At 40.5% G+C, this 72,089-nt stretch overlaps 2 protein-coding genes across 3 annotated transcripts; both read right to left on the bottom strand.

Moving 5' to 3' along the window:
- Positions 1 to 14,229: 14,229 nt before the first annotated feature.
- On the bottom strand, positions 14,230 to 19,971 carry LOC148037498 (uncharacterized). The gene is made up of 6 exons (XM_087676450.1): positions 19,626 to 19,971; positions 17,447 to 19,095; positions 17,244 to 17,337; positions 15,698 to 16,347; positions 15,501 to 15,599; positions 14,230 to 15,025 (listed from the first exon to the last, which is right to left on the bottom strand). The coding sequence occupies exons 1-6, from the start codon at positions 19,696 to 19,698 to the stop codon at positions 14,864 to 14,866; spliced, it is 2,727 nt and encodes a 908-aa protein (XP_087532576.1). The 5' UTR covers positions 19,699 to 19,971; the 3' UTR covers positions 14,230 to 14,863.
- A 6,688-nt stretch (positions 19,972 to 26,659) lies between these two features.
- On the bottom strand, positions 26,660 to 64,588 carry NS1 (Class II aminoacyl-tRNA and biotin synthetases superfamily protein). 2 transcript variants are annotated; one of them, XM_087676448.1, is made up of 15 exons: positions 64,006 to 64,588; positions 56,906 to 56,974; positions 56,692 to 56,820; positions 56,226 to 56,333; positions 55,317 to 55,454; positions 54,872 to 54,952; positions 54,393 to 54,470; positions 54,217 to 54,285; positions 53,966 to 54,040; positions 53,370 to 53,453; positions 51,735 to 51,821; positions 27,738 to 27,833; positions 27,509 to 27,583; positions 27,304 to 27,430; positions 26,660 to 27,198 (listed from the first exon to the last, which is right to left on the bottom strand). In XM_087676448.1, exons 1-15 carry the CDS (start codon positions 64,552 to 64,554, stop codon positions 27,083 to 27,085), a joined length of 1,881 nt encoding a protein of 626 aa, XP_087532574.1. In that variant the 5' UTR covers positions 64,555 to 64,588; the 3' UTR covers positions 26,660 to 27,082. The 2 variants fall into 2 exon arrangements, with proteins under 2 accessions (XP_087532574.1, XP_087532575.1); XM_087676449.1 differs by having other exon boundaries at positions 56,692 to 56,802.
- Positions 64,589 to 72,089: the final 7,501 nt, after the last annotated feature.

Genomic DNA, 72,089 nt, shown 5'->3' with positions numbered 1-72,089 from the left:
GTATCCACCAAAATTCAAATTGAATATTAGTTTTCACTTTAATGAGGAGAGGTAAGATCTTCATTATGACAACCTTTGCCAACTTTATGGCGACCTAGATTTCTAGGTTTGATGTGACCATGAGAATATCACGACAATGACTTATTAACGAATTTTGATATTTTAACTTACCAAAATATAAACCTTTTAAAATTTCTATAAAATGATTTTATTTCTTAAATTTTTTTCTCTCTCTAGGATCTCTTACAAGGCATTTTCGAGACCTCAAAACTCCCCTAATGCTTCAATAATAGCAGCTTCTAAAGTTGTGTTCCCAACAATATTACTCTCATTGCCATCTGCCACCATACCAACTACCCTATGTACTATACCAATCGATGGTATTATACTTAAATATTGCAAAAATTAATTGAAGTCTTTACCTAATCCCCATACATATTATTGAAGCCATTGGCAAGTTATCTTGTTTCAAATTGAGCCACATGGCATTCCATGTCTCTCTTCTTCTTCCCAGAAAATTTAGAAGCCCTAAGCCTAGGATTGTTGAGACTGGTGGATTCAGGTTGATTGTGGGCTATCTTCTTGCCCTTCTTAATCGCAATAAAGGATTGAAAGTTAAATATCTCCTAGTTACCACTACAAAAGTATGTAGCAAGACTGTTCTACCCAACATTAAATAGGGGAATGATATATTGTAGTGGTACCTCCAGAGGTACCCACATCTTGATAACCCTTTGCATAGATTGTTTCTCCTTCCTCATCTAGGGTTGCAAATGCTCCTACTTGTCATCCTTCATCCATAATAGGGCTACTTTTTTGTGTGAGGAAATATAGCATACTACTGCAGGTATTGTGGTCAACAAACTCACTGCTTCAAGAAATGAACATGAAACTCAAATATCACTATAAAACCATAAGGAAACATGATGTAACAATTATGAGAGCATAATAGAGGTAGATAACAAAGAATATGACTGAAACAAGTCATAAAGACATAACAGAATGATGGCATAAGCTATCAAAGTAATTTCGTATTCATGAAATCCCCTCGTACATTAAGTTGTGAATAGCAAAATGATAGATTTAACGTTTCTCTTCAAGCCATTCCTATAGCAGCCACTAATAACTATATGTCATGTGATGCATTCTCTATTCACATAAAGACACAACATAGACTAAGTTATAAACCATAGACAAGGGTAAATATGATGTATCAAGCCATGGCCTAATAGTTTTCTTTAGGCTTGAAATGATCCTATATAATGTACTATTCATCCTATTAACTTTCTTTTGAGAAAAGAGGGAGCATTAAATCTAATGTTATTTTGATTATAATGTTAATGATTAGTTTCTTATAACTACCAAACAATCGTCCAAATTTTATATTACACTCGAGTTAATGGTTTTGTAAAGACTTTGCAAACCTACTTTGTAGACATATGTTCTACTCCACTAAGAACCTTCTCATGATAAAGTGGTAGTTGATCTCTATGTGTTTCCTTTGTGCGAGCATGAAACATTGGGTTATTAGCAAGAATGATGATGCTAATATTATCACAATAAAGAGGTACTAGATCCACACATTATTCCCAATCCGCTCTAGCAAGCTAAATAACCATAGGGTCTTACATTATGTAATTGTGAACCCTTTGTATCTAGCCTCAAAGCAACTATAACTAAATACTTAGCCTAACATCAATCTGGTATCACTACAATTTCTCCTCGATTGGCATATATGTATGCATAAAGCATGGGCTCTGCATTTTCCCTATAATGCAATCCATATCCCAATGTATGTTTGGCATATATGTATGCATAAAGCATGGGCTCTGCATTTTCCCTATAATGCAATCCATATCCCAATGTATGTTTGGCATATATGTATGCATAAAGCATGGGCTCTACATTTTCCCTATAATGCAATCGATATCCCAATGTATATCTGGAATAGTGCATGGTCTTATATACTACACCCAAGTGAGATTTCATGGGTGAGTCTATGACACCAACTACACAATTGAGGTACATACATGCAATGCTAAGGTAATGTGCTTGCATATATGCTCAAATCCTCAACCTCATCACCATCATGCACTAAAAACATGGATGCATTGATGTACTCATGTGCTTGGATGCTATCATGGCATACTTTTGCAAGTATATCTAGCGTATATTGTCTTTACAACATCCATATAACTATACATTATTTCACCACTTTGATTCTAAGGTAATACCTAAGTAGTATCACGTCCTTCATCTCAGGAGGCTGGGTTCAGACAAGCGGCGGCGGCATATATATATCAAAGGGGCGTGCTTTTGATGTGGCATCCCCTCAAATGGCTGAGACTTCCCTCCTTTTTTGGCTGAACCCATCCTCTTTCTACCAACCTCTCCCCCTTGGAAGAGCCTTGGCACTAAGAAAAAACATATCTTTACCTTCTTATAGAAAATTGCCTCTAGCTTCACTATTCACACAAAGGAGGTGGAAGGTTGGTCATGTTTTGTAGTGCTACCGCCTCTGTCTAAAACCAGCCTCAAACCCCTGCTACCACTGTGCTTTCACCTAAGCAATCAATTTCTCATTTTCTCTTGTAATGACTAGAACCCCATGCAAAATTATAAGCACTTTATCACTCCCCTTGACTAGTGAAAATAATAACATATCTAATGGGCATGCATGAATGTCTAACTACTAGAAATAACTAATGCAACCATGACAAGCTTGTGTTGCCTTTTCAATCCATAGATTTCCTTGCACACATACTTTGTTGGGGTAGCTCTCATCCTCATATCTAGTGCCTTGCTATGTGCACACTTCCTTGGTCAAGTTAGCATTTAAAAATGCATTCTCTTCACATCCATTTAGTGCATTTCCACTTGTTGGCCTTGGCCAATGCTACCACTATGTGGTAGTAGCCATCTTAGCCACCAAATTGAAAGTCCCATCATAGCCAATATCATATTGCTAGCATAACTTTTTCCAACTAAGTGAGCTTTATTTCTATTCATATTGCCATATACAATATTAAATTGTGATGTAATCTTGTACACTTGCTTACATCCAATGATATTATTGCTTGTAGAAAGCTCTTGCTTCTAGGGAAGTCCACACATGACCCTACTATTTCAAGGCATTTATGTCCTCATCAACAACATATATCTACTATGGATCCTCTACTACATATTTGAACCTCTTAGGATCTTTCTCTTGCAACACATTCATCATGTATGCATGATGTATAGAAGGTGCAGTTGTTGCTCAATATCTATTGTCACTAATGTCATTGACTAACCATCAATATCATCAACATGTAGCTGACTATTAGTGCTCCCTTAAGCATGAGTATCTAGCCTATTTGGCACCAACCTTGAGCTCATAAGTTCATGCAATTTCTCGCCATTCTAGAGCCTTCAACATGTGCTCTTAGTTGTCCAGTTCCATAGCCACTAGAATTATAAGAATAATGCCACTACTTGAGCTATTTGTAACTCTAATTTGTACATCTCTTTACAACTCCTTTCTAATAACATTTATGAATGTATCATGTATCATATTAATAGGGGAGTACCAAACTACTCAATTCATCAAACACAACATCAAGGAATGAGAGCATTGTGGGGCCTAGGAATTTCAAACTACAAGATTTCACATGCAAGACATCACATGGAAAGAAAAATCAAGTGAATTGTATCTTTATCATAAGAAATGGGATGCTCATGATGTATGATAAGATCTATGGCTTATGAAGTAGGACAAGCTAAAGCTTTCAACTTTGTTAATGAAGTACTTAGTACATTCTTCCTACAAAGTACCTAATGAAGCTAGCAATTCAAAAATTGCACCATGCCTTCTTTTCTCTACATTTTCCAAAATGTGGAAGGAAGGAATAACATGTAGTAGAAGGACAAAACCTTGACATATGAGAGTAATGACTATGACCTCTAGTTTTAAGAGACTAGTAAAAGTTTCAAAAATTTTAAAAAAAGATTCAACAACATCCAAACATTTGAAAGATCATATTATTTTTCTTACAAAACCAACCAAAAGTTGGCATGCAAGCAATCATTAGCCCTAGTAATTGGCTACCTAAGAAGCATACCATGCCTATTATCTTGTTATGTGATATGACCAAATATGTCAACAACCATGAGCAAATACTCGTTCTTTTGAAAATAAAACTTAATTCTTCCATCCTTGATACCTTAATCGTAACTAAGCCTAGGTGTGTTTTTGGATAGCATTGGGAAGGCTCTTGACTTTTATGGTGCATATACCTATTTATAAGTTTTTATCATAGTCAAAGATATGCAAAAAACCAAATTTAGTACATTTGTTAAAGATGAGATTTGAGACATCCCTTGCTATTTTTAAAGATAATCAAGTGCTTGCAAATTTTTAATAAGAGATATCATAGCATTTGGTATGGAGTGTGACTATTTTTGTATTTTTCTACAAAGTTTAAATATCATTTTGCAACTCATGTCATCTTCTATATTTAACACTTCATTTAGCTTTTTCTTTTGTAATCCTCGTCTACTCCAATCACTATATTTTTTCCTTCATGTTTAATTCATGAATTTTACCATCTCCTTCTCTCATATTAAATTGTATTTTCAGGCACAATTTGTTCAATCTATCTAGCTTCTTTGCTTTTTGATATACATCATTTCTCCATTGATTTAAGCTTTCCATCTTATAGATTGAGCATTATGCCTATGCAATGGCTTATGGCACACTAGGCTTTTTGAGTTTCAATAAAGTCAACCTCAAGTGGTAGCGCATTCTTCAACTTTCCTTCCTTCCACAATTCTAAGGTTCATTTTACTTCCTAAACCTTGCAATGGTAAGAACTTTTATGGTGACAATGAGATTAATCTCCTCAAACATATGCTTTTTGGAAAGCTCTTATGAAGATGAGAAATTTTTTTATAACAATGTCAAACACTCAACAAAGTTGGCTAAATCTGGATGTTCCATTGTGCGAAAATTATCATGTGTTTGGATGTTTTGCAAAGATGACCACCATGCAAAAATTAAAAAAGGGCTAGTCCAAGTGGATTCTTTGAAAAATGTAAGTGAGAAAGTTGATCATGCATGATTTGTGTTGGAGTTAGATGAGTAAATGTGGCACACTTGCATTGAGGTCTAGCAACCCTCTTCTCTACGCACTAGTAACATGACACGATGCAAATATCTGTTTTGGACACAATACGGGTGTGTGCAAAATAGATGTCACCTATAGGTGGTAAAAACCTTGGAGAGGTGACCTTTCTCATCTAGGAGGGACATGGCATGCTTATAAGGCAATGCTCCCCTTTTATTATCTCCCTTATTTAATAAATAATCTTAAAAATTAGGATACAATGGATGTATTCACTGCCTTTTATTATGGTGACTCCATTAATTTAACTAACATTATATGGACTCCATTAGAAGCTTCTATGTCACACTCACTAATACTGTGCAATTCTTCATTACAACTAGCACCTTGAGGTGGTGCTTGTGGATTAGGATTAAAGGACCCTCTCGAACCTCATCTCCTCTTCAATAGCAAGGTGAGAGGCACCTCATAGCTCTCTTCAACAACAAGGTGAGAAGGAGCAATTGATGTTGATGTGGTATGCCACATGTGGAGCTTGCATCAACAATCACTTGTGATTGGAATGTGTGTGTTTAACCTACAATGAATGTAGTGTGCCTCAATGTGTGTTTCTACCACTCACACAATAGCCTTGGCTATTCCTCAACCTATCATGCACAAATGCCAAGCACATTGAAACCAAACTAAGGCCAAACACATTAGAATCATAAGCTCACCTCTCAAACTGCTCACTGAAGCAAACATACATTGAGAAATGTATTGCTTATGTAAGTGGGCCTTGAAACACATGCACACACCAAGATGCATGGACTTTCATTAATGGATATCCAAATTCCCATCTAGCCACTAAAGTGATCTCTCTCTCTCTCTCTCTCTCTCTCTCTCTCTCTCTCTCTCTCTCTCTCTCTCTCTCTCTCTCTCTCTCTCTCTCTCTCTCTCTCTCTCTCTCTCTCTCTCTCTCTCTCTCTCTCTCTCTCTCTCTCTCTCTCTCTCTCTCTCTCTCTCTCCCTCCCTCCCCACAGCCACACCGACAGGAGATCCGGAGGATTCTTGATCTACATCGACAGCAGACTGAGATCCGACGACACTCAAAACATTGGATCTCAGATCTCCAGTTTGCTCTTTCTCCACCGCCGATGTACCACATCCTGCATCCAGGAGGGATCACCTGCTATTAGCGACTTCGACGACTACTACTACATCCCAGGATAGTATATCTCCCTGCATCTGTTACATATACACATCGCACCACTTTATCACAGCTGACAGTTGTTCCCCTATCACAGCCGACATTTGTTCCCCTTTTGTAGCCATTATCTGGAGTACCAGAGCTACATACGCACATACACATACACGACACTTATCACACTCACAACACCGTATTTTCAGTTTCCAGTTTTTAGCTTTTCATTCAGCACTTTTATTTTGGATAGCTGGACCTCATCAGTTGTATCACAATTTGTCTCATAGGCCAGTTTTGGTCTTTAGAAGACGTTAATATAACTTTCTTTTTTCTTTCTTTCTTTCTTTCTCTCTCTCTCTCATTCGTCTACCAAAAAATGAGCATGTTTTGGTTAACTTGCCAACTCTCCCTTCGACTTGTAATTGGCCTCCACTTTCTCTCCCATTCAACTAACAATAAATGTAGCTATTTTTGGTGAGCCAATAGTTTGTGACCTCTACTCTCTTCCATATTTGGGTATAGCAAACTCGCCAACTCATTTGCATCAATAGTTCTTTGCTTCAATGTACTAAGTCGTTTTTTGTATACATTTCACCTCTAATGTTTAATTTGATTGTTCACTTTTTTGGGATCTACTAAGTCATTTACTTTTCAAATCTTTTATGTAGAGGTATTTTCAGTTTGGCCATCATTGTATGATTTCCATCATGTAGACCTAGAAACCATTACATCAGGTTTGGTTTTTGCCTTGATAGATCATGAATAAGGGATAGTATAGATATTCAAAAAAATTCCTTATTTAAGGGCATTACACACACACACACACACACACATAAAATTAGTTTTGCATTCCATTCTTTTCTCAAACCCTATTTAAGTACACATAAAGCTTGTACTGTTTAGAAATTTCATGTTTTTTTCTTTTGCAAAATTATTTTTTTCATTTCTAATTTTTCCTATCATTTATGCATGGGAGCTTTCCTTTTAACCCAACACAAAGTTTTTGGTTGTGTGTAGGAGCTCCACCTGTAACACAGAATTCTTTTGCTCTTGGGGATGCAAGTAGATTTGGACCTTCGAGGATGCGGGATGTAGGGATCAAACTCACATACTCATTGAACTCAACCCACACACGATCCACTATGCCATGACCCCATTGGCAAAATCATTTTTCTTTTCCTTATGCCTGTTAATGCAAATGTTAGTTACCTATGTCCCCACACTTTTGCATTGAGACTTTGGTGGCACTCGAAGGGTTGCATTCATTCATGATTTAGACTGTTGTCCTAGAGCCTATCTACTTGTTTAGTGAATCAACAATAAAGAAGATAAACATATAAAATTTCACATCAAATACCAATGGGGATGAGGCTCTAGTCTACACCTTTGGACCATGTCCATTAATTAGATGCATAATTTGCTTGGCCATTAAGATGGAATAGGGCTTAACTAAATATATGATGAATGATGGTGTTATATGTTAATATGGAAAAATGTATTATGTAGCTAGTAGTTGAATGCACAAGTATCAACATAAATCTCAAATAGGATGATGATGTGCATTTTGATCAACTTGTGTGTATCAATCTCCAATTAACACATGTAAGACAAGGAAGACCATTGAGAACAATGTGCACAAGTGAACCATCTATGAGCTGGATAGGTGGGAGGCATAGAATAAAACATTGTGTAACTAGATGTATTGGATCTCAATCAAGAAAAAGAATATTACATAATATAAGAATACAGTTTAATAATAGTGTGCATTGTTAGTATGTATAATTAAAAGAGTTACTCATATTTACAACTTGTATAGTGCTATAAAAGTAAATAAGTGAAAATAATATGTATTGGAGAACAATTGTACATGCATGAACCTACTAAATCATTCCACTTTTTTGTCTTCTAAGTAGCTCAACAAAGAATAAAAACATACCTAACCCACAAAGATGAACATGAACTTATCTTTAATGCTTAGTACTCATGTTGCAACAAAATTTTGCCCACTCAATTACAAGATCTTAGCTACACCATGTCGACAATACATTCAAACGTAAGGTGCATTTGTTGTAAACGTCCATTTAGATATAGTACACACTAGCTATAGGTGAATTTTTGTGTTACATTATTTGTATTCTTGTAATGCATCCTATTTTCTTATTGTGTTACGAAGTAATGGACATTAAATTTTGTAGTCATTGTAGAAAATCCTATGTTAATTTTGTTGTTCCTGGATTTTTAAATATGGGATGCTTCTAGAGAGAAAGCACAAACTTCTTGGTCTTCACTAACTCAAAGATCTAGTTCTAGTTGGCTAGGACTCGGAGAGTGTGAACATTTGGTGAGAAACTGCCTTGACACGATAGCACACGTCGCATTTGATCCTTGCTAAGTCTATATGCACACCAAATGGACAGGTGAGGACTCCTATGCTAAGAATGTTGCATAAGCTAAGGTGCAAAAAGCAAGCACATATGGGGAAATGGATGTTCCAATCTATGCCTTGTGAAATATAAGGTTCGAGATATACATCCTATTGTTCAAGTTTTTCCTTCTAATATGCATAAGATGAGCGATGCTAGGATGAACATTGTTGTCTACCCTAAAACAAGTGCATAAGGTGGAAATGGAGCTTCCAATGGAGGCCCTATGTCAAACATATTATGTCTTTTCTATTGTTGGTTTGTATTTTTATTTTATGAGAAGGATTCCATCAGATAAAGCTTCTCCACATGGTTCTCCACATGATTTTGCAACACTTATCAAGACACTACAACCTTGTTTACTACCATTTTGTTGGTAAGGGTTTTTATTAGTACTAATTGGCTTAGAGGCTGAAAGGAATTGGATATTATCATGCTCTATTGGTTTTAGAGGCAATTTAGCTCACATATTTCCATGGTCTACCATGTTCTCACCCCATGAAATGCTTCTTTTCTGAATGTCCTATATGGGTTTCGTCTCCATGTCTACATACTGTGTTTGAATTAGAGGTCATAGCTATTGATGCCACTCTAGATAAAGTGCTTTATGTGCCTCCCCTTCCCTCTAACCCTATGGGTGAATAGGGTTAGAAGAGACCATGCTTTCTTTGGGATAGAAGGATGAAGCCTCCAAAAGCACTAGAATTTCAAGAAAAGCATGGCCTCACCCTATTCTACAAAACCTTCAACTTTCCTAATGTTTGCTATGTGTGCAAGCAATCTGGCCATTTTGCTCATGCATGTCCACAAAGGTAAAAACTTGATAATGGTTATCCCGCTGACAATGTGTCCAAGAGAGACCCTCCTAATGTTGAAGAGCAACTGAGAAGGTTGCAAAGAAGTCTAACTAGCATTTTATGGCATCCTCATCAAAGAAATCAATCGAAGGCTTCAACAATGAGATGAAAAGATGAAAAGACTAATGGTATTGAGGCTAGAACTCTTCATTGACCCCACTAGAACTAGGGAGGCAAAAGGTGAGAGCAAAAGTGCTAGTAAAGAAAATTTCCCTTCTTGATACAAGTTGGGATAAAGTTGAGAAGGCAAAGTCAATCAAGATTTCGATCAAGAAGCTGGCGAAGGGCAATCAAACCTTTACTAACATATATGCTCCTTTAGTGAGCCTCTGGCCAAAGCTAACTCCCTCACTTTTATGGACAAACTATCAAAGAAAGTCTCTATTCTCACCTAGAACACAAGACAAATCTATTGCAAAGAAAGACAACTAGAGGTGGTATCTTTGATCAAACGATGCAAATCGGATTTGTCTAGATTTCATGAAACTAAGTTAGGTCCATAGACATCCTTAGAAATTGCTATAGATGGATATTGCTTCTTTAGAAATGCCATGACATGTGGGAAGGGTGATGTTTTGTTAGCTATAAAGAGTATCTTAGTGCATCATTACTCCTTAAGGACGAGGATGGCTCCATGTTAGGAATTAGGATTGGAGTGAGTGGGGAATCCTCGTATTACATCACTATTTATGCTCCCAATGTTTCTTACATGCAAGAGAAAAAGTGGTTGTGGCTTAGATTTCAATCCATAAGTGAAGCAACCATCTTTTTTGGTGACTAGAGCATGACTTCCAACATGAATGATCGATCACATGGCTCAAGTTACATGATTTGTTTGAAAAAAGCATGGGATCCATCATTGAGCATTTTCGATTGGTCGATGTAAGAATCTCACCTAATGTTGCATGTAAACGTCTTATATGACACAACAAGCATCTCAACTCAACATGGCGAGGACCCAAATTGGACAAGTTCTACCTTAATCAAGAAGCACATTGGATATCCCCAAATCTAAAGTGTCATGTACTATCGAATGTCCTCTTGTGTGTCCATGTCCCTGTGATGATGTCATGCATGTTGATATGCAATAGACAAATAATTAAAGGGCCACCTCCCTTCATGCTAGACACAAGTTTTCTTAGGCACAATAATTACTTAGTTGGCCTTATGAAGGAAATCAACAATAGATTTGGCAGCTAATTGAAAGTCCTTCATGAAAGTATCACATTATTAAGCAAACAATATGGAAGAAATCAAGCTAAGTTAGGGTGAAAACTGCCTGATTAACTTCAAAAATGTAGAACTATCTTGATGCTCTTCTACTCATGCCTAGTGATGGTACATTGATTCATCTCCTACCAAGCATTGAAGATTTTATCAGGAATTGGCAACACCATAGAACTGCAATTATTCATGTATAATTGAGGTTTGAACATTCAATAACGAAGGAGGCACCTTTACAATGTATCTTGCCTCTTGTAGAATTGAGCAAAAGGAGGTGCTGGTGATGATTGAAGATGGAGAAGGGAGGGTAATCACAAAAGAAGACAAAATCTTATGTCTTCCATAATCATCTCCCTGCCATTATTAGTAAGCAATTTGATGGTGGTTTTGAATACTATTCTTGAGTGTAGTCCTTATGGAATGCATGGAAGAGAGGGTTGACGCTAACATGGCCTTGCGTTTAAGATGTCCTTTCTCTAAAGAGGAACTTTACTAAGCAGCCAAACCCATGGGCCTTGAAGAAAGGTAAGGCTCTTGGACCATATGGGTTTCCCATCGAACTTTCATGTATTTGAATGGGATGTCTATGCCATGGATCTATCGTCTACTAACTCAGTTTCAAGCTACTGGCTCCAAGCTTATTCCAAAGGGTGCATGGAAGATAGTCCCAATCACTAAGGTGCCCTCCTACAATGTTGAATGTCCCATATAAATTAAGTGCTAAGACCATGGCTATTAGGGTTAATGCATTATTGCCAAGCTAGTGCATAGGAGGCAATATGGATTTGTGTTGAGCAAGAACATTCATGATGGTGAATATTATCTTTGAGATTTATTATGCACCAACCAACAAGCAAGATTATGTCCTTATCAACATGGATCTAGAAAAGGAGTATGAATAGTCTATTTCAAGTTCATAATTTTAATCTTGGAAAACTGTAGGCTAGGTCAAAAGTTCTACAAAATGATTGATACCTTATTCTCTATTGCTTCATAGTATATTTCTATCAATGGGTAGTTTCTTGAAAATTTTGAATTGATGTATTATGCAAGGTTTCTTAATTACTCCACTATCGTTTGCTCTAGTCATTCACATTACCATGTAATGTGGATGCCACCACGAGGGGTGCAATCAAACCACTTGTTCTCCCATATGATCTATATTTTTGCAATCAAATGTTTGCAAATGATAATTCTAATGTTGTTAAAGCAAAACCTAAGTTTGTCATGAATGTGGTACAAACTATCTAGATCTATGATAAGCAAGCTCAAAATCAAGTTGTTACACCTATGTTGTACCGAAAATCCTCACTAGGGTCTCAACATTTGGTTTTAATGCAATAGACAAAGGAAAAGTCATTACGAATTTCGTCATGAATGTGGTACAAACTATCTAGATCTAAGATAAGCAAGCCCAAAATCCAACTATTATACCTATGTTGTACCCAAAAGTCCTCACTAGGGTCTTGACACTTGGTTTTAATGAAGTAGACAAAGGAAAAGTCATTTCAAATTTAAACTTTTTGAATTATGTTGGCATACATATGAAGTAATGTTTTGATTGGTTTTTTTAAAAAATGTCTCGTAAGATTAGGAAGCGGATGGGAATGGCTCTAGGTCTTGCTAGCAAATTGGTTACTTTTTAGACAATTCTCTTGCCTCTTATCAAGTCAAAGGAGTTTTGGCTGCCCACAACAAGGAGGTTTTCGTTTTATCACAAAAAATATGCCCGATAAAAGAGGCTCTAAAACTAATACAACCACCAAAGCAAGATGCGCCAAAATTCCATACAACTACATCTACATGTCGCAAATATCGACAATCACATCATTTACCTCCCTTAATTGCTTAGTCCAATTTTTACCAAGATATAAGGTATCACGGCTACATCTACTTATCAAATATGGACAATCACATCATTTACCTCCCCTAATTGCTTAGTCCAATTGTTACCAAGAGATAAGGTATCAGCAGAACAAGATAAATCAATAACTACAACAATCTATTGTCCATGAGAAAGATATAATATAGTTTGTAGACCAATAAAACTACAATAACACGTACACTTAGCACATGGAAGACATGTATAATTATAAAGGATATCTTATCCACAAAAGTTTAAATAGATGGAACAAAACACCAAAGCCCTAAATAGATGGAACAAAACACCAAAGCCCCGCAACAAAACACCAAAGCCCTAAATAGATGGAACAAAACACCAAAGCCCCGCTGCCAAGTCTTAAACACCTACCTCAGTGGTGGAGTCAACATCCACCTTATATATTCCATCGGCGTACACCAACCCAAAACAACATGCAAGAGCTAGCACCAAAGAGGCAACAAAAATTTTTGTACACCATAACATGCAAGGGGAATCAAAGGTACACATAGGGTATACTACAAACATCAACGGCCAATAGGACAACCCAAGAAAGACATTCAAAGATCTCATATATCTAGTAGATAAGGCAAGGTGCTTAGATCTAGCAAGCAATGATTCTTACATACACATTTGACCTGATGTAGTAGGTACTGCTTTTTAAAGAGAAGCATTTTGATCCATAAGTAAAATGCTCTAATCTACTTATTAGTTGCCTTTTAACATTAGTTACATCTACTAACATCAAAAATCGTGTCAGAACAAAGCAACTAAAAGATGTACCTGCACGTGCTCCAGTCTACTTATTAGTTGCCTTTTGCATTAGTTGCAACTCCTAATTTCAAATTTTGTGTCACAACAAAGCAATCAGAAAAAGCATCAACAGAGAAATGTATTCCTATTTTATTGAATATTATAAAATGCAAATTACTCGGCTTGGAGCATCGTAATTACACATATTGACTGCACATCTTACCAGTTGGAATTTAGGAGAGAACAGCTTAATGCTGATATATAGAGAATTCCTATCTGTTTCTTAAAACCTAGCTGTTAACTAAAGAACTATTCCAAATTTGTCACATATCGCAACTGTGTGCTTGTGCAGCCACATGAATTGTAATAAGATCTAAGCCACAACGCAGTCTAGACTGTTATCCAAGATCCTATTTGATAGCTCCCAAGGACTGTATGATATCCGCTAAAAACTGTGGTTTAAAGTAGAGTGAATTGTATGAATTTGAAAAATATCTTGAAATTTTATAAAAGGTAGTTTAAAACCTTGACTTTATAAAGTTTCCTAGGACTGAATGGTATTCACTAAAAACTGAGGTTTAATGTAAAATGAATTGTATGAATTTGAAAAGTACCTTTAAATTTCATTAAAAAAGGTTTAAAGCCTTGAGCTCTACAAAGTTTTTAGTTATAAAAACAGTAGATATATATAATTTAAAGATAACTCTAAAATTGGGCTAAAGTCTGTCACAAGAGAACGGCAAGCTATAAGCCTACAATGTGCAATTGATCAGTACGGAGAGATGCCCAGCAAGTCCACTGTCAACAATGATCAGAAAAACTCAGTGATTATAAAAAAATGGGGGCACATTATGATTCAAGACACAAGCACAAATTGTTGGTTTCCTCAAAGATTGTGATGAGCTTATTAGCTCTAAAGCTTGTGATATTTTGCTAGATCAGGCACCTCAGTCCACTTACCATGCTTCACATTACATGGTTACGCCATTCTGTTAAACATCTAATTCCTGTATCAGATTAGAGCTTGGGAGTTTCCAGATGAGAAAGATTCCCAGAAATTGGTTGAAAGCAGAAAACATATTTCAACCCTGCATAATACTGAGCTGCATTGTGATTGATACTTGTACAGGGTACTAGAACCTCCTGTCACAGACAACTTTTGAACTTTACTGCTACCACTGACTACATACCTTGGGCTGGGGCAATACAGTACTGCAAACCCTCTTTGAAAAATAGCTGACTAAATCATTTTGCAGAAAAGGGTGCCATGAAGACTTGTATATGTTTCACTTTGCAGAGCAGCCAATGAGTGGCCTCAGGGCTGAGTTGGGTGTTTGTCACCTTCCAAAGCTCATCATATGAGGGTACAGAGCATCACTGCCATGTAGCATAATTTACAGAATAAATAGATCCTCTCCTTTCAATCCTAGGCCACATTGGCATTATTGCAAATCTTCAACTTTGTCTAGGGAAGAACTGCCCTCAACAGAAGCTTTTGAAGCATCTCCATTGTGCACAGAGGTTTGAAGGGAATGGAACACTTTAACGTGACAGAGCTGACCTCCTGATTCATCAGCAAATGACAGTCTCCGTTGTTGCATTCTCTGGAAAGACCATCATTGAGGTGAAATCTTCTCACTAAAAACTCAGCCAAACTTTGCCTCACAAATTACAGCAGAGGCAAATCAAACCACATTTGCAGTTCAGCTACAGCAAGCTCAGAAAAATAATCCACTATATTTCTGAATCTTAGCAAGTGGTTATCTTTATGCAACACTATGTAAAGATGATATACAAAACATCAGGCCTATTTAGCAATTGTATGGCAATGACTCAACAAAGAAACCAGCAAAGACTCCACAATCAAGAGCATACTTTGCCCACCCCTTGTTATCTGACCAATTAAAGGAACAACTTGATCACATCTTTGCCTTGGTTAAGACCAACTAAGACTGAGTTGAATCGAGAGTGATTGGGAATGAATGACACAAATTATCATCTATACAGAATTGTGAGAGTAAAATATACATAGAAAGCTATCCAGCAAATTCAAATGTCTCAATGCAAGAAGGAGCTTACCATAATTTTACAGTAACGATTGCAATCACGAGCCATTCTGACCAGCCACTTTTTTGCCATCTCTTCCATCTCAAAAGCACTGTTTGTAGCCATTTTCACCTGCAAATAAAATATAAGTTCTAGTAACTTCTATTCACATGAACAGATGAAGTGAATATGTTATATTCATCACAAAATTCAGCAATATCACTTCTAACCTGATCCATACTAAGAGAAGAGCGTGGACTGTGGAACTTAGAAGAGCTTTGAATGACCTTATCTTCCACAATATTTCGCATTGTTCTTAGCTCTTTCATCAGTTTCACAGCAAGCCCTTCAATGTCATGCATCTGCTGTTGAGAGAATTCTGATGCTCTCTCAGCACGGGACCGTACTGATTCACACTCCTCACATCTGCATGGACCCTGGCAAGCCTGTGAAGATGTTCTCAATATTCCTTTAGCAGGAATAGTGGGGGATGTTCCCCCAGGTGGAGTGCCATTGATAGACTTACTGCACTGCGGTGGAGGTGAAGGTGAACTGTTCAGTACAAGAGATAGCTTTGGAGGCCCGGGTAACTGCTGCTGAGACAAGGCTGTTGCCACTATAGTGTGATTGGCAGGAGGAGAAGGAGACTGTGAAGTAACCTTAAATGACCCAGTCTTCAGAAAAAATGGCTTAAGCCTGTTATGGGAGGGAGATCCAGCTGAGGCTTGATCTCCTGAGCCAACTCTTTTAGGTGGGCTGCAAGATTCACTAATCTGGTCAACGCCAAGAAGCTTTTTCCTATTAGACATATCAAGTCGCACATGATTAAGGCCACCAAGTCCACCGAAGAGCTTGTGGGAGCTAGCAAACCTTTTGAGCCCTGCAGAACAAAAGGGCCATCCAAAGCCCAGCCATCTATCAATATAGAACTTTGTTGACTTAATCTACAAAGTAGTCATTTCAAACATGTAAGATTAAGCAGCATTCACAGATGCATATGCAGTCCCAGAAACTTTCAGATAACTGTCTCTAACTAACAAGGTTGTCAAAAACTTACTCAAGTCTGATCATATGTCACCAAAAACTGCTGGTTTCACTGTCCGAAGCACACGATCGCACATAGCACATCCAAAGGAGCAAGCTAGAACCTTGCTGACAAGAGTGCAGCTGATTTTGAGTTACTCAAAAGTAGTGCAGCCCAGGATGTTTTAAACCTTTAAGGTTAAGCAGTGTTCACAGATGCATATGCAGCCCCAGACAAAATTTCAGGTAATTGTCTGGAACTAACAAGGTCCTCAAAAACTTACTGCAGTCTGATTATATGTCACCACAAACCGTTGGTTTCACTATCCTTAGCACAAGGTCATACACAGTGCATCCAAAGAAAAAGAAGCAAGATAGAACCTTGCTGACATGAGTGCAGCTGATTTTGAGTTGCTCAAAAGTAGTGCAGCCCAATCCTGATAGCGCATTAGCATCAATAGTGAAGGGAAGAAACATAACAAACATGAAGGACGGTACTACAAAAAAGATGCAGTCTGATGTCAACCGACTCAAAAGAGGTTACATCTAGCAAACACCCAGTCTAAGAATGCATGAGCCCAAAAAAAAAGGAGGAATCAAAAGAGACATGGGGGACAGCACAGCAAAACAGATGATTATAAGTATTAAAGATGATACTCAATTGTTAAGAGATTTGTGCAACATTCGCAGAGATAATGAAACAACTACCATAGAAAATGCTATCATGCTAACAAATTCTAGGTCATTCAATACCTCGGGAACTTGGTTGGCCTTCTAAGTCACTGAAACCCAATTCGCTATGTCTAGATGCCCACATTAATTTCTCCCTTGACAATGGAGAGATCACCTGCATATCATTGAGTGGTATCAGTAGCAGAAAGAAGCGTTGGGAAACTATCTTAAAAGTTAGGTGTAATGATAGGAGATTATTTAGAGCGCAAAACATCAAATCATACTTTTCGCTTGCATGGGAGCTTAGCTGGCTTCGACTCAGCCAAGCCCTGAACCTCTATAGTCCTAATCTTCTCCACAGTAGGCAGCTCAGATGACTCTTCTATGCTTGGACTCTGGACCTCATTCCTAACATCTGCAGCTTGCCCTGCATGCTCTGCTGCATATTCAGCCACAAGAGTACTGATGCCTCCTCTCGCATTCTGATCCAACAAGGAGTCACATTCCTGTCCACATTGGGGGAGCTTTTCAAATTGTTCCTTGGTGGTAATGTCCATTTTGAAAGACAGCATGTCTCCTGTGTCTTCAGAATTATCAAGTATAGGAGTAGCCATTGTGCCTGTGAACTCATCTGCTTTTTCCTCTACTACTTTTCTTCCATTAGGTGAATCATGCTCCACCCTGTGCTTCATGTGAGTGTCATCACAGGTCTGGTCAATGTTGACCTCAGAAACAAGCCCTGCATCCAGGGGCACAGAAACCGATCTGCTAGCGGGCAGCAACTTGCTGCAAGGTTTAAGAATCCATGAGCTCGTCATCACATCACAAGGAACAGACACTGGTTCATCATTCAGAATTGAGTCATCTGCAGGAAGGCCAGTTGTGTATGTGTATGCGTTGTCTGTTACATGGCCACACTCCTGATAATCTTCATTCGAGTCCAATATTTCTTTAGCAGTGGATAGCTCAGCAGCTTTTTCAGTGGTGTAACACTCAGCACCTTGATCTAGCTTATCCATATGCAAGTTTTCACCATCGTTGACCATAGAACCAGGCTCAGATTCTTTAATTTGCTGCGTAAAACTGCAAGAGAAACTGCTTTTTACATCAGTAGCAGGCAAGGATGCATGTTGTCTCTCAACCTCATGGTGGTCTTCAGAGTTGGTCTTCAACTTGATATCTTGGTTTCTTTTTGATTTTTTTTGGCGAGGTTGCTTGAGGCGCAATTGCCACATATGCAAAGTCAGCTCATCATCCTCAGTAAGACCATTATCCATTGGCAATTCCAACGACACAGATTCCAGACACCTGTCAATTCTTCTCTTCCTGGAGATCATTTCCTCCAGTCCATTCTCGGGTGGAAGGACAGTAACTTCCTGCAGTGAGCCATCTACCTTGTGGGAAGACGTGATGCCATCATTATCTATGCTATTAGACAAGTCCTCTGAATTGATGGAAGAGGACAAGTCAAGGCGGAGTTCCATGGCACAAATTTTAGCTTCTTGCTGCCCAGCACACTCTTGAGGCCCTCTATCTAATTTGCACGAGGATGGGATACTTTGGGCTTTCATAGACCTTTTCAGAGTTTTTCTAACGGAAAGTCGCATTTCCTGTAATGTCATTTGATCATCATCGTTAATACCATCCACAGATTCATTACACCTAGATTGTTGGGCAGATTTGACATCTACAACGTCACGCCTTAAAGGTTGGGTGCATTCAGTTTCCTGGTGTGGAACTTGAGACTGCATCAAGATATCTTCCAATGACCTTAATCGAGAGCTCTTCTTGTCTGCTGTGCTTGAAGATTTAATGACCCTGGATCCAGACAGCTTATTTATGAACCACTCTCCATTGTCAGAGCCGTACTTGAGACTATCATTTGTTGAGACACGGGTCCTAACAACCACCTTGTTTCTGGAGGGGGTAGCACCTGCAGACAATAGAGAACAAGGCACCTGAGACCTTTGCTATGTAGTACTCATGACTTCAGCTGAAGACAGTAAAGCACATATACGCAGTTGAAGTGCCCGCTTCTAGACATGAATTTTTCTGAGGAGCATTGTACAAAGTGACAAAGGGATGAACAGAGGGTAGCATGTCTACGGGATTATGCTACAGAGCTGACAATTCTAACCACTCTTCTTCAAAATAGTCCCCTGCAATGTAAACGATATGATCATCCAGCCAAGGTGCAGACAACAGTGCACAGCTTTGTTGATTCCATGAGAGGCCCTGTGACCACCCGCAAAAAACCTCTCAATTCTCACAAATAACGTAGCACATAGAGCAAAGCTTTCTTGGACCCATGAGGGGCTCTGTGTCCATGTTGCTCGAGGTGCGAAAAACCTCTCAATTCTCACAAGTATCATAACAAATGCCATGATCATATGCCATAAGAGTACAATCATTTAAAACGAAAGTACGACCACACCATGAAGACGGCCTGTAAGAAAGACATACCGAGCTCCTTGGTGTCATCCTCCTCATAACAGGCATGCGGGAGGCCGGAGCCGGAGCCGGAGCCGCTGCCCATTTTCGCGATGGAGATATGTGAAAAGCTCCAGAAGGACTGTGCAACGGAGAGAGGGGGGGAGCCCTAGGAGAAGGGACGGGCCTCTTCTTGAAACTGTACTACGCAGGATGGATGGCAATACTCCTCGTCCCAGGCCTGTCCATTAGAAGAAGAGGAGGAGGAGGAGGAGGAGGAGGAGAAGAAGAAGAAGAAGAATGCCCCAGGAGATGGAATGTGATGAGAGAAGAGAAGAGAAGAGATGTTGTGGAGGGAAATGGAGTGACTGTTGGCGGGAAGGCCAAAATGTCCGGCAATTTTCCTCAATTACAATTTACATCTATTTTAAAAGATTTTTCTACCCTTTCTCATTTACTCTCAAACGTGCAGATTTTTTAGTCTCTGTTCACACCGGACGCATCAAGGACAAAGAGTGTCTCTGGGGTAGAAAGGCCAATAAATTCCTTGTGCCACCTATGGAGAGGTGCAGCATTCTTCCTCCATGGAATCTCAGAGGCCAATTTCTTGCACTCAATTGAAGCACGGAAAACCCCTTGATATCGCCCAAAAAAAAAAATTCGTAAAGTTCTATGCATCCGTGTGAGCAAACAAAGCAAAAATAGGTGAATGTGTTGTGCAGAAAAAGGCTTCTATAGCTTGATAGAGAGGGATGTTGAAAATTTCATAAGGAGGGTCCAAAAGAATAACCAGTAGCCAATCAAAGGTCTTCTTTTGTACCATGCTAATCACGAACCCATCTAGCCATGTCCATTATCAACCTCACAATGACCTTAAATAAACATTCCTTGGGTCCCTCTCACTTTTTTATAGGCCCTCGTACCCTAAGGGCAATATACAGTTTAGGTCTACCTTAACCTCCAATTTATTCCCCTTGTATTCGAGGAGATAGAGCAGTGCCTCAATAGGAGCCTGCAAAAGGGGGGGTGGGGAGAGAGAGAGAGAGAGAGAGAGGGAGTGAGGGAGGGAGAGAGAGAGATCCAAGCGATTATTCAAATGCTTTTAAAAAGCTTTTATCTAAAATTTTATTCTAAAAAGCTCACCTTGGAAATTGTTCTTTGCTGGCCATGTAGGCTTTGTAGCTCACATGTTAAGTTTGGTTTGTGCTTAGTGAAATGCAAACATAAGAGATAATATAAATTGTTAATATGACTACGCATTCTATGTCTAGGCCACATAAGCACAGTATTATGGAAACAAACTACAATTCACACTCTAAGCGACACTTCCCAAGGCAAGAGTTTTTTGTTATAGAAACTACACACATAAGCATCATATTTCATTATTCCAACTATTGCAATAAAAGACACTATTTAAATTTGTCAAGAACTTGTGCATGTGTGCATTAATGTTTCATTATAAAACATAAAAGATATTTGGTACAACATACAATGGTTGATAAAGCATAAAGCATTGAAAGAGAAAACAAAACATAACTATTAAAACCTAAGGTTTTTTTAAAAACTATTAATAAACATCTATATAAAAACAACTAAACTATTAAAATAGATTATAAAGAAATGAAACTTCAAAAATAAACTACTAATAAACTAAAATACAAATAGGAGATAGAGAGTTTAAAACATGTAAATTAATAGCTACTTAGAAACATATTATTGAAAGACAAACTATATATAGTATAGAGAGAGAGAGAGAGAGAATAATTACAAAGCAATGAATAAACTATAGAGAGATAACATGAATTATTATGTTTGATAACAATAATATATGATATTATCAATATAAAAACTATTATACAAATAAAAATTTGATATAATAAGACTACAATATAACAATAGCACTATAATATTTGTTAATATTAGGTATATTAATAATTGCGCATTATATGTATACATACATTGCGTTATAAATTAATATAAGTTCATTAATAAGACATTTGGCATAATAATTTTGGATCAAGTATCATGTTTTTTGGGAAGAATGGCATGATATTCAAAAGTATTGCATTTTAATAATAAAGTATTAAGCACTACATATTATTATGTATTCAATAAAGTACTTTTGAATTGGAAATATCTATATTAAGTATTATTGTGTAATAGTTTAAAAACTTGTTCTTTAAAATATTGTGTATATTGACATGTATGCACAACAAATAGCATTACATATCAGTTATTATGTATGATGATTAATATTGCATATAAGATAATTAAGAAGGGAGGAGAGAGGAGAGAGAGATAGAGATAGAAAGAGAGGGTATGTGTGTGTGCACACACACATGTGGTGTGAGCTATACTTATATGGATGTTTATCGTTTGTAGTCACAACTAATGTAGCAATTAAAGTAATGCCTTATGGTCACTTCCATTGGATTTAATGTAACACCATTGACTTGAAACTTGAACGTGCATCAAGGTGACAAAACATTGAAGCCAGTGCAACATTCGATGGCCAAAGATTGAGGAGACCCTTTGGGGCATCCTATCTTCTAGCCTAATGCATGTTGTAGATATTGCACAAAATATGAGCAACAATGATAAGAGTAGGAATGTATAATGGTAATGATTCTTCTTATGTTGTATCCTCTTTGTTCACATACATCACCAAAAATTTGCAAAAATAGAGGTAATTTCAGTCTTTTTGTTTGGATGTGTGCACAAGTGCATGTCTACATGCATGTGTGCACACCATGTAGTGTGTGTGTGCGCGCACGCACGCATGCACACATATGCATGCATGTGTGCACCTATGTGCACATCATGTTGTGTGTGCATGTGCATGTGCAGGTCTGCATGCCTGTGTACACGTGTGCACACCATGTAGTAGGAGTGCTGCCCAAAGTCATACATTTGAGGTCTCAACAACAATCTTCTTCACTTCTCAACTTGCCAACACCATCCTTTCTTGAACATCAATGTTGGTACACTCCACTTTTATATCTTTGTGTGACATAGATTGTCACTTATCGATGAGCCATAGCTTGATCTATCGAGGTGGGTGTGCACACTTCAAATTGTCTTTTAATTGATTGCAAGAATTAGCAATAGTATCATGGATGGGAGTTGAATCCACATTATCTAAAGGCATGCACAAGATACTCATTTGAGATAAGGGAAATTAATGTGGCCTATCAAATGCAAGTTGTTCTTCAAAGAGAATTAAAATGATTAGTTGAGTATATTTGTAAGGATATTTAGTGTCTTAAAAGAAATGATTAAACAAGGAATAATGAGGTCCTTGTGATTTATTCATGAAAGCATCAATGACAATTTGCATATTAAAGGCACTAGTGAAATGTTTTTCATGAGAAACAGAAATGTATATGCGTCTTAAAGAAAAACATAAAACTAGAGCACTTATTATAATGTAAAAGAAGCAATGAGAATAGGGATTAACGGTAGCCTAAAAATACAAAGTGATATTCTCATCAAGAAGGCAAGGGTAGAATTTGTCTTATCAATTGTTAAGGCCACACAAAGTTGGGTGGATTATGGAGTTGTATTCACTTGGAGCTAAATATATATCTTGAAAAGACTATTCTTGTACATTGGATTGCTTGTTTCTTAATTTTCGCTTGTGGCCATTAAGAATCAAAGAAGAAGTTGTACAATAGTAGCCTCTTCTTAAGGCCCTCCACCATGGCCTTAGTCAAGGGAATCTAGTTGGTCAAGGCAATACGCTACCAAGATTATTGACATGTACATGGATGGCATAAGAATCGAACAATAAGTTCCAATAGTGGCCTCTTCTTAAGGTCTTCCACCATGCCCTTAGCCAAGATGATTCCATTGATCAAGGCAATGAGCTACTTGGATTATTGACCCGTATTTGGGAGGTGAAAAGGCCAAACAAGAGTGATGTATCCACCTTATGATGGATGGGAAGCAAGTGGGGCTCTAGCTACTAATTTCCATGGTCCCACCACAAACAAGGATGGCAAGCCATCATGTATCCCAACGTCTTATTGAAAGTCCCAATTGTAGAGACACCGCATTAGTAATAAAGATTATGATTTGAAAGGAATATTTGACTTGATTTTGTGCCATGTAACTAAAGAATATGTCAAGCGTTCTCGTATGATAGGATTAATTAAAGAAGTTACTTTTATGTGTCAAATAACATAGTAGCATGAATATTATGAGTAACAAACTCATCCATCTCATTTTACTTGCTGAAGTATGCGATGAAGACTGAGCCAATGGGAAAGCTAAACATCCAAATCAAAGACGCAAAAAGACTCAAAGCATATGGCTTAAGGCTCAAATAAGCAAAAGCTAAAATATTCTCAACACTAGTATTAGCTACTAAAGCAACCTTGAACTACATGCAAGTTCATATAGTGACAAGAAGCAAGGCTATTGAATACATGGAAAGGGAATATACTCTTGTATCTGATACACTTATATTATGTCAAACTGCCAACTTAGACCATCTCATGTTTGTTTATGTCCATCCAGGCCACCAAACTAAAAGTTTCTTCTTCAACAATTGTTGCCACAAGTAAGCTACATATCAAAGAACATGTAAATTTGTGATTGCTGAAGATTTTAGTGTGGAAAAGCTATATGCTTGAGAAATCACCCTCCACTTCCAACTAGTGTTGTTTCATAAGAGCGGAGTACCAAATATTCTATGTCATAGGAGTTGTGTACCAAATATTGTTGAATGTAAAATACATCATACATCTGAACAAGATTCACAAAAGTATAATTTTAGCCTTACAATCTCTGACGATAGAAAACACAATGTGAGCTATAGTTGATAGTACAAACTCCTCTAATTTGGGTCCCAAAGTAGCTATTTCACATGTATCGATGAAACTAAAAGTCAAATATGTAAACTATGTTTCAAAACAATTCCAAGTTCTTTCAGTAAGAAGAAGTATACCAATATGCTAGAACGACTCCAGGAAATTGATCAATTAATAGGACACTTTTGTGGCCCACTATTGAACTAGTGCTAATTGACATCACATAATAATCTTGTTGGAACATCTTTTCAATTTTGATAAACAAACTTGGTAATTTACATTCCATGCTAGGGCATCAGGGCCAAGCATTTGTGTCCTTCAATGGCTCACTCCTGGAGGCATTTGAGGTGTAGTGGGGAGTGAGACAAGGAGTTCCTCTCAGCCCTCTCTTTGCCATTCCCACTCACCCCTTGTTTTGTCTGATGGAGCAGATGGCACTTCAAGGCACTCTGGAAGGTATTCAATACACAGGAAAGCAACTCATTGGGCAAGGTTACACAGATGATCCCCTCATGTCATTAAAATCCGAACAAAGACAAGTCAATATGGCTATGGAACTATTGGAAGTCTGTAGTTCTGCTGCAGGGTTCTCAATAAATATAAACAAATCATCTCTTGTTAGCCTAACTGAAGGAGACTTGGATTCCCTCTCTGGCCTGGCAAGCTGAACGAAAACAAGTTGATATGGCTGTGGAACTACTGGAAGTCTATAATTTTACTGCAAGGTTCTCAGTAAATATAAGCAAATCATATCTTATTAGCCGGACTAAAGATGACTTGTATTCCCTTCTCTGGCCTGGTAAGAGAGTGGACAGAGGTAGTATTTTCAGATATCTCGGATTTCCAAAAGGAGTAGATGTTGAAAAAAGGCGAGGACAAAATAGGTCATGAAAAAGACTAAGAAGAAAGTCAACAGTTGGAAAGAAACTTGCTGGCCACTTAATGTCAACTCAAGGTGCTGATAGTGCTAATTTTCCCTACGCTTTCCTTTTACCTTCCACTGATTTCTTGGGACCAGGCTAACCAAAGGGAGTGGGACTCCTTAATCAGTCAATTCATTCGGGGGAAGAGGGCTTCAAACAGGTACTTGGCTCCGGTCTCCATGTAGATGGTCAAAGCTTCTACAAGTCAAGGTGGAATACAATTATTGGATCCAAAGCTCACTGCTTGGGCCCTACGAGCTAAGCTACTTGCCAAATGTTGGTAATAGTCTACCCCCTAGAGTGAGTTGCTGATGGAGATGCTGATGAGGAGCAATTAGGAGTTCTGCAAGAAATGGAGAATTGCAAGGAATGACCTCTTAATGTCACAGGTAATATGTCATGTAAAAGCTCCGAGGTTCGCTGTAGATCTTTTAGCCTCTTGGAGGAACATCTTAGACAAAGCTAAGTGGAGTAGCTCGGGCGCGAGGCTCAATGCTCAGGGAAATGTCTTTGGGCTATGGTCCTCTAGTCCACCTCTGGCCCTGCAATTCAGCAGGCACGGAATTCACTTCGCAAAACTCAGGCTTGCTTCATTGGATGCCTGGCTTGATGAAGAGCCGTGAAAATTTTGGGATCAAATCAGAAAGGAATTGAATCTCCCAAATCATATCAAGCCTGGATGGTTATTCATCACCAGTAAGCTATGCAGTAAGCCCCCAATCGGTAGTCACAGAAGCAAGTCCCCCCTAGTTTGTGGATTGGGCAAGGTAAAATCGATGAGATGCTTAATACAAGGAAGATCAGGAAACTTCTGTCTAATCAAGACTCCGGCCAGCTCTATAGATGGATGAAGTGAGAAATTGACTCCCCACAAGGCCATAGCTCACTGTTTAAAGCACAGCTGAATCTTAAAGTACCCCTGCAAGACCAAGTTTTTCTCTGGAGAGTCATGTCCAGGGCGGTCTTAACGGGCTAGAAGCTTAAGAAAAGAGGAATCACTAACGGGTTATGCAGTTGTGGCTTGGAAGTTTCATTGGAACACCTGTTCTAGAATGGGTGTCTGGCAAAAGATCTCTGGCTGTGGGTCATCAATCAGTGGAAAATCGGAGGAGACAACAGCAGGAAGAAGTTTAGCTATATCTTTGGTTTTTCAGAGGGTCCAAGTAGCTTAGAGGAGATCACTTTTCACTCGGTAAGAGTTGTAACCCTTAAAGCTATCTGGCATGCTATAGAGTAGAAGTACTTTTAACCAGTGCCAAAATAGTGCTGACTTGGCATAAAATTTTATCCCAAGTGAGATGGTTTTGGCAAGTTGCAGGTAAATTGGGCAAAGTCAAGGAAAAACAGCTTGCTCGCATCCTTAGAATGCCAGGCAGCTAGCTTTTTTATCTGATCTCATTTTTTTATTAATATATATTTTCACGTCTAAAACCATCTTAATGTTATGTCCAAGGCTTTTGACAAAAGTTTCTGATACATACAAGTGTCAGCAGATATGCCCAACTTGACACTATCGAAACAATCTGTACACATCTCAAAATCAATATCCCACCAATCTTTTCTGCCATAACGCACACCCCTTCAGTACATGATTTTGATCTGCCATCTCCTGATGACCTCTAAAAGGCTAAAATGCTATCTATTCTCTCTGAGAGGTGTTATGCTGGAAGATTGGAAGATCCCAGAAGACTGTCCAGAGAGCAGACAAACAAATGAACACTGGAAGGCATAACTTTGTGATTGTGGTTTGTAATCATTAGAATTCTGCAGAGCCTGGTGTTCGTGGAAAGGGTATAGCATCACGTATGTTCTCTATTCCAGTAGCAAACTGTACAAGTCTCTCGAACCCTAAACCAAAACCAGCATGTGGAACTGCAGATAAAAATTTCGTATGTTAACAAGAAGTTATGAAGTACACCACATATAATTTAAAATTGAAAAAAAGCAAGGAGTGTTTGCAAGGACACAAAGTCTTGCCTGTCCCATATCGCCTCAAATCAAGATACCACCAGTAGTTATGCTTTTCTAACCCAAGCTCCTCGATGCGTTTCTCCAGGACCCCCAGTCGTTCTTCACGTTGGCTTCCCCCTATCAATTCACCAATCTGCATTTGCACCAGCAATGGATATAAGTACTACTACTGACCAACATGCACAAATGCAAAAGAATGATATTAACATACCCTTGGAACAAGCACATCCATAGCTGCAACCGTCTTTCCATCATCATTTTGCCTCATGTAGAAGGCCTTGATGTCCTGAGAAGAGAACATTATATCAAGTCGCAAATGGTTAGTGGTCCAACTCTACAGGATGGTCTTTATATCGCTCTTTTAGACAAGGAAAATCATAACCTGAAGATCCAAACTGCTCAATTCTTATAAGCAGATTTCAATTTTAGGTGCACCTTACCTTTGGATAATCAGTGACAATCACGGGTGTCCCTTTGAAAACTGTTTCAGTGATGTATCGTTCATGTTCACTCTGTAAATCACAACCCCATTTGACCTACATCCAGACAAAGTCATCAGATTTTTCACAGATCAACCATGGTTTACGGTGAAAGGGAGCTCTACGTCAGACGTGTGTAGCAAGGCACAGTTGCCTCAACTTATAACAAAAAAGGTAGCTGTGCAAATAGGTAGATAAATAGGTCAGATATGGGATTTTAGTTTCGGAGAGTATGCTACAAAACAAAGATGAGATGAGTTAATTTCCCAGTGACCTGGAATGGTCATCCACTTCAAGGAATATACTTCCAATTTAAATTAGTTTGTATGATGGATAATCTATCTGTGTGATAGCTATCCTGCCATTTTATTTCGTCAGTCTGTCATCTCTTGGTTGTGAGCTTCGTCATCTAACAGAGACATTGGAGCTCTGACTATCATTTCCACTCAGTTTTGTGTGCATTTCTTTCTCACTTGGTGTCAGATGTGTTCACACTGCACAGGCAGCCACTTTTTCCTTGCCCTGGCAGTGATTCTACAGCACCCTGATGATTGCGATCCGTCCAAGAGTTCCATGTTAGCATTATCGCCTCCAGTTTGGGCTGATTGGCCAGCTTTGGCTGGCCAACTGCATTTATGGAATTTTCCTGCAGCTGATCGGCCAGTTGGAGAGGTTTTTGGCTATATACAACCAGGCCACTAGTTGGGGCAAATCATTCTTTTCTATCTTCTGCAGATTGCACACTCTGTCTTCGTCTCTAGTGCTGCCATCACCTTCAGCCTGATCCAGTGCCCTCACCGACGCTTTGCAGACAAAGCATAAGGAAGAAATATAGCCTCTTAACATGACATGGGCTTGTAACTTACTGAATGGGCTGCATGCAGGGACTGATTAGACCATCATTGTATTCAGCTTTCTTTCCAGATTCAAGGCAGATTTCTCTTCCATTCTTGTTGTCTTTTTCTTCTCCTTTTCTCTCTTTGTTCGTCTTCCTCTTCCATTGTGCGCTCTCACATGGTTTGATCACCTAAGTGAAGACACGAAGGTCTCCTTCAGAAAAGACCACCTATTCTTGAAAACATAAATTTTCAGCCTGCTGTCTACTGCTGAAAACACAGATTTTCTGCATTCTACAGGTGCTTTCAACAAAGGTGAAACATCTACAACTGCTTTCTTCAAGGTGTAGCTGATTGTTATCCTTGTTCATGCTCTTTTGCAGCAAAATGCAAAAGATTTAGGTTGTTTGCGAGTCTAGAGACATGGAATTCCACCGGTTCTAAGGTTTTGATGACTCAAATAAGGAGTCTACTCATGCTCCCCCTAATAGACAATGTGATCATCACAAAGATCGAAGGTCACAATCTTGTTCAACACAAGAACCATCACCTAACAGGTCACAAAGATCAAAACAGGCCTCTCTCTCTCTTCCCTCTCTTCATGTCTCCCATAGGGCCCGTCCTTTTGGCCCTTGGATGCCTATGATGGCATCTTTTGTACAAGTGTCCATTCTTCCTTCTCTACCCAAAGAAGATCATTTGGATGGATCTACCCTTTGCAAAGTGGAGTTTCTTGATACCTTTGATCTTTGGGCCTTTGTTGCTACCCCTATTCCTCGGCCTATGGAGGATCCCACTATTTGTTCATCAATGGATCGTGCAACCCTTTGGGATAGGCTCAACTCTCCTTTCTATTTATGAGCCTTCAAGATTTTGTCCATGTTCATGTGCGTAGGTTAAAGACAACAGCAAAAGTGTGGACAAAGCTCTCTTCTCTATACCACCAGAAAACTTTTGCCCACTGTATCACCTTGGAGAAGAAGCTTCGCATGTTCTCAATCAATGACTTTCCTTACCACATCAACAAAATTGAGGATACAACTCTTCAAAATAACAAAAATCCTATTTTAGATGTGCCACGTGTAACCTTTCAAGAGAGACAAACTTCTAAACCTTCTACTCTAAAAATCTCTAAAATGGTTAAGAATTTGAGAAAGCCGTTGAAGACAAAATTGTTCTTGCGAAATTCTAGAGCCTTTGACAAGAACAAATTTCCCATTTGAGTAACTTCCAAAAAGAGTAATCTCCTATATTTTAGGAGCCGCCAAATTTAGATTCTGGAGAGCTTTATTGTATAGGTTCACCAATTCATGGTTTCTTTGATCATCAACATCTAGCTCCACTTTCTAAAACCACTCATTATATAGGCTTCTAGTCAATGTGACTATCCGAGTGTAAAAGTCTTAGTCATCTGAGCTTTCTAATCAATCTAACCGTCTAACTAAACTTTTAATTTCTCTTGGGCATCTCGACAATGACGATCCAAGTTAAATTATAGGGTGTTATGGCCATTGGCCACCCTTACATAGAAAGATAAACATTTTGAAACGCTCAAATAACGCAAATCGCCTTTCACAGTGTATGAGTATCAAATTAGTTTGAATCATTAAGCCAATATGTCTTCGTAACAATTGATATACAAAAGGTTGGTTGCATCAAAGAATGGCGTGGTGGAGAGAGTCAATCAAAGCATACTTAAGATGGCTTGATCGATGTTGGAGCATCGAAGTCTACCTTGCTCTCTTTGGAATGAGGCGGTTGCTACAACACAACAAGTCTCCGACTTCAACATTGCATGGCATGACTCCTTACAAGGCTTTATTTGGAAAGAAGCCTTCTGTATCCAACTTTTGCATGTTTATGCCCATGTGAACAAGAAGAAATGAGACAACACACTTCACTCGAAGTCAAAGAAGCTCATCTTCGTGGGTTACAACACAACCATGAAGGGCTACAAGCTCTACAACCCAACGACACAAAAGGTGATGTAAGCAAGGATATAACCTTTGATGTGGCTGTGACCTCTAATGATCCAATTGATGGTGCTTCTTCCATATGTGGTCCTTCGTCATCAACTAGTCCCCCCCCACCATCAACTCCCATCCCTTCCTTCTAGGTTACCTATTGGCACCCCTTCTTCATCTTCGACGACTCCACCTCCATCCCCTCCTCCCCCCTCTGCTCTGCTTCCTGCTAGCAATCATGTTTGTCATGCCTTGTCATCTCCTACCTGTGAGCCTCACTCTGAGTCAAGCGAGGACTTTTGGAGCTATGAGAGGTCTATCATGTGCTTTGATGGGGGAGGCTACTCATTCTCAGGTGGCTATCTAGGTGCATTTCTTTTGTTTGTCAAGTTCCAATGTGTATTGCATGGGCAATTTCTGCATTTCCCAGGTTGCCCACACATGTCAAACATTTTCCTTACCAGTCGGATTTTTTTGTGGCATCTAGTAATTTTTTAGGCATTCATTGTACCACGACCAACATTAAATGTTGGTCCACCAGCATTTATGGCATTTCTAGATTTCAATCGGTCAGTTTAGGGGTTTTGTGGCTATTTATAGCCATTCCCCACTTGGCTGTCATTCATTCATCAAGTCATCTTCCTTCCTTTCTAGCAGGTGCACACTCCGACTTTGTCATCCCACCAACATCTCAGGTTCCTTGGATTATCATTGTGACTAGTCACTAAACTAACTTCCACATCACGTGTACCTCACATGTGCACATTTCATTAATGCACAAGCCAAAATTGCTAAGCACAATATTGAAATTTCACGTCCTCGTTGATAGATAATGGCAAGTGTAGAAAGGAAAAATCCTGCTTCCTATTTGGAAGAAGAACATTGAAAGAAAGTTTAGCTAGTCATAAAGGCATTGGAAATGATCATGTTTAGTTTTTCAACTTGTAGATTGTTTATTAGGTACTCAATAGGTTGTAGTCATAAAGGCCTATTGTAGTGTGGAGTTGTAGTGTTGCCATTGATAGTGATTTGCTTAACAAATTGTTTGTACCTAGTCCTAGTCAAGCTCCTCATAGTCAGATACCTTCATCTCAGTAGTCTACTGCTGATTTTAGTTGCAATGGGATAGACGATGTGGTGGCCATCTTACAAAGCTGAAGAATCAAGGTGGTTTGTGTATTTTGTGATATCATTGTGAGAGTGCATAGTGCGAGAAGAACACAAATACTGAGAGAAAAGGAGAAGAAAAAGACAACATGATGTCAAGCCCTAGGAGTTTGCTTCAGGCCATAGAGGACCTTCTACAATCTGTAGACATGATCCTCCTTCCCATGCACAAGAAAACGAAGCGACTGTGAAACATAAATGTCCTCCTCAAGTATGCCATTCAAGAAGGTAGATTTTATGTCCATTTGAAAGACAGGACAACGTGATGGGCTACAAGAGCCAAAATAGCTTGAATAGTAGACATACACACTATAGGTGTGAAAGTCTGTGAATAATCCAAACTTGCATGCTATGCAAAGACCTTAGGAACAAGCCTAGCTTTATGCTTACCCAACAAGCCATCAACCAATTACTTGGTTTTAAATACCCACTTTATACCAAGCACCTTGTCAAAGGCAAAAGTTGTAATAAGTTATACTCGATAGATACTAGGTGGCATTTGGTGTCTGTTTCTAGCCTAGGGCATTTATTCAACCAATAAGCGTCAGTGGTAACATTAGGAACTAGGCATACATTAGTTCATTAATGTTAGTTCAAGGGACAATTAATGCACAAGACCACTTAGGAGTCAAAATGGCCTAGCCAATTTAATTGTGGATGGGCACATTAAATTTTCTCAGCAAAGACAAAGGGTGAAATTAATTTTCAGAATTATTAAATATTTTGGGTAGCAACAAAGGCTGAAAATTAATTAAATGGGTTGAAAAATCTCATTAGCAAGCTGGCGCTTGGCAAAACTTTCCCATACAAGGGAGGGAAAAGTTGTTGGGGGCTGGCTGAGGATCCTTCCAGCCATTTTAGGCATTGTGGAGGCTGAGAGACACTAGAAAGAGGTTGTAGACAGTAGGTATCAGCTGAGACGAGCCATTTCCAGCTACCAAGAGGTCCATCAGCAGGTGATGACTCCATTAAAAGGCCATCGAGCTAGATGACTAATGTTCTAGTCTTTGGGTTGCTGATGACAAGTTCTTGGAGGCGTGGAGCAGCTAGCGACAACATTTTTTCTGTCAAAAATCAGGCTACAGCTGATTCTGACACTTTCTCACAACAAAAATCAAAAATTTCTCTCCTCTCTTTCTCTCTTCTCTACAAGAACTTATTCAGCAACTCCAGTCATTTCCATGCCCTACAAAAGAGCATTTATTTTATTGCTACTGTAAACCCTAATTCACAACAAAAATTAGGGTTTAACAACCACCTTGGATCCCATGCTAGGAAATTGAAGGCTTAGTACTTGAAATCAACAACTGGAATTCGAGGAATTGCCATGGATTTCAAGAAGCCAGCTATCCCACTTGGATTTGGGATTCATTTTGACTAGTCAAGGGTCAATTAGGGGGCCAAATGTTGAGAAACCCTTCACCCGCACTTTGAGTTTTTGCGTTTCTGTGTTTTGCGTTTAGGGTTTGCAGCCCCAAAAAGGAGCGCCATCCTAGACTAACTGTACCTATTTATAGGCCACTCTCTCATTCATTCCTCACGGCTGATTCATTCAGTCCATCACCTCTTCTCTCCAGCCTCTCCACTACCCTCACACCCCTTCGGGAGGACATTGCGGTTCGTGGTTCGTGGCTGTCTTCATCATCTTCCCTGTGCTACGGCATCCTTGGTCCCTTATATCACATTCACTCCATGATTCGGAACTTCATCATTCCATTCATCAGAGTTTCTTCTCTCTTCTCTTCTCTTCTCCATGTTTGCCGAGTTCACTCCGTGTTCCTCCCCGCCAACCCTATTGTCTCGCTGGTACGTCATCTTTTGACATGGTATCAAAGCTGGATCTGCTCACCTAGCAGCGAAGATCCTCCACTCCAATGAAGGCAAAGATCGGTGGCGGGTTCGGCATCCACTTCTCTTCTTCTTCCACTGCATCAACATCTCGTTTTTGCAGATTTCAGGTGTCTCAGCTTGCTGCCCACACCCCATTCGCGGAGAACATCTCAGCCGAAGCTGTCCATTGCTGTCTCCATCAGTTGGCGCCTGATTTCCAACCCTCTTCATGCAGTTTGGAGCTGATTTCAATCAGGCGACTGCTGTTCCTGTACAGACCTGTTGCCATACAGCCAGCCACGTCATCAAAGTCCTGCTACCTACATTTTCAGTATTTCTCTCTCCTGCAGGCTGTCATGCCTGCGTTTTTAGTCTTTCTCTTTCCTACAGGCTATCTTGCCTGCGTTTTTAGTCTTTCTCTCACCTACTGCCTGCGTTTTTAGTCTTTCTCTCCTACAGGCTGTCTTGCCTGCGTTTTTAGTCTTTCTCTCTCCTCACCTGCGTTTTTCTACTGGTTGCAATCTCTTACTACCGGTTACATCCTCCTCCTACTGGCAGCTCACTTCCAACCCTTCCACTACCCTCCCATCCCTTGAGGCGGACATTGCGGTTCGTGCTTCACACTGCCCTCACACCCCTTGAGGCAAACATTGCAGTTCGTGGTTCATGGTGGCTAACCTCTTCCTTCTTCAGCAAGGCACACTGGTATCCATGGCTTCTTTACCAACAAATGTCCAGAGTATTGGGTTCTTCTACTGTGGCATCACCGAACACACCACCGATGCTTGCCGACTTCGACCTTTGCTCCCCACCCCCTCGAAGTATATGCGTCTTCCACCAGGCACTCCTTGTGTCACCTCTCCTTTCTGGGCCACAAAGATCATTCTACACCGGCTATCAGAGTACTATGCTCAAGGCAATAAGATGCATCCAATGTGCACTAAGTCCTTTCCAGCACATGGAGGATCGATTAGTGCTACGACCTCCTGGAGATCATCACAATGCCAGCGGCAATCTTCTCCCACTTATTTTCAGGTACAGTGGCTTCCACCACCTACGGATCTACTGTCCGCTCCATCGAGAGACAGTGATTGTTTGAAACCGTCTCCTCGTCAGTTTGCTCCTTCAAGAGACAGTGGTTGTTCGACTCCTTACTCTTCTTTAGCTACCTAGTCCGCTCCACTGAGAGACAGCGACTGTTGCCCACCTCTTACTCATTCTGAGCCCCACCCTTCCCAAGGTTCGAGAGGCTACCTCTAGAAGCTCTTCGGCACCCCAGATACCTTCTTCAGCACGACCGGCGGTACTTCCTTCGCCATCAGACATTTCGGAGTTCGTGATCCATGAGTTTTTGGATTCCCTATCTACTTCAAAGGGGGATGTTATTTCTTTGCCCTCAAAGATGGCATCTACTTCTTCAACTTCAGCGGGGGCCCCTCCACCTCCCACCTCAGAGGGGTGTAAAGAAAATACCCTAACATAGGGGTTAGGGTTAGGGTAACTCAAAGACAATGAACACAGTTAATAAATGAAATGATATGACTACTAATAATACGACGCTCATGCATCAAATACACTATGCAGTGAATGAATACTGAACCTCGAACTCTTATATCTCAAGGATCAGGGCAAGGGTAATGAGCTGGAGAGTGTGTCGTACTCCGAACGGATCCCCAATCGCAACAAGGCAGCCTCCGGATGTCAGACACCAGCAAACGCAGCAGTGAGAAGCTAGATCTGATGCAAACAGCAATGAGGAGAGAGAAATACTAAAAACGCAGCCAGCAGGTGAGAGAAAGACTAAAAACGCAGGCAGGACAGCCTGCAAGAGAGAAAAACTGCAGCGACTGCAGCAAGAGAGAGAAATTGTCAGGGTGACAGTTGGGGCCTGCAAATGCAGCAGTTTGCTGACATGGCAGACTGTACGATAGCAGTACAGATGATCAGCCAATCAATCGCCAGACAGAAACAGCAGCAATCAGCGTGTGTAGGGCTGAAAACAGGCGCCAAACTGTAGGGAACAGTGATGGACAGCAAGGGCTGAGATGTTCTCCGCGAACGGGGTGTGGGCAGCAAGTTGATAACACCTAAAATCTGCAAAAACGAGATTGGGTAACAGTAGAGGGCTGGCTGCCAATTTATAGAAAATTAGGGTTCTAGATCCTCTCCCACTTAGCTCTCTCGATTCGCTCCCCATTTTAGGATTTTGGCTAAAATAAGTCTAAAATAAGCATGTTTTGGGGCTATTTAAGTGGTTAAGAGCAATTCTTAGCACGACACCCCGTCTCAGGCCCAAAATAGAGCGAGAAAAGAAAACCAATCTAATTTTTTATTTACCCCAAGGAGTCCCACCCCAAAGCAGCCAAGGCATCGGACAAAGGGTGCATGTCGGCTGCCTAGTGTCCTAGCAAGACTACAGAAGTGATGGTTATCTTACCAAGGGAGCCCAAGTGATCACCCCAAAGAGGCCAGGGCATCGGACCAAGGGTGCTCGGCGGCTACCCAAGGGCCTACCAAGTCTTACAAAGGCGGATGGAATCAATGGACCTTTTTTTTTTTTTAATGTTTTGAAAATACATAAGTAATATAGGGGCAGCGGCCAATTAAGTAACAGATAGAAAAAGATAAAGAGAGTTTTAAACCCAAGTCAAGCACAAAACTAGCAAGCCAATCCCTCGCACTGACTAGGATAAGTGCCTAAGAATGATAAAAGTGAGTGTATGTGCCAATAATGTGGTGAATGTGAAGAGGCAAAAAAAACGGTGGACTTAGCAAGACAAGCAAAACAAGCAAGCAACCAAGGATAGGGAAACTGCCTTTAGGAGAACTGCCATGTGTTATGCTACGAATATGGTGGATTCTAGAGTCAGCCACTCCAAAAGACCGAAAAGGAATAAATGCGCACAAATGCATGTTTACATGAACAAAATGCCAATGCATGGGATAATGCAAAGGGAGATGCAAGATGTCATTCTCATGCAATATGCTATGCAACGGTGCCACCGGGACAGTGCCCTCGCAAGGGAATTGTTCACTTGTCCAAGTGCCCTTTTACAATCAGATCATCCTGATAGTGCGGATGAAGTTACAAATGCCCATAATACAATACAAAAGAATAAGTAAATGTGATGTCTAAAAACTGTAAGCATCATCACTGTCATGATCAAGAGTATAAGATGTTCCCTCTCAAACTGGAAGGGAAAGCAAGAGGGAAGCATCCTCTCCCCGTCAAGCTAAAGAAGAAGGGAAGGGTGTACCCAAGCCGATCCTGGGTAGCAGATACAGAAGAACCGGCCAATTGACCGCTTTGGTCAAGATATCGGCAAAATTATCTGATGAAGGCACAAACTCTAGGCGAATAGTGCCTAGCGCAACCTGCTCTCTGAAAAAGTGGAAGTCGACTCCCATATGCCGTGTTCGTGGTGTGATGATCAGATTGCCCGCAAGGGCAATGGCACTCTGGTTGTCGCAGTAGACAACTGTGGAAGAGTCACATGGAAAATGAAGCGCCGCCAGTAAACTCCTCAGATAGATGGCCTCGGTGGTGCCATCGAAGAGAGCCCGGTACTCAGCCCCGGCCGTGGAAGACGCCACCGTCTCTTGCTTACGGCTGGACCAAGAAATGGGAGCCGTGCCCAAGGTAAAGAGGTAGCCGCCATGGGAACGCCGGGTGTTAGGATCTCCTGTCCAATCAGAATTAGTGTACCCCTGCAAATATAAATCAGAACCACATGTCAAGCCATAAGAAAAAGTACACCGTAAATAACGCAACACACGAAAACATGCAATCCAATGTGACATCCTAGGTGCTGTGAAATACTGACTGAGTATGCTAACTGAGTAAGCTAAATCTGGCTTGGTGTAAATTAACCAAAGAAGTTTTTCTACAATAGAACGATAGATGTGTGCATCGAAGGGCTGTCCTAGGGTATCCTTCGACAAGTGAACAGTAGGATCAAGAGGCGTGGCCACTGGCCGTGTCTGATCCAAAGTGGTAAGCTTACCTATCTTGTCATCAGACACGTGTGTGTGTGTGTATGCACGACACCCGAAGACTCTGAAATGGAAAATAACAGGCCGAGAGCCAAACAATGCCTCATACGGGGTCTTCTGAGAAAGAGCCGCAGTCGAGCACCGGTTCAGGATATACAACGAAGTGTTAACAACCTCAACCCAAAGGCGCTCAAGAAGCTCTATTGCGAACAGCATAGAGCGTGCCATTTCCATGACAGTGCGGTTCCTGCGCTCTACGACTCTATTCTGAGAGGGGGAGTTGGTAGAGGTGAGCTGGCGAGAAATGCCATGCCTTTGTAGAAACTCGGAAAACTCGTGGGAGATAAACTCATCACCGCTATCATTTCTCGTGCACCGGACACAACGTCCAGTCTGAGCCAGCAGCACCCAAGCAGAAAAATATATGAAAGCATCTGACTTATGCTTGAGGAAGTACACCCACATGTATCGAGAATGATCATCCACTATCAAAAAGAAATACAACGCACCGTTCAAAGCGGCAGTGGATGTCGGCCCACAAAGATCAACGTGAATCAATCTAAGAGGCTCCTCAGCTCTATGTGTAGACTGTTGAGGCAATGGGATACGGTGCTGCTTCCCGAGCTGACAAGCTTTACAAACATCTCGAGCTAGCTTCAGACGTGGGAGGCCCTCAACCGGCTCATGACGTGACAACTCATAAAGTGAGTCATAACAAAGATGCCCTAAGTGAAAATTCCAAAGACGCTCATTGTGTGTAGGCTCCCGAGATGTGGCTAAGGCCTAGAAGCTATGGAACACGGAGCCCTCGGCAGTAGGCTCGATGAGAAAGTGAGTCATGTCGTACAGGCCATTAGGCTATGCCTCACCTCGAGCAATCACTAAACCAGTCTGAGAGTCAAGGACCTCGACTGTGGTCGTTGTAAAGAAAACTGCTCGCCCCAACCGCCAAAGCTGCTGAACAGCTAACAAGCACACTCCAAGCTAAGGGACATGATATGCATTGTCCAATGAAGCTAGATCCGAACCCTTGTCACTGGCAAAACTGACGCAACCTTGAGCCTGAATCTTGACCAAGGAGTTGTTTTCTACACGGACCCGCCCGGCTGTTGGGGCTCGGGTATGGAAAATGTCCTCTATAGGAGTCATGTGATATGTACCTCCACTGTCTACAATCCAAACTGGAGCTGAAGTGCTTGGCTGTGATGAGTGGGCCTCTGCAATAACCTCGTCAGGAGGCAACTCACAAATGTGAATGAGACTCGCATCGGATATCTATACGGAGGCGATGTGGGCCTCTGCGGACCAGTCAAACAAGCCCTCTGGAGTTGAGAACATTGTCGACTAAGATGGCTATGCGGTGACAATGTGAGTCTGACCTTCAAACTGCCCCTTGCCATCACCTTGCCTCCCCTGCTGAAGGTTGCCCGACTGAGGGGCAGGGCTCTGAGACTTAGGTTTTGGTATTGCGCCTCGTGCCTTTGATCGACACTCATCGTCAAAATGGCCAGTCTTTTGACAATGTTGACAATACCTATTCTTTTTAGGTACATTCAGCCACCCTGGTTTAAGTTGTGATTGGGAGTTTCCTTGAGAATCCCTGGATTGATTTAGCTTTTGAGTTTGATTTTGATTTTGAGTGGAGGTTTGGTTTGGTTTGTCCTTCCCTTGTTGCCCTTTCTGAGAATGAGCAAGAAGAGCCCTCTCTGAAGAGTAATTCATATAAAACTGATCGAACAACCGTGCGTAACGCAACAGCTGACACTCAAATTCATAGAATGTAGGCATGCTAGGCTTTTAAACTATTCATTCCACAAAATTGAAGTATTTTTTTGGGAGTTTATTTAGGAACAATGTGACCTGATCGTCAGAGGACTTGGAAGTCCTCGTAGTGGAGAATTCAACGAGGAGACGCCGACACTCAACCAACTTGACTTTCAAGTCATCCCGGTCAGTGATTTTGAAACGCTAAAGCTCATGGTCAAGATTAACATAACGGGTCCTATCCCGAGCTGCATAGCGGTCAGTCAAGTGTGTCCATCGCTCTGACGCTAAGTCAAAATGTTGAAGCTAAGAATGAAACTCTGGCAATAAGCCCTGCATCAACTCGACAATAGCGGAGGCATTCCTAGCCTTCCATGAGTGGACACCTCGTATGGAACAAATACGGGATCGAGTTGGGGTTCCAATCCCTGCACAAGATCCCATAAGTTCTGTGAGTCAAGGACATGTCTCATCAAATTTGACCAAGTAGTAAAGTTTGACCCGCTAAAACGAGTCTTGTCATTAAATGCATTCTTGGCAGACAATGAGCTAGAACCATGAGGTGTCGAGTAGGTGGTGTAAGATGATGGTGGGAAAGATGATGGAGGTGGATGTGTCTGATAAGAGAAAGAGGGAGGGGAAAGAGATAGGTAGACAGAAGGAGGCTGTGAGTATCCAATGAGTGCCAATTGATACGGAGGCACTGAAATGTGAATGTTTCCATAAGGTGCCGGTGTAGGTGGAGACACTAGGACACCGTAGCCTTGTCCAAAGTTGGCTAGGACACTGCAAGATAACCAAAACGTCCACTAGGCAATGCCATGAATGCAAACTGTGGAGGCAACTGATCCACACTCGGGAGAGACTAAGTGGGATACCCAGGCTGCAATGATCCCGAAAGTGTGTATGAGATAGGTGAAACACCACTCGACTGAGGGAAGGATGAGGTCCTAAAGGATGTGTGTATATTTTTATAACCCCCTGGTGTGATGTGTGGTGCGACATGAGGTATCTGAAATGGAAATGTAAATGGTGTAAATGGAAGTGGTGAAGCAGCGAAAAAATGTGGTGGAATTGGTAGGTTTTGAAAGTGAGGTGTATAAGGTGCAAATTCTTTTTGTTCATTTTTATCATTTAATGACTGAAAATGAAACTATGAAGATAATAATGCACCATGTAATGAAGTGAAAGGAACACCAAATTCATTCTGATAATGTGAAGTGACGGAAAAGAAGGAAGGGCAGAAGAAGAGGTACCTGACTTTTTCTTATAATCCCCGCGACGTGTGTTAACATACAAGAATTGTCCTCAAGAGGACTTTTCCGTAGTCAACAGACTGTACTCTTTCTTCCGCATGATCTCTACTAGTATATTGCAAAACAGAAGAGGTAAAAGAAGAAGGCACAAAAGACGAATCAAAAGTATCTTGCACCAAAGAGGATGGAATAGTCTGAAAAAATGAAAAATACTTTGGATCTTGCTCTCCAAGAGGGGGGTCCATCCCTGATGGAGATCTCGATGGCCCTACAACATCATCAGACTTACGCGCAACATCTGAAGAGTGAAAATCATGCATACGTTCATTCAAAAGCTTTTCTTGAAGGGCAATCCTTCGGTAGAGCTCCTCAATCTTCTTTCGTCGATAGGCTATAATCAGTTTATATTCTTCAGAGGTCAGCTTGCCTATCTTTTCTTTCATGTACTCAGATGTGTCTTCCATTATGTCGGAACTTTGTGGAGCAAGCTAATCGCCCCACTCTTGCTCAATTCTCAGCATAGATTGTTCTAGAGATAGAATCGGTATCGATGTGTTCAAAGTCATTTGAACCTACTGTTGTTCTTGCTTCTTGTGAAGAGCTCTCAGATCAAAGGCCTAGGTTTCTCAAAGAGTACCAGGCTCTGATACCATGTAAAGAAAATACCCTAGCACAAAAGCATAAACAGAAACCGTACGACAAAGCACAGACTGATAAAAAGAACACAGTTAGGGTTAGGGTTAGAGTAACCCAGAGACAATGAACACACTGAATAAATGAAATGATATGACTACTAATAATATGATGCTCATGCAGCAAACACACTATGCAATGAATGAATACTGAACCTCGAACTCCTGTATCTCAAGGATCAGGGCAGGGGTAATGAGCTAGAGAGTGTGTCGTACTCCGAAGAGATCCCGAATCGCAGCAAGGCAGCCTCCAGATGTCGAACACCAGCAAAGGCAAAAGTGAGAAATTGGATCTAATGCAAACAACAATGAGAAGAGAGAAATACTAAAAATGCAAGCAGCAGGTGAGAGAAAGACTAAAAACGCAGGCAGGACAACTTGCAGGAGAGAGAAATACTAAAAATGCAAGCAACAGGTGAGAGAAAGACTAAAAACGCAGGCAGGACAGCCTGCAAGAGAGAAAAACTACAGCGACTGCAGCAGGAGAGAAAACTGTCAAGGCGATGGCTGGGGCCTGCAAACGCAGCAGTTTGCTGACGTGGCAAACTGTACAACAGCAGTACAGATGATCAACAGTCAGTCGCCAGACAGAAACAGCAGCAATCAGCATGTGGAGGGCTAGAAACAGGTATCAAATTATAGGGAACAGTGATGGACAGCAAGGGCTGAGATATCCTCCGCGAACGGGGTGAGGGCAGCAAGCTGATAACACCTAAAACCTGCAAAAACAAGATTGGGTAAGAGTAGAGGGCTGGTTACCAATTTATAGAAAATTAGGGTTCTAGATCCTCTCCCACTTGACTCTCTCGATCCACTCCCTATTTTAGGGTTTTGGCTAAAAATAAGCCTAAAATAAGCATGTTTTGGAGCTGTTTAAGTGGCTAAGAGCAATTCTTAGCACAATAGAACCTACTCCACATGAAGCTCTTCACCCATCCTCTGCTTTCTTGGGGTGGTTGTCTTCAACCAGTCATCTCTTCTACTGATACCCAGGATCTTCAGGTATCACCTAGATCGGGACCTTGGAGGTTCAGCCGCGACTTGGTGACGAGGCCTTCGTATTCCTTTCAGCATGGATGCACGGAGCTAGTGACTTCTCTCCCGAGGTTGAGTTTCGAGTTCTCCAATTCACTCTCTCTATTGTTCTTTACTGCAAGTTACCTTTCCGAAGAAAATCTTGGATCTTAGGAGTCCTCTACATCTTCTTGCCTCCGTCCCTTGGTCAGCATGGAGCCACCTCCCGAGATCGAGTATGGGCATGTCCTTACGGTTCTCGGTACCACACAAAGTCCGACATTTCTCCTATGCATTGCATGTTTTCATCATCTTTGTACTAGGGTGCTTGGGCAAGTGAACAATTTCCCCACGAGGAACACTGTCCAAGTGGCACTTGCTACATGAGCATTCTTCAGCATGTAGCATTGCATCTCCACCTCACTCTTCTCTTGTTACCCTTTTTGGACCTGAGAGGGGGTGTTGAGAAACCCTTCACCCGCAGTTTGCATTTTTGCGTTCCTCCGTTTTGTGTTTGGAGTTTGCAGCCCCAAAAAGGGGCACCATCCTAGACTAATTGTGTCTATTTATAGGCCACTCTCTCATTCATTCCTCACGGCTGATTCATTCAGTCCGTCACCTCTTCTCTCCAGCCTCTCCACTACCCTCACACCCCTTCAGGAGGACATTGCGATTCGTGGTTCGTGGCTGTCTTCATCATCTTCCTTGTGCTATGGCACCCTTGGTCCCTTGTATCACATTCACTCCATGATTCGGAACTTCGTCATTCCATTCATCAAAGTTTCTTCTCTCTTCTCTTCTCTTATTCATGTTTGCCGAGTTCACTCCGTGTTCCTCCCCAGAAACGCTACTGTCTCGCTAGTACGTCATCTTTTGACACCAAACTCCTGTTAGATCAAGGGACAAATCTGTCAAAGGTGGTGCAACAATAGAAGCATACACAAGTGCTGAAATAAACTGCTGAATACAAGACAAAAGAGAAAAAAAGAGAGAACATTACAAAGAAGAGAACTCAAAAGAATGCTTGGGAAATGGAATCCATATACCAAACACGAGAGAATCGTGTACAACAATGAGTCACTGGCTGCATGGACACTGGCACTAGCTCCTCTCTCCAACCGAATGTCCACCTAAAGAGCGATGATGACTGTGAGACTGAGGAGGAGGAGCCTAATAAATAGACCCAAAATAGGCAATAACCAGAAGCTGGTCGCCCAGCATTAAATGCTGGCCGATTGGCATAAAATGCCCAAAACTACATGAAATGACCACAAATAGCAATGCCTAAAAATGACTAAACAATGTGCCCAGCCCATCAATCATGCACAGACTTACACATGAGCTGACAATCTTGCTAACACCCTCTCTCAAATCATGGATGATCTGACCCAATACAATGATACAATGATAATGACTCATCACAATCCATAAAACATAGAACCAACAAAGTAGAGCAATGGGTGATCAAGCCACCACCAAGGTGCCTCGGAGAGAACCTGATATCAATGTCGAGCGTACCAACTCCTAAAAATAGAGAAGAACCATAGCTTGTCTCTATGTCTGTCATCAATGCCTCACAATAGCATACAAGACCATCCTATCAAAAATGCCTCTAAACATATGTGTCCATGGATTCCCCACCTTTGGCCAAACCGCCAAAGTGTCCCCTCATGTGAGTACAATGTTGAGCTAAAACATGCTTTACAACTGATTAGCATTTTTTGAACAGCCCTGAAACACAATTAATGAAAAGTGCAAATTTGATGCGCGATTGGAGTGAGTTTCAATAGTCCCCCAAAACCCTTTTTGGGGCACCCTTCGACATTTATAAATAGACAAGCTACTACGATGTAGATTTCAGCCATCAACCGCCTATCATCTACTGTCCAGCCATCACCGACTACAACCCATGACTATCCAACCCTAGGCTGTCTGTTTTCAACCATCGCACTATTGTTTGGAGGTCTCCATCTGTTGGATCATCATAGCACCTGATCAACCTGCGTTTTCAACATTTGGTGCCAAGCAACATGTTGTTGCCATCTCTTCCACCAAGCAACTATTGTAGTACCTGCGTTTTTGCTATCCAGCACGCCATTTACATCAACAAACACCTCTCCTGTTGTCACCTCAATACCCCGACACTCTGGTAATCAGTGTTAGGTATTTCCCGCACTCCGACACTCCAAGTGGTGGTCACAGCATTTGGGATCCGTCTTTGGTGGACATCACTCTCTGACATTGCATTGCTTTGCCCTTGGGCATTCTGTACACTCTTACATTCATTTACAGCATTTATTTACTTCAAAGTTTCTTCTCTCTGTGTTTGTCTCCATGTTTAAGTTTTGAGTTTTTGCATTTTGCATTTAGGGTTTAAGTTTCGATTGTCTTTGCATAAGTCTTTGTGTTTCAATCTTGATCATACATGCTATGTTTCCTCAGTGCAAACCCTAGCAGATCTTCAATGGTATCAAAGTCGGTGCTCTTCCAGAGAGTATACTGCGGTGATTATGGAGACTAGTCTTTGTGTGAGACTCACACGCGACTCGATTCTGCCTCATAATGTCTCAAGAACCTTCTTCTAGGGATCCTATGATGCCCTATCAGTGTTCTCCATCATTGGAGGCTCTAAGAAGACATTATGGTCTTGGGGAGGAGGTAGACACACCTTCATCTTTATCATCTTCTTCTTCTCGTTTTGGTCATCTTATAGATGAAGAGTTTGAGAAGTACTTACGCATCAGGTACAGTTCACTTTACACTCCAACAAGTACTACTACTCTATCTGGACCGATTGGTAAGATTGGCCATCTCTCTCATCTTGGAGGAACCATGATATTCGACACATCTGTTGATCCATCTTCTTTATCTCAGCCAAGCCTTATGTCAGGATTGTATAACCCTTTTGAGTCGTATGAGCCAAAACCCTCTCGTGTTTCTTCTTTTGTTGTGCAAGATCCGGATGATTTTCAGTATGTTAACTTTAATAGAGGAGGCTCTCAAAGCAGACACCCTTCATTAGGTATATATTTACCATTTGTTTCATTTAAGCAAGTAACCACACTTCTGAACTCCCTTCCATCCCACCACTATCTTCTCCACATTCTCATCTACTCATATCTTCGTTCCAAAATCTTGGATTACACTCTACTTCCACTCAAAGCACACTAGGGGTTGAGTCTTCCATCTCCGCTCCTAGCACTTTCTCTTTCTCCATCCCACCATCTATCTACCCTCCATTCACTCCACCTCTTGATGCATCGTTAGGAGGGATGCTACCCTTACATTGTACCTTCCACATATCCCCACTTTACCACATTCTTACACTTTGGGACGACTGTGATGGGAATCCCTCTCACTATCCTCGAACGCTCACAATCCCACCACACAACCTTTCAAATGTAGGGATATCCATCCTCTGCTTATGGACTGGCGTAACACATCCCTTGGGTTCCTCCAACGTATTGATTTCCATCCTCTGCTCCCCGTGTCCCTATCCCTCCACCTTGCTCTCCACAGGCGGTTACCATGCCCATACCCAATCTGCCATTGGCCACATTTGGATCCTCTATGTATACTTCTCATAGAAAAGCATCGGCTGTAGCAGCAGTCTCTATAAGCTGAGACATGCTAGATACGGTGGATTTAATGCAAAAATCCCTAATTCCTTTGGGCAGCCCACAAACATATTTTTCCACTTGCTCATGAAGGGGTACGGGGCGATAAGAAAGTAATAGGCAGCAATGCATCCCAAAACTTCCTATTGTATTGCTCCAAATTCTTACATTCCTTAGCATCTAGCTTATTCCAAGTTGTCATGATGTCCATCTCAAAGGTATTTGTCAACCAATTCGATGCAAACATTTGCTTGAATTGTATCCACGTTGACGGTGCTCTACCTTGCATCAAAAGAGCGGACCACCATTATAATGCATTCCCTTTCAAGAAAGTGGCTGCCTTTTGAATCTTTGAGGACTCCGTGAAGTTCCCTCTTGAATAGGTTGCATCAAATTGCTAAATGAAAGTCAAAGCTTTCAGCCTATCTTGTACACCGCGGAAGGACTCAAATGTCACTCCTTTTCCACCCTCATCATAGTCTTTTGCTGCCCCTTTGGGTGTCAAGTTGTCATACACTAGTTGCTGCAAAAAGGGTGCGTTTGCTAAATTTACATCAAAACCAATGCCAAATGGAGCATTTGCATGATCAACATTCATTCCTTGAGCCCCATAAGCATTCGGGGATGCAGATGCAATACCAAACATGCTACTTTGTTTCCCAGGTATCAAGCCAATGCTGTCATACATAGGGTTTTACATATTTCTAGCCATACTTGAATGCATTGGACCTTGCACTCCATGCATTGGTTGCCGATACCATAGGGATTTGTGCCATACATTCCCGTATGTGGACCTTGTCCAACCACAACATGAAAAATCGTGCTTCCACCAAAATATCCTGGCTACCCCATCATAGTATGCATGCCTGGTTGCCCAAAATCCATTGGATTGGTACTTTCATGATGGCCTTGCACTTGCATTTCTTGCCCCGTAGGTACCAACTGTTTTATTTCATTAGCATCTTTGGGAGCTTTAAATGAAGGGTTTGGCATTATCTTCGGTGCATCTTGCTGTCCCAAAGGTGTAGAAGACGTCTTCTTCTTCTTGCCTTTGTTGTCCTTCTTTGAAGCATTCAAAAATCGGGTAAATTGAGGATCCTTTGCCAATTCAGCAAAGAGATTTGCTGATGTCCTCATCCGATTCTTAAATTGGTTATCAAATTCCTCTTCACTTTGCTGGTTATCAGCCTCCTTATGTCCTGAGGGCCATGCATCTTACCCAACAGCAACATTTTCAACTTGCTGTCCATGGTCTAAGCCTTGTCCAAGGTCAGGCATTGCATTTCCTTCATTCCCATGTGAACATTTATATTGAAAGGCTTTCTCATTGCTTGAATCCATCTCACTATATAAAGACATATTGCTGTAATTTCTCAGCTGAGAGTAAAAATCAGCACTAGCACAAAGCTTTGGTTTGCAATTAGGTGCCTTGGGCCCACCAAATCAAAGGATTGAGTGGTATCCCGGCAATGGAACCATGTAACCAGCCTTCCTCCTCGGATAGGGTGGTAAATCCTTGATTACAACTTAATTACAGTAGCAAATAATTAATGCAAATCTGAAAATACAAATTTACCAACTGATCTTGGACAATGCATACCCGATTGGCCCCAAAATCGGTGCCCCTTTCGGTATTTCTTTAGCTTTATTGAAGAAAAAGTTGATTTACCATGGGATTTTCCGATCCCCTTCACAATCCAAACTCCCCTTGCTGTCCAAAGTGACCAGTAAGTCTTCAATCTATTTTGCCCCTTGATTCAGATACTTAAATTGGTCTATTTTGCCCCTTGATTCAGATACTTAAATTGGTCTTCACCCACTTCATGGGCGATGGAAATGCCCCAAATTCAATGGTTGGCTAGTCCTCCATGTGAATATAGCTGAAATTCATCTTTAGCCTTGTTGAATCTAAGTCTTGGAGCTTCCAATTTTTGGCACACTTCTCAAGGCTGTTGTTAAACCCTAATTTCTGCTATAAATTAGGGTTTACAGTTTCTCAGTCTCCAAGGGTCCAAATGCTGAGATCTTCGGAGCAAGGTTGTGAAATGGTTGGGAGATGAGAGAGAAAGCGTAGAGAGAGAAACTTGAGAGTTTTGTCGCAAAGAATGATTGAAAATCAGTCAAATGCAGCTGTTGCCTTGCCACAATAGCTTGTAGATGCAAAGAACTGAAGAAAATCAGTCATTTACTGCTGCTGCCCTGTCTCAGTAGCCCGTAGATGCAGTCACCTGCTGTTGATTGGTCTTCTCTTGCCCCTGACTGCCTCAAAAGGTCCTCCAATGGCTGCAAATCAGACCAGCAACATCTCCTCCCTCCCTCTTTTAGGCTGTAACACACTAAAAATGCATCTCTACAGCCTCTAAAGACGTTTTTCAGTCTTGCATGGGAATTTTTGACAAGTGGGAGCCTTTCCAAATGGTTTTTTCAGCATTATCCATAATTAAATATTAATTTTCAGTCTTTAAATACTAAAAATTAATCTAATAATTATTTTGGTGCCCAAAAGAATAATATGACAGACCAATAATTAAATTGGCTAGGCATTTTCCATTCCGGAGTGTCTTTGCGCCATCTTTGACCATCGGATTGGCGTTAGATACCATTAAACACCAAATCTCTAGTGTCACCAATGACACTTATGGCCAAATGAACGACCTAGGCCAACAACTAGCACCAAATACCACCAAGTACCTGTGCGGCATAACTTATAGCAACTTTTGTCTTTGGCATCCCGTGATTTTCTTGGGTCTTGGGCTCGTAAGTTTACTTTAACCCTAGTTGCATCTCATATGTGCAATATTTACTTAGTCATGTGATTAAAAATTAATCCACATGTTAAGTGAGGTTTCAAAAATACATGTCCTCATGACAGATATTTAGCTAGCTTGACTTTCAAATCATCCCCTTTCTTAATGGAAAGCTCCCGAAGCTCAAAATCGAGATTGATACATTGAATGCGATCTCGAGCTGCATAGCGGTCAATGAGATGACTCCAACGCTCAAAAGCAATGAGAAAATGTTGTAATTGAGAGTGGAACTTAGGAAGCAACCCATGCATTAACTCAACATTGGCTGTAGTGTTGTGGGCTCTCCATTGATGGATGTAATCAGGGTGAGCTAATCGAGGGTCCAACATAGGCTTGGTATCCATGACGAGGTCTCAAAGTCCTGGGGCAGATCTAAAAATCAGCCTAAAAAGAGGCCAAAGCAACAAAGAAAGGACTCGAAAACATTGCCACAACATAGGAAATTGATGGCTGCAAATAAATGTTTTATTTCTGAACAAGAGGGTCACATTGCAAGGGACCGTCCCAATAGGCAGCAAGCTGGAAAATCAAAAAATGTAGTGACCGAGAGGCACGAAGATCAAGACAATCTGTGTTCGTTACGCGCAGAGAGACAAAGAGAGTGAGAGAGAGCAAAGTAGAGAGTGTGCACGATTTTTGTGGGTACAATGATGAGTGTATCTCTTTAGGGTTTTTAGATAAATATATGTGTAAGTACAAGTGCAAGTGCTAAGGGTGTGTTCACACCCAAGCACATTAGAAGGCACAAGGGCCTTTATTTCCAACAACCTCCCACCCAAAGGCAATGTGCCTTAAGAGAGAAAAGAAACGGCTAAGTCTAGGTATGTACAAACCTTACATATATCTATCCAACTCCCATCATCTGTCGACAATGAGCAAACCGCTTTGCTGGAAGACCCTTCGTAAGGAGGTCTGCAAGATAATCATCTGTATGCACTTTGACAAGCTCAATGCTCTTGCTGTCAAGTACATCTCTAATGAAGTGATACTTCACCAGTATGTGCTTCGTCTTTGCATGAAATACGGGATTTCGTGCTAGCATGATAGCACTCTGACTATCACAATGGAGAACAAGTAACTTTGTGATGCCAAGCTCTCCCACCAGACGTGAAAGCCATAAAGCCTCCTAGCATGCCTCAGTGGCAGCCACATACTCTACAGTGATACTTTACATGTATGTGCTTCGTCTTTGCATGAAAGACGGGATTCTATGCTAGCATGATAGCACTCTGATTATCACAATGGAGAACAAGTAACTTTGTGATGCCAAGCTCTCCTACCAGACATGAAAGCCATAAAGCCTCCTAGCATGCCTCAGTGGCAGCCACATACTCTGCCTCTGTAGTAAACAATGCAACATACTTTTGTAGCCTGGATATCCAAGAGACCGCTCCTCCTGTGAAAGTAAACACATACCCAGAAGTGGACTTTCTGCAATCCGCATGACCAGCATAGTCTGCATCCGTAAGCCAACAACAGATGCCTTCTGCTTTCCAAAGCAGATGCACAACTTCTTTATGCCTTTGAGGTATCTCATAATACATTTCACTGCTTTCCAATGCTTTTTGCCAGGGTTTGCCATGTATCTGCTAACCACTCCCACTACAAAGGCAATGTCAGGACGTGTCGCAACCATAGCATACAGCTGAAGCATATGGTATCTTGGCCATTTCAGCCTTCTCATCATCAAATGTAGGGTTGTCTTCTCTGCACTGAGTTTCACATATAGAGGCAATGGAACCCCAATTGTTTTCCCTCCCTCCATATTGAAACGCTGCAAAACTTTGAAGATATACTCCTACTGAGATAGATAGAGCAATCATTTTGACCTATCTCTGAGTATTCACATACCAAGAATGTGATTTGCATCACCAAGATCCTTCATGTCAAAGCTGCCATGAAGACTTAGCTTCAGTCAGCAGACATCAATCTTGTTTGTGATCTTCTAGATTAGATCCTGATTGAATTAAGTATTGAAACAGATAAGATTGAGAAGCCCTATACCTCCCCTAAGGATAGGTGCTGAATCCCCATATCAAGAGGGGATGTGTTTTTACCGCCGCAGAAACATGGACCAGCTCCGATGGCGAGAGGTCTCCCAACAATGATTGTATTAAGTAGGAGGTGGAACGGTGCCAAGGGGACGCTGGCTAGTAAATCCTTTTTCGCACCTAGGAACTACTTAGTCCCTTGTATGGCCCAAGTTCTACTTGGGACACCTATGAACGCTAGCTATAGGTGGATTTGATCTTGGTGACATGCAAATGCACCGGATGAGACAGCATGTGACGTGCAGATGCGCTGGATGAGGCAGCACGTGAAATTGTAATTTTTCTCCTGTATGGGCAGGAGAACACACATTATGGAATATAATCAATGAATTTATTTGATTCTGATTGTATGTCCGTGAGTAAATTACGTAAACGAACAACTGTGCATAAAGGGATTTTAATTAACAAAGCTATACTTATATGTTCCACGTAATGTGGTAGGTAATTAGATAACTAAGAACTTCCATAGAGGGAAGCGGGTGGATGCATTCCCGACGAATCTAGTCCTATGGCAAGGTGATCTTCGTTAGCCAAGAGGTTTCCCCAAAAACAAAAACGTTAGAAAGAAACTCTAGGAAAGGCTGATTTCGCTAACTTACCTAGGGTTTGGTCTCAAAACCTGAATTGTAAATTATCTTATATCACCGATGAGGCTAGGAACTGTTTTATATAACTGGAATATCTCAAACCTTTTAAAACAGGTTTAACAACTGCTACTATGTTGAGAAGAAGCAGAGATCCTGTATAGTCAACTGCAGAACCAGTCAATAGCCATGAACAACGTTCTATCTACATTTAACTATCTCATGAGCACGATATGTCATAAATCAATATTAAGTGTACTCCATTTTTCAGATTCACACTATTCTCACGCTTGAATAACTGCTTATTAGGAGTAAAAAGATGACCCTCGTTTCACCTATGGAGAATAGGAAAAGAATTATAAGTGAGCTGAAGCACAACATACCGGGAACTCAAACTTCTGCTTCGCTTTTTCCAAAAGGCTTATTGCATCAGTGTAAGTTATGTGAACGAAATCCTTTTCTGCCACATTCTGTAGTAAGAAACACATGGCTAAATGAGAAGCAAGCACTTTAATTTTTCCTTCTTTATAGCAGCTTATATACGCTTAGTTAGCCAAAGAATGAAACCAAAAAAAGAAATTTGGATGAGTATTTTGAACTTAGGTGCAAATCTCTTCAGGATAATTAAGCCATTGAAAACTAAATAGGATCGTTACTCTCATTATATATACACATCTTAACAAGGCCTATTCTGTGCTTTGAGATCTGTGGTTTAATGATGAAAAATGTCTTACAAATCAAAGGTGTACAAGAGATTCATTTTGTGAAATTTAAGATGAAAGCAGGTGATGAATCCAATGCACAGTATGAGCAAGAAGATTCTTGTTCATGAAAGGTGTGTGCTTGCTTTTGCTTTCTTGTGTGAGACAGGGTGGCTATAGATAAGTTCTCCCTGGGGCCTGCACATGTGGCTGTCAGAATTTTCTTGTGAGGCACTAGGTTGGTGATGATTGTCAATGTTGGCTAATGATGACTGCATAAGCTGGGAACGCTGCTACTAGCTGTGCATTTCCCTGATCATGTTGATCTTACCGCTGAAACCCTGTTCAATGATGGTCTCCTTGCATTGCAAATACTGAGCATAAGCGGTATTGCTCAACCTTCCCATGAATGGATGAGAGAGAAACATGGTGAACTCCATAGCCTCTACTGCTCTGATACTGGTTAAAAGAAGTTGAAGCAAGCATAATGGTATTTCCCATTCAACCACCACCCTATTCAGCCTAAAACTTCAATCTATTTTCATATCACAACCACTTACACGTCCATCTTTCATACACCATCTTTTCTTTAGAGACAACCAGCTAACAGAGTAGCATGTAATGGCTGTAGTCCCCCGCCCATACAAATTCCAGCTCAAATTGATTTCTTGCTCACCATGCCAACTTCCACCAACATGGATCTCAATTATGTAAGATGTAGGTATCACTTTAAGGAAAATAACTACTACAGTGAATTCTAACATTCCATGAAACCCATCACAGCCACAAAGTTGGAACCCTTTCAACTGCTCTTCAATCTACGTAGGGATTGTGTAAGTCATGAGTGTGCAAGCTTAGGCCAATTGCAAAGGCACCATTAAGGTTCGGGTACATTTGAACAGGTAATCTTTTAGATAAGTATCAATCAGCTTGACTTCATATACAGGGACTTCAATGCCCTGGCTTAGGAATAGTGTCACTATCTGCATGATTATTAGGAGTGCTCCTACTCAAATGATGTCCTGTGACATTTAGAGGCATTTCTGTCTCTCAGCTTCTGATGATCAGACAATAGATAAAGTCAATGAAAATTCAATTCACCCCATTTCTTTGAAGACAATGCTACAGCTCAATGTGATTGGCTACAATAGCTTGCTTGTTTTTCCAGAAGTTATTTTGAGTTTGAGCAATGAGGAGGGAATCGAACATGCCTAATTTAGTTTCATGAGGACAGTTAGATCACGTAAATGATAAGCATGCATGATTCAGTTTCATAAGGACAGTGGGATTAATACATGGAACAAGGAGAGTACCTACATGTAAACGAGATAAAATTCCCTTTTCCACCCATGTGTCGAAAAATTCCATGTCCTCCTTACAATTATCCAGCACATGCCGTACCTGTGCAAACCAAACACAGACTTTTTGTACTACAACAAATTATTAACTAAAAAGTTCAAAGTCTTGATTTTTAAAAAGCTAAACACCATAGTTGTGTTGTTTTTCTTTATTGTAGTAAATATTTAGGAATTATTGCACATGAGAAACATTTAGTAAGAAATCATGGTCCATAACAGAGTTTTCAAAGCAATCATAATTGCTCGACACATATAGGCATATGAAAAGCAGGTACAAAATAAGCAGCCATGCCAGGCCACGTTTTCACTCCTTAAAAAGCCTGTCCATTCAAAAGGTCGACACCACAATTGAAAAAGAAAACTCCCATGTTTATTTTTCCACTGGTCAATACAAATCAGTACATGGAAACCTAAATCAAAATATGATTGGCTAGCTTCAACATGTTAGTCCAGACACACTGGATCCAAGAAGCATGCCTAAATAACAGAATATTTCTAAAAGAAGTTTGTGAGAATTGAATATGCTTTAATTAACATCAGTAGTAAGAAACTTACCAAATACTGAAGATAAGTGGACGCACAAGCCATGTCATCTTTCAAATCTGCAAAAGCGAGCTCGGGTTCTATCATCTGGAAAGCAAACGCACAAAATTGGACAAGACAGCAAATAAATTCTTTTAGCTATAGCACCATATCAGCACAGTAATGAAGGGCATTAAACTTCTCCTCACTTACTTGATAAAAGTAAATTCAAATGCCTTATAACTAGCCAAGCAGTCAGTGGATTAATTAGGAGCACCCTTTACCCAGAACTCAGCAAGGTGCCGGGACGTATGTGAGTTTTCTGCACGAAAAGTAGGTCCAAAAGTGTATACCTGTCAAAACCTGGAGATGAATTAACAACATTTACAATCAACACTATTTTCATGTGTATTCTCCTACAAACCACCAAACAATCAAAAGATAAAATTGAATATCATACATCAGAAAGCGCTGTCGCATACGTTTCTGCATTCAGCTGTCCGGACACTGTTAGGAATGCTGGTCTTCCAAAAAAATCCTGCATGGGAAGCAAGCCTATCAGACTGAAAAAGACTACATGGTATCTAGGGTAATAATTATCATAATACTCTCTTTTATAATTACACCATGGAAGCATTGAAAATTCAAATCCTAAATCATTAACAAACTGAGGTTATGCAGGCTCTAATAAAATATCTTTGTGAAGGATTTGCTTACTTTTACATTAAAACAAAAATCTGACAGCTTTATGAACTTGTAAGGCATAATGAATATAGCAGCATTTGAATATTGAGGATGTATGAACATACAACTGAAGAACAATAGAAAATGGAAAAACAAACAAGATCCTGGATTCTAAAAGACTAATTTGTGCCACTAAACAAGGCTGTGAAGCACCACTAGCCAGGTTGGTGTGCTGTGGATAGATATTATAATTACCTGTGACCAATCAACCAGTCCATCTTCTGTGCTTGGAATTGTTTTGACTGGTGTCTTTGGATCCTTGTGTGTGTTAGGAACCTGTAAAATAAAGATTCAATTCGTGAACCTGGTTGAATTAATTGCATTATGAATTATCATTATAGACCTTGATCTAACATGCATGTTCTTGCTAACCCCACACACTGTGTGTGTGTGTGTGTGTGTAGATAGATAGACCAAAAGGGGTGTAGCTCAGTGGTTCAACTCCTACATTCCACACAGTCATTTAGTATAGGTATAGGAAAAGGGAGATTTGAACCCAAGTCAGTGGACTAATAAAATAAATGGCTCACCACTAGGATAGCCAGTTGATTACAGGGGAAAAAACAGACAAGCAAACAAAACATAGATAATCAACCACAAAATAAAGAAACGATCAGCTATTGAAAGGCACATTGCTCACCAGAGTGGTTACACAAAACTGTTCCCCCGCACCTTCACAGTCAGATGCTGTGATTATAGGACTAGCTATCCAAACAAACCCCTTTTCTTGGAAGAACTTATGAGTAGCAAAAGCCAACGCATTCCGTACCCTTGAAACCTGCATCCATTTAATTCAGTGTCAGTGCTACTCAATTCCATATCATCTTCATTCTGTTGAAATTCCGAAGTGAGAGAAGGGCAAATGGGAGGGGGAGAGGAGCAAACCCCATAAAGATCTTTCCAACAACCTTCATACTACCTTAATACAGGCCAATGTTATATTATCCAAAAAGAACCAGACTTAAGTCAAATGCACACTGTTTTTAGTTAGGTTGCAACTATCTAGAAGGTATCGTGCAAAAGTTAAAACCAGAGCCCAACCAGGTGCTCAGGATTTAAAGGTGTGCCAAGCACCTACTTAAGTTAGAGTTGAAGATAAATGCAGACAGGCATTATGCATTTCAGAACAGTTGATGCAATTCGAATTCAGACGAGCATTCTCCTCTTCATAGGCTGCTTTCAAACTTGTGTCTTCAATTATTCCTGTGGGATGCAAACACCTGGGGAACACTGAGTCGCTCTTCTTCGTGAAAGCTTTTCAACAACAATACATCATACACCATGCATTTAAAAGAGAAATTCAACATACCACTGTCAGCAGAAACAATCAGAATAATAGTACCCCAATCACAACCACTTTAATGAAGCTCTGCTTTCGCCAAGACATCTGGGAGTGCATTAGCCATCATGATCACATTTTCACAATATGGCTTCTACAATGCTTAAAACAACAGCAACAACTCATTGAAACAACTTATATGACACAGGCCATAATTGTGTACAACAACAGAATATCTAGTTAATCGACAGGCGTTAAGTGAAAACTTACAGCACCAAATGTATTTGTTCGAGGCCGCATATGTGCTATAGTTCGCAGATACTCTCTACTGAGTTTCTTTTTCTGTACTGGATATGAAGCAGCATCACTGCTGCCAATCTGTGGCACAGCAAGCACAATGGTCATATGGTGTTTTTGTCAAAACTAGACTAGCTACTAGCGATTCCATGGGAGTGTATGCTGAGGTTATTGTTGAGACTACAAGTGTCCTTGTTTTATCTCAAACTTGGATAAATCAGCATCTTATGGCCAATTTGTTTTAAAGGCCATAGACAAACAAATTGATAACTTAGAAGTATGAATGCACATAAAAGTTGCATCATGGTAAATGTTAACAGACAGACCATGGGGATGGTTTAAGTTGACATATTGACTAGCCATTACGAGAAATGGGTAATTTACAGGCACTGAATAGAACTAAAAGAGCGACCATAGAGTCAACAATTTGCTCATTTACCAGTTGCAGCTTTGTGGCCTTTAACTCAACCTTTTGCTTTGCACCTTTGCTCTCCACCACTATACCCTCAACAGCAACAGAAGCTCCAGTTGAAATTTCACCAGACCCTATCTGTGCAACATGAAAGAACTAAATGATTTGGAAAGTTACAATGATTATGCAATTCGAAGAACCAAGAGGGGGAAATTAAGTTATTAAGTGCTAAACAATCTACCAAGTCATAACCTTCCAATTCAGAGCCCACAACACACTGCAGATTTGAAAGGCATGAACCATCATTGACCTGTCAAATGCAGCAAGTCAACAGATAATTCAATTTTTATGGCAAGATGCTCAAGTCAAAAAATCTTAGCATCCCAAACTAGCAAGGCAAAAAACACTCTCATGCTGGATGATCATAACACCCCTGCCACTTGTTTGAAAATTAAACAGGAAAGTTTAAAGCAAGAACAGAGTAAAGTATGGCCCCAACACTAAATTCAAAAGTCTGCACTTTCTGTTTTAAGAGCATTTAACAAGTCAACTTAGACAAGTACCAACAGTACCTTCAACATCTGCACAAAAAGCATACTTCACTAAGAATTATCCATGCAAGCAACACAGCAAACAAAAGACCCCACTGTTGAGTTAAAACATGCTTTACAGCTGATTAGCATCTTTAAACAACCCCGAAACACGCTTAATTAATGAAAAACGCAAAATTGATGCGTGGTTTGAGAGAGTTTCAATGGTCCCCCAAAACCCTAATTTTTGGGGCACCCTTCCACGTCTATAAATAGACGGGCTGCACACCATTCAGCCTCATCCTTTTGTGCAGGTTTCTCACTCTACCATGCAGATTTCAGCCATCAACCACCTAACATCTGCTGTCCAGCCATCACCGACTCGGCCCATCCCTATCCAATCCTAGGCGGTCTATTTTCAACCATCGCTCTGTTGTTTGGAGGTCTCCATCTGCTACATCATCATAGCACCTAATCAGCCTGCATTATCAGCATTTGGTGCTAGGCGACAGGCTACTGCCATCTCTCCCACCAGGCGACTACTGCAATACTTGCGTTTTTGCTGTCCAACAAGCCAACTACATCAGGACACACTTCTCCTATTGTCACCTGACAATCCTCTGCCTCGAGTGACCAGTTTTCAGCCTTCTCTCGTGGTACACTACTGCATTTACCAAATTTCAACCTCCAACTGCCGTGTTTTGGTGACCAGCCCGTTACCCTTCATTATTCACCCTTTGGCATTCTATACACCCTTACATTCATTTACAGCATTCATTCACTTCAAAGTTTCTTCTCTCTCTGTTTGTCTTTGTGTTTGAGTTGAGTTTTGCATTTTGCATTTAGGGTCTAAGTTTTGCTTGTCTCTATCTGAGTCTTTGTGTTTCAGTCTTGGTTATACATGCTATGTTTCCTCAGTGCAAACCCTAGCATATCTTCACACCCACCATCCAACCACTGAGAATTGTCTTGCTAGAAAGGATTTTCATAGCTATTTAAGTTCGCCAATCTTAGCCATGCGATACTCCTCTCTCAAAGCAACAAAAGTGTGTAACTCTTAAACTTTAATAATCAATGATTTATCAACAAAAGTGTGCAACTCTTAAACTTAATTATCAATAATTTATCAAGGAATTGACCTGTCAAATGACCAAGTAAACAATTATTCAAATCCTAATGGGAAGATTGTATCATGATCCTCAATCCAAATTCTCCTGCAAATCTCAAGACTCCCAAACCAACAAGAAACAACATTTGTACCAAATTACCCTACTGGACTCCGCAACTTGTTTGACAATTCATGAAAAGTTACTAAAACAAGAGAAAGAACATGGATAGTGCTACCAAAAGGGCACATGGGACAACAAATAAGTAGATCTGATCAACGTTCCCATATATTGCCTCCAACAAACATGCTACAGATGAAAGGACTATTAGATATGACCAATCTCAAAGTTCTAAATGTCCTTGTCTGACTCAAACTAAGACTCACAACCAAGAAATGGACACAAACAGAGACAAGAAATGACATGACTGCCAATAACCTATCTTTGATCTTGGGTGTGGCTAAAGGCCAAAGAAAGAGTGAGGATGAAACAACACAGGGGGAATAGCTTCCAAAAGAGGAAACCATAACAATGCCAACTGTTGAACTAACATAAGCATTGCATGCTGAATTAGCCACCTAAACAACCCCAAAGATGCTTAGTTAATGAAAATCCTAAATTGGTGTGCGGTTCAAGAGAGTTTTAAAACAATTCGCACTACAAGGTCCTGAAACTTTCTATAAGTAGACAAGCTACCCTCCATTCAGCCTCAATCTCGTTTTTGCAAGTTTTAGGTGCTAGAACTTCAATGTCCACACCCTATTCGCGGAAGACATCTTAGGCAAAGCTATCCCAAGCTTTCTTCACCCATCCGACGCATGTTTCCAACCTCTACCTCACAGCCTATGCCACTTCCTGCGTTGACTACGATGTTTTACTGCTGCCATTTTACTAAGGCATTTCACTATTGCCATTTTATTGCAGCAATTTACTATTGCGTTCTATTGTGGCATTTTACTATTGCATTTATTGATGCATTTTACTGTGGCATTTTACTGTTACATTTCACTACTCTGTCCATCACAGATCTGGCATCTACTACTGCGTTTGCTACTACCAAACATCTTTGGAGGCTGCTTTGCTGCGTTTCGAGATCCATCAAGAGTATGACACACTCTCCTGCTCAGCACCTCTACGTTGATCCTCAAGTCACGAAAGTTTGGGGTACAAGTTTCATTACTCCGCAGTTTGTTTGCTACATTAGCATTTGTATATTCAATTATTAGTCATTCATTCAGATTCCTCTGTGCTCATTGTCTCTGAGTTACCCTAACCCTAACTATGTTCTTTTGTGTTTATGCTTTGTCGTACACTTTCATTTATGTTTCTGCGTTAGGGTATTTCTTCACACCAACATCCTCCGAAGAAGGCTCCAAAAGACTTCAATGGATCCGACGGTAGCAAACAAACCAATGCTGATGTTGTCTGCTAAAGATGAAATCCAGCCAAAGGATACCACCCTTCTCTAGAAGAAAATTGAGAAAATGTGTAGCATGAAGATGCCAATGCGAACAGGAGGAGTGTGTGGAGGAGGAGGAGGAAGAGAAGAGATGAGATGGAGATGGAGATGGAGATGGAGATGGAGAAAAAAGAGGAAGAGGTGGAACAAGAAGAGATACGGGAGGAGGAGAAGATGCACGAGGATGAGAAGATGATGGTGTGCACAAGAAGGGTGTGGAAAAACAAGAGCTGAAAAAGAAAACCAACCACCTGTGCTCATTTTACATAACCTTGAAAGTAATGTCTATTTCCCAAAAACCAATTTCTTTTTGTAATCCCATTTCGCGAAAGAAAACAAAACATTTCGCATATTTCATTGTTTCACATTTTGTTAGGGCAAAAATGGGTTTTTTGGTTGCTATGATCAACATATATTGCTCTCCCATATTGCTTGTGCAAAAGAACTTTTCGTGGCAAATGTGCATAGATTCTCGCACCTTGAACAATATCATGATTAAGAGTCATTTTTTTATTCCTAGAATCAATTATGATAGGCAAATTGCGAGGTTCATCTATATTTAGTTGCACTAACTTGAAAAGTGGATACCATCAAATACGCATGAGGCCTAAGGATGTAGATAAGCAGGACTTCATACTTCATGTGGCCTACATGAGTTCTTGGTGATGCAATTGAGCTTTATGAATGCTCCAACCACATTTGATGGGATAATAGACAGGATCTTCTAAACATATGGAGCTTTCATGGATACATGCTTTGACGACATGATAGGGCACAGTGAGCATTTGACCATTGTCTTTAATGAACTCAAGAAGAACATGCTTGGATCTTGCAAAATTTGAAGCTATATGCACTTGGCCCCCATTAAAGAATGTGCACAAGATTCAAAATTTATTGGGTTTATGTTCATATTACATGGGATTTATTCCCAATTTTTGCTGAAATAGCATCAACACTACATGCATTACAAAAAAGGGGCGTGTCATTTACATGGACTAAGGTGGAAATTCCAGCATTTAAAAAGCTGAAAGAAAAATTGACTTCGGATGTAGTGTTAGTGTTGTTGGATCTCAGAAAAATCTTTTGTGGTTCACTATGATACAAGTGGCAAGAGCATAGGGGCAATCCTAATGCAAGACGACCATGTAGTGGCCTATGAAAGTCAAGTTTTGCATGGTGCTCAAAAAAACTTGCAAGTTTATGAGCACGAATTTCTTGCTATAATTCATGCTTTATCAGCTTAGAAACATTATTTTCTAGGGGCTGGTTTCATTGTGTAGGCTATTCATCAAACATTGAGATGCTTTCTTGCTCAAACTAAGCTGTCTAAGAAGCATATGAAATGGACAAACCTTATATCCATGTTTCATCTTCAAACAATGCAAATCAAGGGTGAGGAAAGTGTGTGGCAAATGTAGTTTCACTGAGATTGCTAATTTTAGACCCAATTTCAGCAGGAATTAGGGTTTGCATATCATGCATGAAGGATCGTTGCTGCAATTCTGAAGTTTGACAACAAATTTGAAGAGATTTGATCGTCTACAGCAAGGGTGACTTACATGCAACTGTTGAAGACTCAATTTGGCTCCCTATGCATTAAAAAACAAGAAGCCAAAAGAGGATTAATCTAGATAGTAAGTTGTTCCAAAATTGATAGAAATTGTGCTTTTATTTGCTTAGGAATTGGGGAAATTTCAGCTAGAGGAACTCAGATATATTCTAAGTTCTTGGCTGAAGAAACTCGGATGAATTCTGAGTTCTCAGTTTAGCCCTCCAATCTCTCGAAGCTTCAGCATCTCTGCATTGTACAATCAAACTTCTAGAATAAAGATTAAAGAATACCACAAGAGGCACCCATTTAGGGCCTTCTTTAATATGTAAAGTGTTTTTGGTTCATTCATTCATTTATTGCTGGCTGTATTTACTAGTAAATCAGGGTATTAACATCCTTCTCCGCTAGGAAGGCTAGTTTCAAGTAACCTTCTAAAACCAAAGAAAAATAATCCCCCTTTGAAGCCCCTTCCCAACAAGATAGGGAATCCAAAAACTCATGAATCACGGCCTCCGAAGTGCTTGATGAAGGAGGAATGACTGAAGAAAGTAGCTTCAGTCCCACTCAAAAAGAGAGGGAGGGCGGAGTATCACAAATGATCTCCTCAATGCCCTTATTGGAGTCGATGTCTATGGAGTCATAAGAGGGAGTGGGAATATGCAGCTCCTCTGGAGCCACAGCTAGGTGACAACCTTTGTCCCTCAATGCAGTGGATTGTGGAGTCGAAGGTGGTGGCAAATAGCCACTGCATCTCAATAGAGTTGACTCCAAACCCAAGGGTAATGGCAAACAACCACTATCTCTCAAAGGAGTGGACTACACTGTCAAAGGTAGTGGTGAACAACCACTGTCTCTTAAAGAAGCAAATTGTGAAGCCAAGGATCATGGAAACCACTGAACATGAAAGTAGGTGAGGGAAACCTTCATAACTTGTTGAGGGCTCAACACCTTGTGAGGTCTTTGAGCCTCCTTTTGCTCACAAGGGCTTACTATGTATCATATGTCTTGTTGCCTTGAGCATAGAGTTATAATAGCTAGTGTAGAACAATCTATGTCACCCAAAGTAGAGTGGTAGATGCATACGCTCGATTGGGGTGGAGAGCAAAGGTCAATTTGATGATAGTCTTCAGTGAAGTGATAACTATTCTTGCTACAGTAGGTGCACCCAGTGCTTGTGCTTCTACCTTTGGAGACACCATGGTACCAATTTGTCCAACCTCAAATGGAAGGGTGAGAGGGTGGGAGGGAGAAAGAGATAACATATCTCCCAAATGACACAATGGAATGAAGAAGAATTTGAAATCTAAGAGTGTTGTTGCTTCCTGCAACCTTTATACAACTTCTCAAAGGATAAGGATCGTTTGTTCTTGGAGCACCTCTGCTTTGATAGCATGTAAAGAAATAATAGGATTTGCGGGCCACAAAGTGTGTATGGCAAGCACTAAGACAGAGGCAGCTGCTGGAAGGTGGCCAACTGGCTGGAATGGCTCTAGAGCAGCAGTGCAAAACATACATCATAATGGATGATCGGACCTGCTGACAGCAACCGCAGAAGCTGCAGGTGTAGATGACAGTTGAAGAAGCCTAAAGATGCTGGGCAGCATGAATCAGTATGAAATACAGCCAGCCCTCAATGGAGGAGGATGTCAGCTGCTGCAAATGCTCCTGTCCAACAAAACGCAAGGTGTGGAGGTGGCAAATCTGGCCCATCAGCTAGAATAAAGTCACCAGGTTGTGGAACTGGCCGCCAGGTTGAGATCAGCCCATGGGCAACTGAAGGAGAGGGAAAGATGAAGAGGAATGATCTGCTCTGAATGAGAGTGAGCGGGGGAGTAATGAAAGCCCACAATATGCCCTATGTATAGGAGATTTTGGTGAATTTGTCGTTCCGTGTGTTATAAGTATCAAAAAATAGAGACAAAGCCTTTTTGGGGCTGTTAATGAAGACCAAAATTAAGTGTTAATGTACAGTAATTATTTGTTTAATGCATGTGAGGATTATTTTGCTCAACAGCTTTGGCATCTTCATAGCTAGAACCTTGGTTTGTTGATAGGAGAGCCACTTACTAGTCTACAAAGGGATTCATTACAGGATGCTCCATCACTGTTGGTGACGAGTCTACAGTTCCAGTTCACGAGTTGGCACCATACCTCTACTTTCAGAATCCAAACCAGCAAGGAAAAGGTCGCTGTCTGAGGTCCTTTATGTTTCATATCTGAGGTTTAATCTTTTTTCCATCTATTCTACTTTTCAATTAGGCGACAAGGTTGTGTTCACCGGCCAATATTCGGGTTAAGGATGATGCCATAGGACTCAGGAGAGCTTTTCTCGACAAGTCTGCAGGAGGTTGGGTTGTATAAGCCCACAGCCCTTGCAATGAGGGCATCCTCAGAGATGAACATTCTTTGGCAATGCCCACCATAGCCACTTGCACTATCAGGCCTTGCCACAGGCCAAACCACACGAGGCAACATGTTTTCTGACTCTGACCGAGATTCAGGCATTGCCACCAATCTCTTATGCAGAGCTATTTGCTCAGTTTTAAAACATCTGTTGAGGACGTTGTAGATATCTTATGATAATTGCTAACAGCACTTCAAAGAGAAGTCATGGATCAATCCTTTGCAGAAAGCCAAAATTATACAAGACATGGATCAATATTTAACGAGAAATGATCAGGTAAATCGTGCTACCTCCAGAAATGCGTGAGTTTTCTGTATGCGGCATGTACGAACCCAACCACGGGCAGTGAGGGAGTCTCCAATTCGATCGAGCCCCTCGTCGGGGCCTCCCTTGATATCCCTTATGGTGAGCCTCTTCTTGAAGGTGCCGACTGGAAGGGAGAAGGGAGATACAGAAGACGAAGACGAAGACGAAGAATCAAAAGCAGACACAGAAGATGATGATGATGACGAGTCTTCTGTGCTCGCATTAGTGTCAGCCTCTGCCAATCTAGTGTTCGTACAATGGGGCCTGACCTGACCACTCGAGCAGGCAAGCGTGCAGAGGTGCGGGGGAGGGAAGGGCAGTCCGGAGGCTGTCCGATGATGATGATGGTGATGATGAGAGGAGGTCTGGCAAGCGTCTGTTGCGAAGGAGGCAATGTGTGAGGCGGATGGAATGATCGAGGACCGCACGTGCGAGGGAGACCCGAAGAAGGAGCTGAGGAAAGAGCGCGCTGGCCCCGCATGTGAAGCACGGCATGCCTGGGCTGAAGCTGCGGCCGAGCTCACTCCAGCCATGGCCTCTCTCGAAGATCAGGTGGTCGATCGCGGCACTGAGCCGAGAAAACAATTTCTTTATATATTATTATGCGAGGAATTGTTATATTTTGTAAAACCGATTTTTTTTGTTTTGGTGGGGAGAGAGAAAGAGTAGTTGTATTGGGGGAAAAAAGTGAAAACTATTACATGGGTTAAAAGCGACAATAGAGTTTCGTCTAGCATTGAACAGTTTCCTATTATAAATTTCTTTTTACATGACTTATATCAATATTTTTTAATAGTCAAATCATGGTAGGTGTTCTATGCCTACATTCTTCAGCATTTCTCATTAGGGTTCAAAGGTATGTTTCTTTTTCTTTTTTTTATGAAGACATGTAATGTATTAAAAAGGTAAGTAAGGTAAGTATGTACAATTGGGGATCCTACCCCTATCAACCAAAAGCATGACTTACAAGGCTACAGTGAGTACACCTTTGCCAAAAACTTATACATTTGCCGCTGCACAGGTTGGTTCAGAAGTGATGAAGAGAGAGGGTTGTCATGGGGGCTATTGGGTATGGTGGCATGAGGGTTATTAGTCATTTGACCCATCGTGTTATCCATTGCCGAGGGGTTCCCAGTAGCCCAAGAAATTGTTGATGATGAACCCCAATCAGGTAAGGTAGAGAAGACATCGGCTGGAATCCTGATGGTGTAGTCCCTTATCATTGTAGTATTTATAATGCTATGGGACAGTTCAGCAATCTCCTTCTTGATTTTAGCTTCTATTTCCTCTTTCAAGCATCTGGTACCCGAACATTTGATGGAGGTCTTCACGTCATGCGTCGCTAATTTCCAAGCATTTCTTTGAACCTGCCAGTAAAGATCCGCTTTAAGTTAAGGGAGCCAATCAACATCTTTACCATTAAATACTTTTTCATTACGAACAAGCCATATGGACCATAGAAACATTCCGCGTATTAAGGTCCATAAGGAGGGGGAGAGGCCGTTTGCTTCACCCAAGGGGATTTCTTTCCATGTCAATTTATATGGATGGCCAGGGGAGACAAACTCTTGTAACCAATTGACATAACACCTATTACCTAGGCATAAAATAAAAAGGTGCATGATGGTTTCTTTATCCCTCTTACACTGTGGACCAAGGCCATTGCCTATCCCGATACGTTCTACTCTAACTTGGGCTTGGGTCCAAACTGCCTTAAGGAGTATGAGCCATAGCAGATGATAGATCTTCAAGGGGAGGTAGGGGGTCCATATTTGTTGAAAACAATATGCCCATTAACAGTTATTCCAGTTAAGAAGCCATCTCTGATTGAGGCCCTATCATAAGAAGGGAGCTAAGGAGTAGTTCATAAGAAGGGAGCTAAGGAGTAGTGAGCAACTGGCGGCCCATAACTTGTCTCAACTCCACGTACAAGGTCTACGCCAAGGCCTTGGCAAGGAGACTGGTGCACCATCTACAAGCTTGGATACGAAAGGAGCAAAAAGGTTTTGTTAAGGGCCGCTACATACTGGATGCTATCATCAATTTGTGGGAGGGGATGGAATATGCAAAGAAACAACATCATGACTTTGTGTTTCTCAAGATAGATTTCGATAAGACCTATGATAGGTTGGAGTGGGATTATACACTACAATCCTTAGTAGACATGGGATTAGGCAGTAAAAATGACAATTTTGTCTCTATTTTGCATGGGAATGCTACCACATCCATCTCAGTCAATGGCGTACTAACGGAGTCATTCCATTTGCACATGTTCATCTGGCAAGGATGCCCTCTAACACCTCTTCTCTTTGCCATAGCTATAGATGGATTAGGTTGGCTCTTAGAGCACTTTAGTCTATAGGGTAAAATCAGGTGCATCAAACTACCTAATAAAAAAGAAATGATACTTAACCTATTTGCAGATGACACTAATGCCACACTCAATAATGATGCAAAGTCCATCCTTACCTTTTGGAAGTGCATGGACATATTTTATTTAGCCTCAGGCTCCAAAATCAACCATACCAAAACAGAAGTCAGAACTCTTATCCAGGCCCCTTCTCAATGGATCCTGGATGCCGGTTACCAAATAATCCAGGAAGGAGAGGTTTTTCAGTTATTAAGTATCCTTATGGGCTTTGGAGCAACACTAAAACAAAGATGGCAATGGGTATTGAACAAAATCCATTCTAAGCTAGAAAGATGAAAAGGTTTCCCACAAGGAATTGCTTCACGCAGCGTTATTCTCAAGCACATCCTAATTCCTACCTGTATCTACTTCCTGGCATGCTGGCGCCCCTCACTCTTTCCCCAATTGATCCTCATCAGTATGGGATAGCCTCCAAACTTAACATGAAAGGAATCAAAATCTGGTTGCACATTTGGGACAAAGACAATAGGACCTGGAGGGATCCAGATGAGCTCAAAAGGCAATACAGGCTGAACAACAACAACTTAAGGTTCATTCAAGACTACAAAAGAATTTGGCAAGGCTTTAACCCGATGCTTATTCATTCAAGATTGGAAAAGAATCTGGCAAGGCTTTAACACCAAGTCCTCTCTGCTCCCTCTGCCCAACTTACCTAGGGACAACAGTAAATTGATTGCCCCCATAATGGACTACTTCAACCCATACCTCCATAAGGGGGTTGACCAAAAGGTTTTTGAATTCTTGAAAGAATTCGTTGGGAAGCCCATCAAGGCCTGGGGATTTCCCCTTAGCTAAGGAATCAATCAAGACTGCTATCTCAACCATTGAAAGGTCCATATCCAAAATTGGAGTTAATTCGGGTGGGATAACTCTTTTTCTGTATTGAGAAATCATGGCTTTGGAGGCTGTTTGCTCTAATGTAGGTTTGTTTGTTCTCCCAAAAAGGTCGAAAAAATGGATAATGGTGACTGTTAGGTTTTCTGCTTAGTCTAAGGCAAAGATGCCATTAGGTTTTTCGAGCATGGGACTCTTTGGCTTGCTTGGCCTTCATGATACTGAAATTTACCTTAGCTGGTTTATCCGTGTGGTCTGATCACCAATCTCTAAAAAAAAGATGTAAAATTTTAGCTTCTAAGGCCTCTTCCTGTCTAAGGGCTAGTATTCTATAGAGAAACAAATCATGAAGGTGAGGTTTCCCTTTAGTTATTCTATCTTCTATGAAGGAGATTTCCAAATACAAATTTGCTCGTCGCTCTTGCTTTACCCTTGTTTGTGTTTGTTTTGCCCTACTAAGGAGTTTTTGGCTTTCTTTGATGGCAGCTGCCTAGGTTGGGCCGCCTGTTGCTGGAAAATGATTAGACCATACGGTTTTGATTCCCTTACGAACATTATGGCCTTTGAATATGTTTGGGTCTGTGAGAAGGAAGAGATCACTGGTTTATGATCTGACATTACTATGGTTTGTGATGTGGTTTGGGTATGTTAGGGGTAAAGGTGCCTCCACCTAGTTACCTATGTATTACTACACTAACAGTACTCGCCACTATACACTATAGGTGGCAAGCACCCATCACGGTCACTTTATTATTTATTCTTTTGGTGATAGTTTGAATAAAGGAAGGCCCGGTCACACATTGAGACCGTTGGAGTTCCCATTTGGTCTCTCTCTCTCTCTTTCTTGCTCTTGCTCTCTTGCCATAGCTCTTCCAAGCAAGCTTTCATCCTTTTCACCTTTCAACTCGTATCAGAGCATGGATTCAGGACTATTCGAGCTTTGTTTGTCGGGTCTTCAACTTCCTATTGATTACCTACACGCATAGGGTCTCCTCATGCATTGTATCAGAAGTATTGGTGCGCAAATCAGATGTTGGATTCTTGTTTGCTAAACTAGTCCAAATCATATCACAATTGGCTTGGGTGTTAGGCAAACCAGTAATAAAATCTATTGAAATATGTTCCCATGGTCGTTCTGGAATTGGTAAAGGCATTAACAAACCATATTACTTACCATGGTGTCGCTTAACTCTTTGACAAATTAAACATTCAGATACAAAGTTAGAAACATCAGATTCCATCTGTGGCCAGTAAAAATCTTCAACCAATGTGTGTAAAATAGAAATAATGCCTCTATGGCCTTGATATGGAGGACATTGAATTTCGTACAACACAAATGATCGAAATGGAACAGTTACACTGGTGTGCAAATCAGATGCTGGATGCGTACATAACGAGCGCCAGAAGGTTCCCAAGAACAAAGAACTCTACTTTAAGCTCAAAAATCAAGAGAATAGTCTTACACGACATGAGGCAAAAAGACCAATTGGGTACAATCTCCCCCCATGCCTTGTGTGAGCACTCCACAAGGCATGTATTTATAAATTTATTCATCTCAAAGCTAAAAAATAACCCAATTTTTACAATTAGCATGCTTTCGCTTTTGTGCTTGCTTTTGTCCAAATAAAGAATAAAGTGGTTGGGCGGTCCAAGAGTCGGGTTGTGCCCAAATACAATGTCCAATAATGAATATTTATATCGTGCATCCATGCGTGTACAAAATAACAAATATATATAAAGCACCTCAATAAATAAGCACACCTAAATAAATATTAGCGCCACATCTTTAATGATAAGATGCATGCCCATTAAAAATGATAATTTCTTCTAGGTAACTTGAATACACGCTATCACCTAGTCCTTCCCAACGCCACCACCGCCTGCTCTACACATCAACTAAAGCATTCACAATTGTTAGAAAACAATAAAATAAAACCGACAAAAGTGAATACCTAGCAGTCTCTTCAGCTACAAAATAAATAAATAGGTTGGAACTTTGTCCTAACCTTAATTTAATATGAGTGCGCACTCTAATCTCATAAACATCCATTAATTTAAATATGTATTTTGTGAAATCACCCGCTTTGAAATCACCCACTTGCACGTTAAATTAACGTGACGCACGAAAAGGACAAGCGTCCCCGTCAACTTCTCGCACAAGGAATCCACCTTGTGTACAAGCCCTGGAAAATAAATATAGTTTTACAAAATCCACTGCAAAACCTCACGGAATCCACTGTGGAATATGTCTCCTGGCATCATACCCCCGGGGTGGGATAGTAATTGTCCTCAATTGCTATTAGCTCAATGTGGAGCGAGCAGTGAGGGGTAAGCACTTAGGTCACGAGTGTGCATCCATTGGGCCTCTTCAACTTGATGATTTTTAAACTTTACCAAATATCTAGAATATCTACGGCGAGTTCTAATGGTCATGAAATCAATGTCTAGAATAGTTTTGGGTTCAAGGATTTCTATTTCTTCTTCCAACAAAGGAGGGTTTTCATATACAGGGTGTACAAGTAGTTGGCCTTTAAAAGGTCGTAACAAACTGATAATGAAAATATTATGGATTTTCCAGTGTTGGGGTAATTCTAATTTAAAAGCATTGTCATTGATTTTGTGAATGATTTTGAAGGGTCCATAAAATCTAGGAGCTAACTTTACAACATGGTGTTTCTCAACACTTTGTAATATTCTCTTTTCAATGAGTAACCAAAGATAATCGTCAACTTTGAAACTCATAGCTTTTCTTTTCTTGTTAACATGTTTTGTATATGATTGTTGGGCTTTGGCAATCATGTCTTTAACTTGAGTAAAAATAGTAGCATGCATATTGGCAATATCATCAGCAGCTTGAACTTTGTTCGACAATGAGGTAACAGGTGTAGGAAATCTATATCCATAAATGATTTCAAATGGTGCTTTTTGTGTAGCTGTATGTGGTGTGTTATTGTATGCAAACTAAAGCAAATGTAAGTGTGTATCCCATGTCTGTGGTTTTGAAATTGTGTATGCATACAAAAGATCCAAAATTGTACTGTTTGTAGCTCCTGTTTGCCTATTTGTTTCAGAATGAAATACAAATGAAAAACCAATCTTTATACCTAAATTAGCAAGCAAAGTAGTCCAAAAATTATTGCAAAATCTAGAATCACAGTCAGAAACAATAACTTTTGGCAAAATATATTATTAATGACACTATAAAAATAAAGGTGTATAGCGACGATGGTTTTCGATGTAAATTAGCAGCATCGCTAACGCAAATAGCGACGGTACTTAGATGAAAAAACGCGGGTTGAAACCTAAGCACGTGATTGTGCGTGAACGAACGAAAGAGAGAGCAACCTCCATCTTTCATTTGAGAGGGAGAGGGAGAGGGAGAGAAAGAGGGAGAATGAAAGCTTCTCACCGCCGCCGCCGCCATTTGCAAAGAAGATGAGGAAGTGTACGGAGGGCGAAGAGGAGCCACCGAATCCATCCTTAGGCCTTTGCGGTGAGTGCATTGTTCCCTCTTGCTTTGTTTTTTTTCTTCTCATTTTTTTTTGCTTGTTTTTGTTAAAAATTATGTGTATTGAGAGAGATTGAGAGGGAGAGAAAGAGAGAAAAGGAAATAATGAATGAGAGAGAGAGGGAGAAAACATTAAACATAATATAGAAAGAGAAGGAGAGGGAGGGAGGGAGGGAGAGAGAGAGGAAGGGAGAGGTTGTTGTTATTGTTATTGTTGTTTTATTTCTTCTTTGCTTTTTTTATTGTTTGTTGTTGTTGTGGTAGTTGTAGTAGTGGTAGTGGTAGTTGTTGTTGTTTAATTTCTTATTTTCTTGTTTGTTGTTGTCGTGGTAGTCGTAGTAGTAGTAGTAGTAGTGGTAGCGGTAGCGGTAGTGGTAGTGGTAGTGGTAGTAGTTGTTGTTTAATTTCCTATTTTCTTGTTTGTTGTTGCTGTGGTAGTTGTAGTCGTCGTAGTCGTGGTTGTAGTAGTAGTAGTAGTAGTTTTCTTGGTTGTTGTTGTAGTAGTTTTTTTCTTTTCTTGTTTATTGTTGTTTAGTTTTCTTGTTTGTTATTGTAGTAGTAGTTTTTTCTTCTTTTCTTGTTTGTTGTAGTAGTAGTACTAGTAGTAGTAGTTGTTGTTGTTGTTTTTTCTTATTTTCTTATTTATTGTAGTGGTAGTGGTTTGTTAATGTGGTGGTGGTAGTAGTATTAGTTTTCTTGTTTGTTGTTATTGTTGTAGTGGTAGTTGTTGTTTTTTTTTAAAAAAAAATTCTTCTTCTTCTTTTCTTGTTTATTGTAGTGGTAGTGGTAGTGGTTTGTTATTGTGGTGGTGGTGGTGGTAGTAGTAGTAGTAGTAGTTTTCTTTATTGTTGTTGTTGTTGTAGTAGTAGTAGTTTTTTTTCTTTTCTTGTTTATTGTTGTTTAGTTTTCTTGTTTGTAGTAGTAGTAGCAACAGCAGCAGCAATAGTAGTAGTAGTTTTTTCTTATTTTCTTGTTTGTAGTAGTAGTAGTAGTAGTTGCTGTTGTTGTTGTTTTTTCTTCTTTTATTGTTTATTATAGTGGTAGCGGTAGCGGTAACGGTAGTGGTAAAGAGAGAGAGATGTTTTGTTAAAGGAAATTGGTAGTAGAGAGAGAGAAATGTTTTGTTAAAGGAAATGAGAGAGGGAGAGGAAGAGAAAAAGCGAGAGAGATGGAAGGAGAGAAGAGAATGAATGGATAAAAAACAAAGAGAGGGTAAGATCTTGTTTTTTAACTTCTTTTCTTGTTTGTAGTAGTAGTAGTCATGGCGAGGTCTCGTACAATACCACGAGACGGGA

This window comes from Lygodium microphyllum, chromosome 4 (genome assembly GCF_053477565.2).
Source record: "Lygodium microphyllum isolate KBCC chromosome 4, Lygodium_microphyllum_v1.1.10, whole genome shotgun sequence".
Taxonomy (NCBI): domain Eukaryota; kingdom Viridiplantae; phylum Streptophyta; class Polypodiopsida; order Schizaeales; family Lygodiaceae; genus Lygodium; species Lygodium microphyllum.
This window is presented reverse-complemented; position numbering and strand designations above follow the sequence as displayed.

Excerpts from the sequence above, each read along its gene's own strand:
- LOC148037498 (XM_087676450.1), bottom strand. The coding sequence starts at position 19,698 with ATGGGCAGCGGCTCCGGCTCCGGCTCCGGCCTCCCGCATGCCTGTTAT. Across the intron at positions 17,338-17,446 it reads AGCTCCCATGCAAGCGAAAA|GTGATCTCTCCATTGTCAAG; the intron begins GTATGATTTGAT and ends AATGATATGCAG. Across the intron at positions 15,600-15,697 it reads CTTCTCTTAGTATGGATCAG|GTGAAAATGGCTACAAACAG; the intron begins GTTAGAAGTGAT and ends TTTTATTTGCAG.
- NS1 (XM_087676448.1), bottom strand. The coding sequence starts at position 64,554 with ATGGCTGGAGTGAGCTCGGCCGCAGCTTCAGCCCAGGCATGCCGTGCT. Across the intron at positions 56,821-56,905 it reads AATTGGAAGGTTATGACTTG|TTCTTTCATGTTGCACAGAT; the intron begins GTAGATTGTTTA and ends CAAATCATTTAG. Across the intron at positions 51,822-53,369 it reads GAATTTTATCTCGTTTACAT|AATGTGGCAGAAAAGGATTT; the intron begins GTAGGTACTCTC and ends TTCTTACTACAG.